Source organism: Neoarius graeffei, chromosome 15, assembly GCF_027579695.1.
Source record: "Neoarius graeffei isolate fNeoGra1 chromosome 15, fNeoGra1.pri, whole genome shotgun sequence".
NCBI classification, from domain to species: domain Eukaryota; kingdom Metazoa; phylum Chordata; class Actinopteri; order Siluriformes; family Ariidae; genus Neoarius; species Neoarius graeffei.
The window spans coordinates 60491062-60563150 of record NC_083583.1 but is presented as its reverse complement, the minus strand read 5'-3'; the positions used below and the strand labels follow the sequence as shown (position 1 = coordinate 60563150).

Genomic DNA, 72089 nt, shown 5'->3' with positions numbered 1-72089 from the left:
GTCTTTGGACTGTGGGGGAAACCGGAGCACCCAGAAGAATGCCACACAGACACAGGGAGAACATGCAAACTCCACACAGAAAGGCCCTCGTCAGCCACTGGGCTCGAACGCAGGACCTTCTTGCTATGAGATGATAGTGCTAACCACTACACCACCGTGCCGCCACCTGTATTCAATTGAATACAATACAAAGACAAGATATGTAATATTCAAACTGAAAAACTTTATTGGTTTTGTAATGAGACACTCATTCTGAACTTAATACCTGCAACACGTTCCAAAGAATTTGGGCATGTTAGGCAGGGCCACACTGGCTACATTGCTGGACTGTTGCAGCTTGTACAATGTTGGTTGAAAGTTTGTGAACCCTTTAGAATTTTCTATATTTCTGCATAAATATGACCTAAAACAACATCAGATTTTCACACAAGTCCTAAAAGTAGATAAAGAGAACCCAGTTAAACAAATGAGACAAAAATATTATACTTGGCCATTTATTTATTGAGGAAAATGATCCAATATTACATATCTGTGAGTGGCAAAAGTATGTGAACCTTTGCTTTCAGTATCTGCTGTGACCTTGTGCAGCAATAACTGCAACTAAACATTTTCAGTAACTGTTGATCAGTCCTGCACACTGGCTTGGAGGAATTTTAGCCCATTCCTCCATACAGAACAGCTTCAGCTTCAACTCTGGGATGTTGGTGGGTTTCCTCACATGAACTGCTCGCTTGAGGTCCTTCCACAACATTTCGATTGGATTAAGGTCAGGACTTTGACTTGGCCATTCCAAAACATTAACTTTATTCTTCTTTAACCGTTCTTTGGTAGAACGACTTGTGTGCTTAGGGTCATTGTCTTGCTGCATGACCCACCTTCTCTTGACATTCAGTTCACGGACAGATGACCTGACATTTTCCTTTAGAATTCACTGGTATAATTCAGAATTCATGGTTCCATCAGTGATGGCAAGCTGTCCTGGCCCAGATGCAACAAAACAGGCCCAAACCATGATACTACCACCACCATGTTTCACAGATGGGATAAGGTTCTTATGCTGGAATGCAGTGTTTTCCTTTCTCCAAACATAACACTTCTCATTTAAACCAAAAAGTTCTATTTTGGTCTCATCTGTCCACAAAACATTTTTCCAATAGCCTTCTGGCTTGTCCACGTGATCTTTAGCAAACTGCAGACGAGCAGCAATGTTCTTTTTGGAGAGCAGTGGCTTTCTCCTTGCAACCCTGCCATGCACACCATTGTTGTTCAGTGTTCTCCTGATGGTGGACTCATGAACATTAACATTAGCCAATGTGAGAGAAGGCCTTCAGTTGCTTAGAAGTTACCCTGGGGTCCTTTGTGGCCTCACCGACTATTACATACCTTGCTCTTGGAGTGATCTTTGTTAGTCGACCACTCCTGGGGAGGGTAACAATAGTTTTGAATTTCCTCCATTTGTACACAATCTGTCTGACTGTGGATTGGTGGAGTCCAAACTCATAGAGATGGTTTTGTAACCTTTTCCAGCCTGATGAGCATCAACAATGCTTTTTCTGAGGTCCTCAGAAATCTCCTTTGTTCGTGCCATGATACACTTCCACAAACGTGTTGTGAAGATCAGACTTTGATAAATCCCAGTTCTTTAAATAAAACAGGATGCCCACTCACACCTGATTGTCATCCCATTGATTGAAAACACCTGACTCTAATTTCACCTTCAAATTAACTGCTAATCCTAGAGGTTCACATACTTTTGCCACTCACAGATATGTAAGATTGGCTCATTTTCCTCAATAAATAAATGACCAAGTATAATATTTTTGTCTCATTTGTTTAACTGGGTTCTCTTTATCAACTTTTAGGACTTGTGTGAAAATCTGATGTTGCTTTAGGTCATATTTATGCAGAAATATAGAAAATACTAAAGGGTTCACAAACTTTCAAGCATCACTGTAGTTTGTCTGTGTGTGTATACAACTTAGTTTTTTGGTTAATATTTTTAGGGGTGTATGCACAGTACTGCGCAGAGCTGTTATGCCACACGCAACATTTCACTTCAATTGTTTTTATATGATTGAGCATGTGACAAATAAAGTTATCTAATCTACTCTGTCTGATCAAAGTGTTGAAGCATTTCAGGTGTTATTTTGTCCCATTCTTCCAGCACAGGGTCATTGTTGTCATGTTTTTCATTTCAAAATTCACCACACATTCCCTATTGGGGACAGAGGGGATAGGCACCCTCTTCTTCCACAAACCTACCTTTGTAACATGTGCAGAATGTAGTTTTGCATCGTCTTGTTGAAATCTCCCTGGAAAATATCTCTTCTTGAAAGCAGCACATGTTGCTCCAAAATCTCTACTTTTCTGCATTAATGCTCCATCACAGAAGTGTAAGTTACCTTTGCCAAGGGCATTGACACAACCCCATGCCATGACAGACCCTGGCTTTTGGACTTGTTGCTGGTAACAGTCTGGATGGTCCTTTTTATCTTTGGTCCAGAGCACATGGCGTCCATTTCTCATCTCATCTCATCATCTCTAGCCGCTTTATCCTTCTACAGGGTCGCAGGCAAGCTGGAGCCTATCCCAGCTGACTACAGGTGAAAGGCGGGGTACACCCTGGACAAGTCGCCAGGTCATCACAGGGCTGACACATAGACACAGACAACCATTCACGCTCACATTCACACCTACGGTCAATTTAGAGTCACCAGTTAACCTAACCTGCATGTCTTTGGACTGTGGGGGAAACCGGAGTACCCGGAGGAAACCCACGCGGACACGGGGAGAACATGCAAACTCCACACAGAAAGGCCCTCGTCGGCCACGGGGCTCGAACCCGGACCTTCTTGCTGTGAGGCAACAGCACTAACCACTACACCACCGTGCCACCCGCGTCCATTTCTTTAAAAAAAAAAACCTGGAATACTGATTCATCTGACCACAATACACGTTTCCACTGTGTGATGGTCCATACTAGATGCCTCCGAGCCTAGAGAAGTTGATAGCACTTCTGAACACAGTTAACATAAGTCTCCCTTTTTGCACAGTAAAGGTTTAACTGGCATTTGTGGATGTAACTCCATACTGTCTTTGCAGTCATCACTGCCGAACCCAAACCAGGTTGAACTTGAGGCAAACCATGTTTGGTTGACTTGGCCAGAATTGCAACAGTTGGGTGGCCGGTTCCTTTCTGCACACACATTCACATCTATGGGCAATTTGGACTACATGGAAAGAACACACAAACTCCACACAGAAAGGTCTGTCAGCCTCTGGGCTCAATCCCAGAACTTTCTTGCTGTGAAGCAACAGTACTAATCACTACACCACCATGCCACCCAACTCTATATTGTAGTGCTTGACAAAGGTTTGCCAAAGTAATCCCAAGCCCACGTGGTTATATCAGCTATAGATGAATGACGGTTCTTGATGCAGTGCTGTCTGAGGGATCGGAGATCACAGGTGTTCAGATTAGGCTTGTGCCCTTGACCTTTATGCACCAGAATTCCTCCTTCCTTGAATAATTTAATGATATTATACACTATAGAGAGTGAAATATTCAAATCACTTCATATTTTTCTTTGAGGAACATATTAAAATATGTCAATAATTTTATTATGCGGGCGGCACGGTGGTGTAGTGGTTAGCGCTGTCGCCTCACAGCAAGAAGGTCCGGGTTCGAGCCCCGTGGCCGACGAGGGCCTTTCTGTGCAGAGTTTGCATGTTCTCCCCGTGTCCGCGTGGGTTTCCTCCGGGTGCTCCGGTTTCCCCCACAGTCCAAAGACATGCAGGTTAGGTTAACTGGTGACTCTAAATTGACCGTAGGTGTGAATGTGAGTGTGAATGGTTGTCTGTGTCTATGTGTCAGCCCTGTGATGACCTGGCGACTTGTCCAGGGTGTACCCCGCCTTTCACCCGTAGTCAGCTGGGATAGGCTCCAGCTTGCCTGTGACCCTGTAGAAGGATAAAGCGGCTAGAGATAATGAGATGAGATTTTATTATGCATTTGTCAACAAACTGGAGATCCTCGGCCCACCTTTGCTCTTCAAAGACTAGGCCTTTCCTGGATACTGATTTTGTACCAAATTATAATTACCATCAGCTGTTGACATCACCTAATTTTTTTTTACCTCATTACTAGCCCTACATTGCCCCCATACCAACACTTGTGGAGTGTGGTGCAGGCCTGAAACAGAGGAATAGATGTATATTAAAAAATGAAACTAAGTTGACCAGAAAAATATCTTGGGTTCATTCTGTCTGTAATGAAATACAAGTCAAAGTAAATTTAAAAATCCATCCATCCATTATCTGTAGCCGCTTATCCTATTCTACAGGGTCGCAGGCAAGTTGGAACCTATTCCAGCTGACTATGGGCGAGAGGCGGGGTACACCCTGGACAAGTCACCAGGTCATCGCAGGGCTGATACAGAGACAACCATTCACACCTACGGTCAATTTAGAGCCACCAATTAACCTAATCTGCATGTCTTTGGACTGTGGGGGAAACCAGAGCACCCAGAGGAAACCCATGCAGACACAGGGAGAACATGCAAACTCCGCACAGAAAGGCCCCTGCCAGCCACTGGGCTCGAACCCAGGACCTTCTTGCTGTAAGGCAACAGTGCTAACCACTACACCACCGTGCCACCAAAATTTAGAAATCACTTCTTTCTATTTTATTTGCATTTCCATACTGTTCCAACTTTTTTCTGATTTGGGGTTGTAGAATGTTTGATTTCATTTCATTATAATTTAAATTTATATTTAGTTTAGACAGAGAATGGATAAGAAGCATGTACTCAATTGTAAAAAACATATAATTTTTTCATGTATGTGATGTATGGCCTAGACATTGAAACGATAATGAAATTCTAAATACGGAAACTCTAGACGACGTGCTCCTTGAGCCATGCTTGAAATGTGCGTCTCATGAAGCCTGTGTGGCTGCTCTAACCTGTTAACATGGGAGCCGAAGTTAAAATTAAGACGTTTCGCAAATGCCACACACATGCGACACAGCCAGTGTGGCCCAGGCCTTACATCACCTTTTCTTTTAACAACACTCAATAAGCATTTGGGAACTGAGGACAATAATTGTTGAAGTTTTGAATATGATTTTTTTAAATTGATATACTTCAGTTGCTCAACAGTCCAAGGTCTCCATTGTATGTTTTGCTTGATAATCCATTCATAATGCCACACATTTTCAATGGGAGGCAGGCAAGCCAGTTTAGCACCCACACTCTTTTACTACAAAGCCACGCTTATGCAGAACGTGGCCTAGAATTGTCTTGATGGCAGCATATGTTGCTCCAAAACCTGTATGTATTTTTCAGTATTAATGGAGCCTTCACAGATGTGCAAGTTACCCATACCATGTGTACGAACACACCCTTATAGACCCTTTTCAGTCACGTGACCTTCGTAAACGCGACCGCCATTTTGGACATGTAGTGGACTTCGGCTCGAATCAGTTTGAATGCGAGGAAGGCGACAAACGAAAAACAAAAGAAAAAGGAGCGAGATGCAGAAAACACCTTCACTATCCAGTGACGTAGGGCATTTACAGGGCGAGCAGAGGGAGAGGTATTTACAAAAATTGAGGTTAGCAGGCTTAGAGAACGACGTTTACCTGCTTCCACCAGGATTGTTCACTGACGTACGGAAGTACACGAAGCCCTCGTCTTTACCTGACTTCGGCCCACATGATCTGTATACCTATGTCATTAAAAACCCATCGCCATACACATGCACGCCAACGTCCGAGGTTCCGGAGCGCGCTCCAGCTTGCTCCAGGAGTGCTCCGGCCGAGGTTCCGGAGCACGCTCCGGCTTGCTCCAGGAGTGCTCCGGCCGAGGTTCCGGAGCGCGCTCCGGCTTGCTCCAGGAGTGCTCCGGCCGAGGTTCCGGAGCACGCTACGGCTTGCTCCAGGAGTGCTCCGGCCGAGGTTCCGGAGCGCGCTCCGGCTTGCTCCAGGAGTGCTCCGGCCGAGGTTCCGGAGCGCGCTCCGGCTTGCTCCGGAGCAAGCCGGAGCGCGCTGCTTAATTTGAGGGGAACCTCGGCCGGAGCACTCCGGGAGCAAGCCGGCGCGCGCTGCTTAATTTGAGGGCAACCTCGGCCGGAGCACTCCGGGAGCAAGCCGGCGCGCGCTGCTTAATTTGAGGGCAACCTCGGCCGGAGCACTCCGGGAGCAAGCCGGCGCGCGCTGCTTAATTTGAGGGCAACCTCGGCCGGAGCACTCCGGGAGCAAGCCGGCGCGCGCTGCTTAATTTGAGGGCAACCTCGGCCGGAGCACTCCGGAGCAAGCCGGAGCGCGCTGCTTAATTTGAGGGGAACCTCGGCCGGAGCACTCCGGGAGCAAGCCGGCGCGCGCTGCTTAATTTGAGGGCAACCTCGGCCGGAGCACTCCGGGAGCAAGCCGGCGCGCGCTGCTTAATTTGAGGGCAACCTCGGCCGGAGCACTCCGGGAGCAAGCTGGCGCGCGCTGCTTAATTTGAGGGCAACCTCGGCCGGAGCACTCCGGGAGCAAGCCGGCGCGCGCTGCTTAATTTGAGGGCAACCTCGGCCGGAGCACTCCGGGAGCAAGCCGGCGCGCGCTGCTTAATTTGAGGGCAACCTCGGCCGGAGCACTCCGGGAGCAAGCCGGCGCGCGCTGCTTAATTTGAGGGCAACCTCGGCCGGAGCACTCCGGGAGCAAGCCGGCGCGCGCTGCTTAATTTGAGGGCAACCTCGGCCGGAGCACTCCGGAGCAAGCCGGAGCGCGCTGCTTAATTTGAGGGGAACCTCGGCCGGAGCACTCCGGGAGCAAGCCGGCGCGCGCTGCTTAATTTGAGGGCAACCTCGGCCGGAGCACTCCGGGAGCAAGCCGGCGCGCGCTGCTTAATTTGAGGGCAACCTCGGCCGGAGCACTCCGGGAGCAAGCCGGCGCGCGCTGCTTAATTTGAGGGCAACCTCGGCCGGAGCACTCCGGGAGCAAGCCGGCGCGCGCTGCTTAATTTGAGGGCAACCTCGGCCGGAGCACTCCGGAGCAAGCCGGAGCGCGCTGCTTAATTTGAGGGGAACCTCGGCCGGAGCACTCCGGGAGCAAGCCGGCGCGCGCTGCTTAATTTGAGGGCAACCTCGGCCGGAGCACTCCGGGAGCAAGCCGGCGCGCGCTGCTTAATTTGAGGGCAACCTCGGCCGGAGCACTCCGGGAGCAAGCCGGCGCGCGCTGCTTAATTTGAGGGCAACCTCGGCCGGAGCACTCCGGGAGCAAGCCGGCGCGCGCTGCTTAATTTGAGGGCAACCTCGGCCGGAGCACTCCGGAGCAAGCCGGAGCGCGCTGCTTAATTTGAGGGGAACCTCGGCCGGAGCACTCCGGGAGCAAGCCGGCGCGCGCTGCTTAATTTGAGGGCAACCTCGGCCGGAGCACTCCGGGAGCAAGCCGGCGCGCGCTGCTTAATTTGAGGGCAACCTCGGCCGGAGCACTCCGGGAGCAAGCCGGCGCGCGCTGCTTAATTTGAGGGCAACCTCGGCCGGAGCACTCCGGGAGCAAGCCGGCGCGCGCTGCTTAATTTGAGGGCAACCTCGGCCGGAGCACTCCGGGAGCAAGCCGGCGCGCGCTGCTTAATTTGAGGGCAACCTCGGCCGGAGCACTCCGGGAGCAAGCCGGCGCGCGCTGCTTAATTTGAGGGCAACCTCGGCCGGAGCACTCCGGGAGCAAGCCGGCGCGCGCTGCTTAATTTGAGGGCAACCTCGGCCGGAGCACTCCGGAGCAAGCCGGAGCGCGCTGCTTAATTTGAGGGGAACCTCGGCCGGAGCACTCCGGGAGCAAGCCGGCGCGCGCTGCTTAATTTGAGGGCAACCTCGGCCGGAGCACTCCGGGAGCAAGCCGGCGCGCGCTGCTTAATTTGAGGGCAACCTCGGCCGGAGCACTCCGGGAGCAAGCCGGCGCGCGCTGCTTAATTTGAGGGCAACCTCGGCCGGAGCACTCCGGGAGCAAGCCGGCGCGCGCTGCTTAATTTGAGGGCAACCTCGGCCGGAGCACTCCGGAGCAAGCCGGAGCGCGCTGCTTAATTTGAGGGGAACCTCGGCCGGAGCACTCCGGGAGCAAGCCGGCGCGCGCTGCTTAATTTGAGGGCAACCTCGGCCGGAGCACTCCGGGAGCAAGCCGGCGCGCGCTGCTTAATTTGAGGGCAACCTCGGCCGGAGCACTCCGGGAGCAAGCCGGCGCGCGCTGCTTAATTTGAGGGCAACCTCGGCCGGAGCACTCCGGGAGCAAGCCGGCGCGCGCTGCTTAATTTGAGGGCAACCTCGGCCGGAGCACTCCGGGAGCAAGCCGGCGCGCGCTGCTTAATTTGAGGGCAACCTCGGCCGGAGCACTCCGGGAGCAAGCCGGCGCGCGCTGCTTAATTTGAGGGCAACCTCGGCCGGAGCACTCCGGGAGCAAGCCGGCGCGCGCTGCTTAATTTGAGGGCAACCTCGGCCGGAGCACTCCGGGAGCAAGCCGGCGCGCGCTGCTTAATTTGAGGGCAACCTCGGCCGGAGCACTCCGGGAGCAAGCCGGCGCGCGCTCCGGAACCTCGGACGTTGGCTCCGGCAGCTATTTATACTGGATCCGGTGTAAATAGCTGCCGGATCATAATTACAGTAAACTAGTAAATACAGTAAAGGAAAAACTTGAGACTGAAAGGTTTTAACAGTCATCCAAATGACTGAACGTAAACATTGCTACAGTAACATACCAGCTACTTGTTGACATTAGCTAGTCAACAATAGCTACTACAGAAGAACAGAGGTTACAATGGGTTATTTTAGCCTATTTGGTTATACACTCGCCGCCACAGAATGTTAACAGCAATGTAATGCCTTTTCTGGCTAATTTTATTCATCTTACCTCCAACAAAGTGGTCACTACACAAGCGTTGGTATGCCGAGGGCTGCCAATCTGTTACTGGCCGCTATCCATCTTCTCCGTCGGGATCTGATAAAATGATAAACCTTGCCTTGTTTGTTGATGGTTACTACATCCAGGTGCACAACAATATAGTGGCATGATGGAAGTCTTGCTGAAAGTAAAAACTTTCTTTGCTGCCGTTCCTCAATGCTGGCTGTGGTAAACTACTGGCTGTGGTAAACTACTACTACTACACGTCCAAAATGGCGGCCGCGTTTGTCGTGACGTCACGTGAAAAGGGTCCATACTGTCACAGATGCTGGCTTTTGAACTTTGTGGTAATCTGGATGGTCTTTTCTGTTTTAGCCCAACAAACACAACATCCATGATTTCCAGAAACAATTTGAAATGTGGACTCGTCAGACCACAGCACACTTTTCCACTTTGCATCAGTCCATCTCAGATGAGCTCAGACCCAGAGAATTCAGTGGCGTTTCTGGATGCTGTTGATGTATGGCTTTCGCTTTGCATGGTAGATGCAGTGACGAACCGTGTTTACCGATACCAGCTTTCTGAAGTGTTCCCGAGCCCATGTAGTAATATCCTTTATACAAGCATATCTGCTTTTAATGCAGTGCTGTCTGAGGGGTCGAAGGTTACAGGCATTCAGTGTAGGTTTGGATTATCTGAATCTTTTGCTGATATTGTGAATTTGAGATGGTGAAATCCCTAAATTCCTTGCAGTTGTATGTTGAGAAACACTGTTCTTAAACTGTTGGACTATTTGCCCATGTTGTTTTTCTCAAAGTGGTGAACCTCACCACATTCTTAATTGTGAACAACTGAGCTTTTCCAATTACCAATTAACTTGTTTACACTATGACTTGCAAACTGCTCTTTTTTTTAAACATTGCACCATCCATGTTAACAAAATTCATCCTACAGATGCACACACACACACACCTACGACTCCCACCATAAAGAGAAAGGTGGATTTAGATACGACAGAAGTGTTGTGCTTAGACTGCGGACCAATATATGAAATCGTTACACTAAACATGTTGACTTTTATTTTCCCTCCAATAACGTCCATCTATACGGATGTTCCAAGCTCAGAAACCTGATAAGCGCTCAGCACTTGTGTGACTTGTATGCCCTTACTCCACCTCCAACAGCAGCAAAAGCTCTGCACTTGTCACTTTTCTTTAGCCAGTATTAGCAGAGAGGTTTTTTTTGTGTGCGCGTGCGACACACATCGACCTTCTCCATGCATCCCACCATAATAGATTTTCACTCACTCATTATTGGTCCCCACGGTCCTGAATCTCACTCGTTCCAGACCTCCTTCCTTTGCACACACATGCATGCAAATCATTAAACCTGACATGTTCAAAAGACCAAATTTCCAATACAGTCAGTCAATTTGTTTTTACCTTTGAATAACAAAGTCAGACAAGGATAGCTATTCTTACTTGGGATGAATTATTGAGCCTGGCAGCAGAGCTTTACAGGCACAGACCTGTTCACATTTCTTTTCCATTAAGCCTAATTTACAGGACATTTTTGAAAGGCCTAGGGAAGACCTGGTGAGCCCATCAGGACACCTTTAAACATATAACAGCAAGCCTAACACAAAACATGCAGCTGGCCTGCTAATGGGGTCATTAGGAATAACTTCTAACACCGTGATGTGAACATATGATGCTGTGTAGCTTACACTCATTATATTACCAAAGTTAATAGCAGTTGTGAAAATTTTACTCGCTGGCTTTTCCATTGATTTACACTACCGTTCAAAAGTTTGGGGTCACTTTGAAATGTCCTTATTTTTGAAAGAAAAGCACTGTTCTTTTCAATGAAGATCACTTTAAACTAATCAGAAATCCACTCTATACATTGCTAATGTGGTAAATGACTATTCTAGCTGCAAATGTCTGGGTTTTGGTGCAATATCTCCATAGGTGTATAGAGGCCCATTTCCAGCAACTCTCACTCCAGTGTTCTAATGGTACAATGTGTTTGCTCATTGCCTCAGAAGGCGAATGGATGATTAGAAAACCCTTGTACAATCATGTTAGCACAGCTGAAAACAGTTTAGCTCTTGAGAGAAGCTATAAAACTGGCCTTCCTTTGAGCAGATTGAGTTTCTGGAGCGGCGGCACGGTGGTTAGCGCTGTCGCCTCACAGCAAGAAGGTCTGGGTTCGAGCCCCATGGCCAGCGAGGGCCTTTCTGTGCGGAGTTTGCATGTTCTCCCCGTGGGTTTCCTCCGGGTGCTCTGGTTTCCCCCACAGTCCAAAGACATGCAGGTTAGGTTAACTGGTGACTCTAAATTGACCGTAGGTGCGAATGTGAGTGTGAATGGTTGTCTGTGTCTATGTGTCAGCCCTGTGATGACCTGGCGACTTGTCCAGGGTGTACCCCGCCTTTCGCCCGTAGTCAGCTGGGATAGGCTCCAGCTTGCCTGCGACCCTGTAGAACAGGAGATGAGTTTCTGGAGCATCACATTTGTGGGGTCGATTAAATGCTCAAAATGGCGTTAAAATGTCTTGACTATATTTTCTATTCATTTTACAACTTATGGTGGTAAAAAGTGTGACTTTTCAAAACACAAAATTGTCTGGGTGACCCCAAACTTTTGAATGGTAGCATATTAAAAGCAAGTTATTAGGCTTGTTATTTATCAAGGATCAGTTTAAAAAGGCGTGGAATCACTAGCACTCTCTTTTCTCAGGAGCGTTCTTTTTCATTATTCCATGTTTTTCTCTCTACAGCTCAGATTCCACAGAGGAGAAAGTTAAAGCTAATACAGGGATTTAATGCAGTTCTTAATAGAACAGAGATTAGACCAAGTGAATACAAATTTCTGCCATTACAGTAAATCAAAGAAGGCATCTAGACACCTTTGCTCTCTTTTTTAATCCTAATTTTGTTCTCCACTCCATTGTAATAATGGAACTTTGATTCATCATTCATCTTCAGCCCTTGAAACTGAAGCTTAAGAGAATGGCACCGACCACTAATTGATTTATGCTGAGATGATTCGTCTCTTTTAGTAATATTGTGCTTTAAATTTCCCTCGGCTCAAACCATTGATTTGTGGTTTGCAAATTTAAATGAGAATCTTAGACAGGGTCAGAAGAGGGTAAGGAAAGGATGGAAGATTGAGAAGTTTCTCACTTTGTCTTTCCGTTTTATACATGTTTAAAAGAAACAACCACGGATTAAGACACCAACATTACTGCCATCAAGTGGTAATCTTTAGAATGACATGTGCACCAAACCATAAATCACAAGTGCATATTTTATTTGCATAATGTTTAAAGCATTAATCAGCACATTAGAGATATAATGAAATGGAACAGCATAAATAAGATGAATATAGTTGCATATAATGCTCAGATGTAATGACATAGTTAATTTTATTCTGTGTAATAAGTCACTGATGGACCCCCCCCCAATAATAAAAGGGAAATGACTAAAAATGTAGCTGGTCCCTTTGATGTGCCAGATTTTGCTGTGAAAAGTCTAGGAAATAACACCCTTAAATTATAAAATCCTCATACATGAGTTGTTTGGGTTTTTTTTTGTGGGGGCTAAAAAAAAAAAAAAAAAAGATACAGCACGTCAATTCATTCAGCTGCATAACTCATTTCAATTCAAATGGATTCGATCCAATTAAACTTTTCTACCCCATGGTCATGATGCATTTATGATACCAAGAAGCATCAGGAACACGCATGTATGATTTTTACAGGACCTTTTTAAAGTCCTCGTTAATCTGGACCCCATGATCAGTTCAAACATTGTGCATATTTAATATATTACAACTTGAAATATGCCAAACTTAAAACACAAACCTACTGTATTATAAAAATAAATGAGCATATGATGGTAAGTGTTTGAGAGCTTGATACATATTTAAGATCCTGTAAAGTAAGACGTCTAAAACGGGGTTTTCATTACCCGTTTTCCACAGAACATTCCATTACATAATATAGGATTACATTACAAGGCAAACAGCTTTGGCTATAAGTAAAAGCAGTGTATCCTGTTCGGCCGATTCAATCCATCAAGCTATTCTAGCATGTAAACTGCACGTTAGATCGCATACTGATTATTGTGAAGCATAGCGTTCTTGTTGCATATATGGAATAAAATTTTTCATACATTTCTATGAAATGAAGCCTTTTGGTTCCTGAATTGTAATAAATGAAGAGGCACTGTGATCCGAAATATGCAGCAATAAGTGAAGCACGTTTACCTCATTCACTGGGCTTTCCTCAAATATAAGAATAATACTGAGTACTGAACTAATACAACCAACACCACTGAGTAGCAATGCGAGAGGATATGAAGGCTACAGAAATGCATAGTTCTCCATTCCATGAAGCACAGGAAAGTTCGCCGAGTCTCCAGTGCCCCTGCCGGTGTCCAAGTCTACTTGCGGGCTACAGTTTCAGCCAGCTTCTTCAGCCTCTTCTTTAGCTCCAGGGGAAATTTCTCATAGCATTTCTTACACACAGGCTTCATGTCAAACTCCACAAACTTGTTCCTGTAAACGAGAAAAGCGATGTCTATTCTGATACTTGCTCGTTTCAAGTCATAGAAAGCACACTACTACAATATGCATCTACAGAGCCTTGTGTACTGTATGTACTCCCTGCCACAACTTTTCCACATTTTGTAGCACTACAATGAGAAATGCATAAAACGGACATGCTTTAACAACAGCATGCAAACATATTAAAAACTGCATAAGTATGTACCCCCATTAGATTTCACCTGTGCGAAAGGTCATGTGATACACCTGTTACAAGGTACTTGCAGAGATGCCTACTAGTACGGATTGGCCGTATTTTGTATGGAAAAGTTACGTGAATACAATGTTAGGGCAAACAGTGTTATTCTGTACGGAATTATTATAAAGTCTTAAATTCCAGTGAGTTGTTTTTAAATGTCCAAGCGACTTTTTCAATCCATGCGCGATTCACGGCTAGGCTATTTATTTTTACGACAACCACACATGCTGTGTGTGACGTGCGCAGATTCCGCACATTTGTTCGCGCTATTTTCGATACGGTGGAATGGCCGTGCATTACACCCAGTCAAAAGGGCAATGGATACGCGCACTGCAAACTGTGTAGAACTGACTTTAACATCACTCATGGTGGTCGCGATGACTGCACGCGGCATGTCAACTCCAAAAAAAAAAAAAGTATGCTGAAATGGCGAGTCAGGCGGAAAGTAAATCTGGGGGTATCCAGCATTTTTTTACGAAATCTGTGGATGAAAAGACACGGAACGTGACCCGTGCTGAAGCGGTGATGGTTGACCTGTGTTTGGAGTTGAACTTACCGATTAGTGCCATGAAATGTGAGTTAAACTTATTCAGTTTCTTTTTACATGTATGATTTTTATTCACTGAAATATCAAACACTGGCTGGACTTCTTTAATTCAAAGTCTTTTCAGTGTTGCAGGTGCAAATGTACATGTAGTATGATCAAAAACAGAATTTTATGATTAGTGCTGTTGGGATTGTGGCAAAAAATTGATCATTCCACTGTTTTAAATACAATTATAAATGTCATTTTATTCAATGTCTCTTCTGAAGCATTATGCTGAAGTATTTATATATTGGGACGTTAAGATAACAATGTCGGACTCTCTTTGGCATGAAATAAGAAATTTTTTTTTAATTTTATTAGAATCCGTTAACAGGTAGAACATTTTGCCAGGCAATATAATATAATACTTTTGAGGAGTTACATTCAATACCAATGATTGGTAGTCAACCGTAATGTCTGCAAACAGGGAACACTATTGTATTTATAAAAATGATATATTGTATGCTCTAGAAATTTGTTGAGTGGAAATTCAGTTGAGATGGCTGCTCGCGTTTTGTTTATTCAATTCACACAAAACAGTTCTTTTTAATAATTTAAATGTTAAACATATTGGTATATACACCTCTTTATAATGGAAATGCGCATAAATTAATGTTACTGAAAGTCATTCCAAAATACTGAAAAATGTTTTCAAGAATACTTAAATTCAAAATTTGGGGTAGGCATCTCTGTACTTGCATCACCCGTTACAAGTGCCACGTGATACACCTATTTGTTAAAAATCATCATGAAGCTCTGAACTGAACAGTGGTGAGAAGAAAGCAGGTTTCTCTTTTTTTTTTGGGGGGGGGGGGGGGGGGGGGGGGGGGGCACGGCAGGATTTCCCCATATAAAATCCTGTTTGGAATTTGTCAAAATGTATATTGGAAACTCAGCAGCTAAGTTTTGGAAAATGGTTCTCTGGTGTGAGGAGACAAAAAATGAACATGTAACAAACCCTGAGAACACCAAGCTCTCAGTGAAGCATAGTGATGGAAGCATTATATTTTGGCAATGCTTTTACTGGGAAACTGGTCAGGGACGAGCATGTGATGGTTCAAGCCAAATACTGGGTAATCCTGAAAAGAAAACTCGGAACTACCTGGAAGAAACCTGATACAGGGATTTACCTTACAGGACAATATCAAAGCTACACTTGATTCAAAACCGAGAACCTGAATGTGTTAAAACGGCAAAATCTCATCTCATTATCTCTAGCCGCTTTATCCTGTTCTACAGGGTCGCAGGCAAGCCGGAGCCTATCCCAGCTGACTACGGGCGAAAGGCGGGGTACACCCTGGACAAGTCGCCAGGTCATCACAGGGCTGACACATAGACACAGACAACCATTCACACTCACATTCACACCTACGGTCAATTTAGAGTCACCAGTTAACCTAACCTGCATGTCTTTGGACTGTGGGGGAAACCGGAGCACCCGGAGGAAACCCACGCGGACACGGGGAGAACATGCAAACTCCACACAGAAAGGCCCTCGCCGGCCACGGGGCTCGAACCCGGACCTTCTTGCTGTAAGGCAACAGCGCTAACCACTACACCACCGTGCCGCCCCAAGTGGCAAAATCAAAGCCCAGATCTCAATCAAATTCAAAGTTTGTGGCAAGACTTAGAAATTGCTGGCTCCATCCAATCAGACAGAGGCTGTCCAATTTTGCCGCTCTGAAAGGTTGGCATTTAGCGGACAACGTCGTTTCAAAGGGAGTATGGTAGTAATACTAACTAATAACCGGGGGGGGAGATGAATATAGACTGTGCACTGCTCCATTGTCTCATTTCTTTCTTTTTTTTTGTGTTATAATTACATGGTTCGGGTTAGGTTATGGCCAAAACTTTTTTTGGTCCCATCTAGGCATGCAACAATTCAGTTTTTTACTTTTTTTTTTTAAATTAAGAAAAATTATCCAAAATATAAAATTACTTTCCCAAAGGTTGGCATAAAATATAATAGCATGTTCACTAAAATATTCCTTTCATTAAAAAAAAAAAGTTAACAAAAAGGCCTTTTCTCAAACCTTATGAACATTTGTACTACCTGTGTGTTTGCCATTTCCTTTATCTTGGCTCGTCAAGTCTATTTGTACAGTCAATCGCACAGCAGCTCTTTCCCCTTTTAGATGCGTTTGTGTGTGCTTTTGCAGCATTAGAGCAGTGTTACTTCCACCTAGGGTGAGGTCATGTGCATTCCCTTTACTGTAGGTCATTGCACCCTCTGCTGTCTCAGCAACACAATTACAGCTCAGAAAAACATTCTGTAGCCTGATTAAAAATAAATAAATAAAAATTGCGGTTCATTTATTTCATTGTTTCAAATAGTCATAAATATGTATTTTGCTTTATCGCTGCATGCTTAGTCCTATGCCACACATTTGATTGACTTGATCAAATGAAACGTAATGTCGTGTGTGTTGAACGCAAAGTGTCTTGTGATCTTGGTCAAAATCAAATTGTGCAGCAATTAAGAAATTAAATAAAACTGTTCAGGAATGACTCTCTGAACTTGTAAAATCAAAAATGTTGCACCGTGTACAACCATAAAGAAAAACATGTAAAAATATGCAGGAAACGGGCCAGGGGAAATGGAAGAGGACACCAACCCCAAAAAAGGAAAGGGTAAAGATGGATAAGTGTGGAGAAAAAGACGAGACAGGAGTTACGAACAGACAGCAGCTGTCTTCTTCTTCCTCTCACGAGCATCGCGTTCGCGTTTAGCAAGGCGCCGTTTCAGCTCCTCAGGCAGCCGGTCGTAGCAGTGCTTACACACCGGCTTCAGGTCAACCTCTACAAATTTGTCCCTATGAGGACAGTGTAGAGGTGTAGAGCAAGAGAGCAATAGGAAGGCAACAAAGGATAGAAATAGGAGAGAAATTCAAGAAGTAGTTTTAGAAAAGGAGAGAGAGATGTGGTGAACAAGTATTGATGGCAAGAGTAGGCAAGCAGATTTTAAAAAAAAAAAAAAAAAAAAAAAAAAGGATATACACATGCTAGAAATAGAGAACGCTCCTGAGGATGCAGCACACAAGTACTGAGAGCACAAGCATCACCATAGTTGGACATGAAACCCTAGAGAATGTGAGGAGAGGAAGAGAGAGGGGTGTGTGGGTGTGTGTATACACAGACTTACTTCAGGGTGAGTTTGGTGTTACAGGTAGAACAAGAGAAGCAGTTGACACACCAGGCTTTGTTCAGAGCAGACACAACTGAAACAAAACATGAAAGTCATGAGCTACTGCCAAAAATGTTGCCGTGTACAACTGACTCAGGCACATCGAGGATTTAAACATGGGGTTGGGATCAACAGAAAATGGAAGCATCCCTTCACTGCCTTTTTCAGCAAAACTAGCTCAATCAGTTTATCAGCTCTAATGGCTGCATGAACACAGCCAGTCAACACAAGGGCTTCCTGACATTGCATTATGCGTATGATTAGATTAAATGAACGAGCTTAGTAATTACCATCTCCTTCGATCACTCGATTGCAGTGGTAGCAGACGTCACCAAAAAGCTGTGCAGAACAAGAGCAATCAGATAATAAGCAAGTTCAACATACATGCCTCATCTGTTTAAATAAAAACACTCTTACATTTACATAAAAGTACCAATGGCAGGCCAGTTTTAAATCTAGTTGTGATCAAGGAGTGTGGTATATCAAGAGTATGAAGTTCTGAATTCAAAACTGGTTTTATTTTCCCCCTAGGTTAAATAGAACAGAAGTTACAGCTGTTTGAAGTTTTAATCCCCCCCTCCGTCAGCCTTATTTGGCCGCTTCCAACAATATGCACCCATCTTGAGAAAGTAAAGCAAAGCACCTTGAGGAGCAATTCTTGTGCCCCAAACATCTATCAACTGCTCAGAGTTTAAAAAAAAAACAACATTTTGCTCCAGTATTTATTTAGAAATTTAATCGCATTATTTGCATAGTGAGATGGCGTAAACTACTCAAATTTCAGCAACTGAGCAATGGCATGACCAGAACCGTTGATTGCAGGTACTTTGCTGGCCATTGTACCGAATCATTCAAATCCAACTAAAGATCATTAAGGATCATAATCTACATAGATTCCTTTTAAAAGTATTAAATCAGTCCTCTCTGACTGTATTCTCTTCTCTACAACTCGCCTAATTGCCATACAAACACTCATTGTATGTAATTGCACAAGGCAAAAGATGGCAGCATAGCTCCACATGTTACTTTTCAGAGGGTGGCGCTCAAAAGCGCTATGGATTACATGTTTCTAATCAAATGCGACTTCTTCAGAACAATATGATTAACATCCCTGAACCTTCTCTTTTTTCCTCCATCCTCCAGAATCCAATATTTTTATTGCTTTCCACAGAAGGATACACGTCTATCGACTGACTAGAACTTCTGCTGTCTCTGGCCGGTTTCTGGTTTGACTGAAAATTGACTGGTTTGGGCGAAAAAGCCCACTAGGGGGTCATGATCGTTCCCGACCTCTGGTATGGATTTCGGCCAGTGTCGACCAATAGAAAGCGAGCTAGAGTCTAACGTCACGGGGTGGCACATCATTGGCTTTCGACCAAAACCCAACATGACCGCGTCCAGCGCTTTCACAGTCAACATTCAGAAAAAAAGATCACCGTGTCAAAAGTAATCAGTATCGTGCAAATCTGAGTGCATATTCTGAAAATCCAGGGTTTTACCCCCCTATAAAATACCCAACTCATGTGAAGCTGAACATATTTATGTTGGTACACAGCGATCGGAAATTTACTGTGTAAATGTATAGGCACTTCCCGCACAACAAGCATTGCAGGCATTACTATTAAAGGCCTACCACACCTGTATCTAATCTAGTATGCAATATATAAAAAATGTATTATATTATATGAGTGATTCCACGCTTATGGGTACTGAAATGGGGACATGAACTTATTCACCTAAAACCATTTCTTTTTTTACCATCAGGTCACAAAACATGTAATCTTTAATGAATGATATGTTAAAAGATAACTTTAATTTTCTGAGATGTAATAAAGACATATTTATATGCCAAAGTCAAGCCTATGAGTTCCAAAATGATGTCTATTACATTACTTCTGTTACGATTGTCCATCTCGCGTCTGTTACAAATTAATTACAATCTAGCTCTATACCATGTTAATCTTACTGAAAGAATGTGTATGTTTATTCTACTACACATGTTTATTAATTATATTTGCTAAAACATCACCTTCCTATGTTTCAAAAAGTAATTCTACATTGTTAAAATTGAGAATCTATATGTCCACAACACTTCTGTTACGTTCTGACTTTGGCATATAAATATGTTTTTATTACATCTCAGAAAATTAAAGTTATCTTTTAACATATTCATTAAAGATTACATGTTTTGTGACCTGATGGTAAAAAAAGAAATGGTTTTAGGTGAATTTTTAAAAATAAGTTCATGTCCCCATTTCAGTACCCATAAGCGTGGAATCACTCGTATATAAATAAAAATTCACATGCATGATTCAGGATCATAAACAACCCCAAAAAGGATATTTGCAAGGTGACCCATCACTACGTGCTCAAAGGGTTTGCTGTTCTTTTAAACTACTCGTGGCAAGTTAGACAGGTCAAGATTCAGCCCGCTACAAATTACATTAAAGCCTATACTCGACAACGTAATGACATTTGTTTCCCTTTGAGGAAGGATCTCCATCTAAGCTCAGCAAAATACTGAATGGAGCCGTCTTGCAGTTCAAACAGCACCATGTTACCTGGTTGTAGTGAGTCTCGCAGTATGCCAGTCCTTTTCTTTCATAATGGCGATGACCCAGGAAGGGCTTCTCACACTTGGCACACACAAAATGCTGCAAACACACACACACAGGCATAAGCGATGAAAGCAACTACAGCATACACAAACAATAACCAGCTGGCTATAGTTCACATTCATCGGTTAGCATTAAAACATTACAACTGTCACCATCTGTACAGAGAAAGCAATGGTGCATATGCAGGACTGGTCATTTGATACTGTTTACAATCTTAATATGAGGCTTATGCAATAACTTGATCACATTCACTGTATGAGGTACCCACACTTATGTAGGTACACACAGTCCCTTTTAGAAACTACATTTCCCATCAGCCAACTTCCACGTTGACCTACGTCACGCGTGGGCGGGATCACCTACGTCACATCCTACAGGAAGGCATAAGAAACCCGGAGATCCACCATACTTTCTCTTTTCCGTCCCGGACTTCGAGCTGTCTGGACACAAAGAGGCTGCTCACCCGAGCAAACCAGAAAAAGACCTCTTTCTTGCAAGATCCACGATTTAGCACGATTTCTTTCTTACCCTTGGCCAAGGTAGACTCCAGAGTCGCACGATCTTTAACTCAATCGAGTTACAACCGGTTTTATTCGTATTAGAAGTGACATCACGACTGCCGCCCAAGCAGTTTTAATTCAAAGTTGAGAAAGTGTCTGGACCCTTTTTTAACTGAAGCGCTGTGCACCTTGTTCTACAAAGATTTCCTTCCCACGAGCTATGAAGTGTCGGACCAAGAATTCTTTGTTTTTCTACAGAAGTCTCTACGGGCTCCTGTGAACTCAGCCTCTCCAAGAAATTCCCTGTGCTTCACGGAGATCTCCACAACGGTGAAAACTCCAAAAGTCTCGGGACATCTCATAAATCTTGCGCAAGACTGGCATTTTTGGGCATAATCAAAAAACCTAGTCTTAGGAATTAGCTTTTATTGAAGTAGTGTGAATTAAAACTCAGGAACGGTTTGTTTACACTGTAGACACGCAGCGTGTCAAATTGAATTAATTGTTCGATGTTCTCTCAATTGTTTAATAGATAGGCTGTGCATGCTTCTCTATTCCTCACTAACACTTTAATTTCCTTATCACACATCTTGACCTCATCAAGATTTCAGTGGATTTAGTAGTGTTATGAGCTAGCATTCCTTTGTCTTAGCTTAGCCACACGAAGCTAATCTAGGCCTACACGAACACGTGGTCACAGGCCTCACCAACACACCTCAGTTAGCATCCCATGCTAGCTTCTTTCTTTTGCTAGGCCATAGGCCTTACCACGTGGTCAACTCCTCCCCCACAAACACACGTGGAGTTAGCTACCAGAGCTAATCCTTTTTGTAGGCCACACACCAGGCCTCCCTCTCTCACACACAAACATATCTTAATTAGCACACAAAGCTAATCTTTTGTTTTCACACACAATCATTTGTATATAATGATTTCAACTGTTATTATCCATTTTTATCTTTGTTATAATAAATTCCATTATTATTGAAACTGTGTGTCTTTATTTGTTGTGCCTAATAATATACTCGAGGTTGCCCGATCTCCAAAGAATTCTAAAGGTGCATATAGGTTGTGTAATATGGTAAGTGATCATAATTGGAATACCATAATTTAGCTGTTTGGTAATTTATTAAGCACCAAAATTAATGGTATTAATTAATGAGACTGATTCAATTTTAATTATTAACCTTCAGATTTAATGAGATTGATCACTCAATTACCCAAGTGCACCTACACTTAGCTAGTAGGCATGTAATGATCGTGCTACAATAAATCATGATAGAAATTTATAATGAAAAAAAGGAATTGCGATTGTCAGGCTCCGTGATCAGTTTCTTCCAACATTGTTTAGACAGCAGAGAGCACAATAACGTACATTATACTACATACAGGACACTTTTTCAGTGGAATAAAAACACGTTCCATTCCCTTCTAGCAGGTTTCATTCATTTGGTTCGATAGCATATCGCTTATCCTACGTGCATTACATCACGCTACCCAATGGAGAATGAGCGTTGAATATGGTTTACAATATTGCACGGTTGTCAAGACATCACACAGAGCTGATGCAAATATCCAGTGAGAGTTTTCTGCTGTGCATGCACAGAAGCATTTGTTTGTTCACCAGGAAACAGAAAGATGCACTGAACACCCAAAAGGCTACCAGAACTTCGTTAGATATTCTTCACGCGTATTTACAAAACATATCAACGGGCATCAAAAAACGGAGTGTGTATGTATGCATTTAGGCCACACCAATTTAATTAGTTGGTTCTCGGATTTTTTCAGGAAAAATATGAAGCAAGGGGGCGAAATAAAAATATGCTCTGATGGTAAAATTAGCTGTGGAAATGGACCAAACGATACAGGCAAACCAGTAAACAGATAGGCTAAATAAACGATTGAATTACAGTCAATTGAACATCTACAATGCACAGAAAAAAAAAGACTTGACCAGGAGTAGGCTACTTCACAAGTCTTTAACGAAAGTGAAAGGGGCGATTTGATTGGTTTTTGATGTCACGTGACCTTTTCTGTTGGCGGGAGTTTGATTTCGATTTTTTTTTTTCTTCAAGCGGCGATTCCGAGAACCAACTAATCGAATTGGTGTGGCCTTAAGTAAATAACATTTTTGATATACCACTCAGCGGCACGGTGGTGTAGTGGTTTACGCTGTCGCCTCACAGCAAGAAGGTCTGGGTTCGAGCCCCGTGGCCGGCGAGGGCCTTTCTGTGCAGAGTTTGCATGTTCTCCCCGTGTCCGCGTGGGTTTCCTCCGGGTGCTCCGGTTTCCCCCACAGTCCAAAGACATGCAGGTTAACTGGTGACTCTAAATTGACCGTAGGTGTGAATGTGAATGGTTGTCTGTGTCTATGTGTCAGCCCTGTGATGACCTGGCGACTTGTCCAGGGTGTACCCCGCCTTTCACCCGTAGTCAGCTGTGATAGGCTCCAGCTCACCTGTGACCCTGTAGAAGGATAAAGCGGCTAAAGATGAGAGGAGATGAGATATACCACTCAATGCCAGCCAATATTATTTAAATGGCAGGAGTACACAACTTCAACATAGGTGGAAGTAAAACGGCTCTAATGGCATGGGAAAGAGGGAGGGGAGGAAAAAAAAAAAAAAATGGGAAAGAGTTGCTGTGCAAGTGACTGTACAAATAGACGTGACAAGAAATCAGAGCTAGTCACAGACTGCTGAAAGCAGAGGGAGAGGTAAATGTACATAAAAGTTTATTAAATAAAAGCCTATCCATCCATTATTCGTAACCACTTATCCTGTGCAGGGTCATGGGCAAGCTGGAGCCTATCCCAGCTGACTACGGGCGAAAGGCGGGGTACACCCTGGACAAGTCGCCAGGTCATCACAGGGCTGACACATAGACACAGACAACCATTCACACTCACATTCACACCTACGCTCAATTTAGAGTCACCAGTTAACCTAACCTGCATGTCTTTGGACTGTGGGGGAAACCGGAGCACCCGGAGGAAACCCACGCGGACACGGGGAGAACATGCAAACTCCACACAGAAAGGCCCTCGCTGGCCACGGGGCTCGAACCCAGAACCACCTTCTGTGAGGCGACAGTGCTAACCACTACACCACCGTGCCGCCCTAAAAGTCTATGTTAACATTTTTTTATTTTTAAGAAAAGAATGTTCGTTAATAGGCCACTGTATTTTACTCCAAATAATTGGGGAAATAATTATTGTTGGCTATTAAGGAAATGAAACTCTCATGGTTACCAGGGGACGAGACGCACCCTGTAACTGCAGCTATGTAATAGGCGAGAGGCTAAGGCACCGGCGGCTCGTTAATGGGGGCGATTTGGGCGACGCACTCCCAAACAGGGAGGGAGATTTTTTTTTTTTTAAAATCTACTCCTACTACCACGGCAACAGTAATGTCATTGTCCAATCAGGCTAAGGTCGCGCCTGGTGTAGCCACGCCTTTTTGGGGCGATTTCTGTCAGGTTCAGATTTGCCCCCAAATCTCCCATTGACACTAATGGTACGTACGTTTTTTTCGAAAATCATGCTCCCAATGCATTTTCTATTGGGTTTTATGTGCTCGCACAAGCAGTGTGCTTACATCATACGCCTGTCGCGCCACGCAAGTGTTGCCAGATTGGGGGGTTTTAAGTGCATTTTGGCGGGCTTTGAACATAATTTTGGGCTGGAAAACGCAACTTGCGCGGGAAATGTGTGAACATTCTATGAAGATGGCGGCGAGTGTTGAGTGCAACAATACGATAGCGTCTCTGAAAGAAGTTCCCTTTAGTCGTCGTACCAATGAGGAGAAAACGGCAATCAAACAGCGAGGACCTCCTAGACCGAATTTAAACATCAAGCAAGTATCTACGAAGGGGGAGAAGACCTACTCAAGAGGTTTTAACAAGAACTGGTACCACCGGAAAACTTGGCTAGCTGGCTGTGATGTAGTCAGTGCTCGTTTTTGCTACCCTTGCGTTCTCTTCCACCCTGGAAGTAGCACAGCAGACGGTACAGTGATATCTGATATTTGAATTTACTAGGCAAAAGTTGTTTGTGTGTGTGTGTTACCAATGGCAGTTGTTTTACCAATGGCAGTTTAACATTGCCATGTTTTTGTTTTACCAATGGCAGTTTAACATTGCCATGCTTGGAATATTTCAGTAGCCTCAAGTTCTCTCTGACTTGGTGTAAATTAAACATATTTTCAGTTTTTATATATTGTACAGTATGTGTTCATTGGAGCCAGCAGCACCTTTTTTCCAACTTGTTAAGCCAAGTTGCACTGACTACAAAACCTTGTGTAACCTTGTGTGTATATAGCTAAATAACTAAAGCCTTTTGTGTTCATTGACATGCTTGTAATACTTTAAATTTCCTTTTAAGGCATGGCTTTCTGGAGGAATTCTTGGGGAAAAAAAACTGCAGAATTTATTTAGAATTATTTGTTGTTAAAATGGTGCAATTCCACATAAAAAAAAAAAAAAAAAAAAAAAAAAAAAACACAATTAAGCTGCACATGTTTGTTTGATGGATGGTTATGCTTTTCTTCATCTTTTTCAAAACTTAAATAAACACTTGTTTTGGATTTATATCCTGCCACTTTAATTGCATTCTTTAGAATGAAGAAATTAGAATATGTTTATAATTAAGAATTTGTGTCTACTTATTATAGAATACTGGAATAATATGAGAAAATAAATGAGTAATGTAATATTAATTGATTGTGATGCCAAATGTTTTGCTTTGAAGGCTTCACAATGAATCTTCCTTAGTTTTAGCCTGGCAAGCCAGACTAAATGTGAATATTTGCCACTCGTAGGCAAAAATATTTTTGGCCGCTAGGCGGGTGGGTCTAGTTTACTAGGCGACCTTAGTTTGCCACCTTTAACTTGTTCAGTGTTGCCACCTAGTGGAGAGGAGAGATATTGTCTATATTGATATCTGAATTTACCAGGCAAAAACAAGTTCGGCCAATTGATTTGCTACCTAGGTCAATTTACTTCAGTCCTGTGGACATTTACGGTCTGTGTAGACATAACGGGGGAAAACTACCCCCCCCCGAAAAAAAAATTCAGGAGCCGCCACTGGGCTAAGGACTACTGAAACAGAGTTCGGTGTTGTCTGATGCACCAAGTGCCTGGTTAGTACTGGGATGGGAGACTGCCTGGGAAGATCAGGTCCTGGCATGGGGGGGGAGGAATATCTAGGTTGATGATAGGAAAATAAATGCTGCATTTCTCTGGTAACAATATTCATTTAATGTTTTTTTTTTAAAACATCATGGGAAGATTGAATCACGAACCAAATCGAATCATGAACTGGCTGAATCATTAAATGCCTACGAGCGAGCACATTTGCATATTATTTTGATTTTCTTAAAAAGATGTGTCATGTTATAGGAAGCAAAAAATTAATTTTTTACACTTGATCTTAAAAAAAAAAAGTCTTTGTGGAGGAGGGGGGAAAAAACTTTCAATTTCTAGATCTCCATTGTTTAATCTCCATAAAAATAATACAAATTATAGTTTTTAATAAATTCACTCCAATGTTTTCTTGGTGCCTTACAATTCTTAAATATTGCAATGTATATCACGTACCATGAAGACTGCAAGTATTGCCAAATGATATTTTTTGCCCCACTGCCTACAGAGTTCAGGATATTAATTTCAGCATGTACTCGACATGTGTCTCACACACTCATACCTACCTCAACATGCCACTGTTTGCCCATGGCATTGACCACACGGCCTTCGATAGGCCTCCTGCAGGCGCCGCAGATCGGCACGCCCATTTTATCATGGCAGGGGAGACAGTACAGCTCTCCTTTCAGCTCCCGAGCATCAGCAGTCAACTCCTTACTGTAAAATAACATCAAAACCATTTATATATACACGACAAATATCATCAATATTCCAGCTAACTGGGGATATGGTGCGTCACGACAGACTTCGATGTGAGCACTGGAGAGAGCAGTTAATTTCCTGAATGCCCCACTAACCCACAGTTGCTGCAGTTGAAGTGATCCGGATGGTAGGGATCGTTCTTAAAGATGAGAGGCTGCTCATCAATGATGGCATGGCACTTCTGACAAATGTACTTCCCAAGCCCGCGAGCCTTCTCCCGATTATGACATGGACGACACAGATGACTGGAAAACACACAGATGTGCCACTTCTTAAGAATCCTTTCAGCTGATGAGCAGCTCTGAAGAAACTTCTACATTTAGTGCAATAATCAAAAAGTATTGCAGCATCCTCCAAAGAAGTGTTGCTAGAATGAACAGGCTTACCGGCCAGCGTTTTTGACAAATCCAACATCAGCCAACACTGCCTGGCAAATATCGCAGCAGAAGCAGTCAGGGTGCCAGCTGTTGTTCATGGCTTTAATCACACGGCCAATGATGAACTCACCTACAGACGAAGGAGGATTAACAATAAGCCATGACAATACTGTGCATTTTGGTTTATTTCTTTATATTAATATGTATACTAAACAGCATACTAACGTGTGTGTAATTATACAGTCAAGGGCAAAAAAGCTTGCATTTCCCAAAGAATTAAGATGATATGAAATGACGTGGGTGCAAACACAGTTTGAAGAAGGCAGTGTGACATTTGGCATGTGAAGGGGATTGAACAAATATGAACTGGGCAAGCAATGTGGAAGCGTTACAACCAATATGTCCTGAACTAACTGATTATGAAGACTATCATCTGCTCATTATATACTGTTACAAACAAAGGCAATACCACTTACATCTTATAGAAAAACTTGGGGATATAAAATTTGATCCCCTCTGAAATGTGCTCATTGTGATACATGTTTATTTCTGTAATACCTCACAAAATTTCAGGCCATTCTGTGGCTGGGAAGTTATTTAATATTTGATGGGATTCCTGAGCAAATAACGTGCATGAAAATCACTCGCTTTGTGCAGTCAAACAGACAGAGGAAGTCCGTGTTTGCGCATGCGCATGTTTACCTTTGACCGTGCACTGACACTTGCATCATTCTGTTGCTAAACGAACATCTGACCACACCAAGGTGCTCGCTGAGCGCTGATATTTATTAGTTTGGTCCTGCGTTTCCTTTCCTTCATAATATTTTATTTTTTTCATGGTCCAAATCCTGTGTTCTGATTGGCTGGCGAGTGGGTCCGTATCCTACGGTACGGACCCCAGTTACGGACCTCTGGCGACTCGCTCATTCACAACAACAAACATAGTAGCATTTTTTGTCAACATTTATCTTTTTTTAATAAGATTATCAAAAATCTTATGAATTTTTGCCAGCATTTCTCAGGAGAACAGCATTAATTTTACAGCATGGATAGCGATAACGACAGTGTTCACAGCGAAAGCGAGTTTTACTACCCTGAGGAAGAAGAAATAAAAGAAAACATTTCAGGAGAAAGCTAAAAACCTGTAATTTGCTAACGCCGAGCAAAAACATGGCTGAATCCTGAATGACTCAATTTTGTATAAATAGGGGACTACATAGGCGGCAAAATGTAGTTTTTTCCTGCCATGGAAGTGCACTTGTATACCGAGGAGGAAGCCATTTGCATTACAGCCATGAATGAGGATTCAAAATGGCATTAATTTTACAGCATGGATAGAGATAACGACTGTTCACAGTGAAAGCGAGTTTTACTACCCTGAAGATGACAAAAGAAAACATTTCAGGAGAAAGCTAAAAACCTCTAACTCGCTGACAGTTTGATTTCATTAGTTAATGAGGCCCATTTTGGACCATGTTATCCTAATACATATTACGTTAGGTAAAAACTTTAAACCAGTACAATCTCTTCTTCAAAGTTTCACCAAATGGCTTTATTTATGCAATATAAAGGTCATAATACCGTATAACTTTGGTCGAGCAAAAACACAGAGCAAAAACATGGCTGAATCCTGAATGACTCCTATTTGTATAAATAGGGGACTACATAGGCGGCGAAATGTAGCGTTTTTCCTGCCATGGAAGTGCACTTGTATACTGAGGAGGAAGCAATTTGCATTACAGCCGTGAATGAGGATTCAAAATGGCGGCTCGGCTTTCCCTTTCGGGTGCTCTCGTTTTCTGTTAGAATTTGGTAAAGAAAAAAAAAATATATTATTTACCAGCTTAAGGTCGGTCCGTATGGTGAAATACCGTGACCTTGGCCTTGAATACTGACCTCGGCCCAGAGGGCCTCGCTCAGCACTTTCAAGACCTCGGTCACGGTATTTCATGATACGGACCTCCCAGCTGGTAAATAACATATTTCTCACTTTCCGTTACTGTAGTCGGTCTTTCACGTTTCATCCACACACTCACGTCCTCCATTTTTCTCTCCTGTTTCAGATTTGTATCCCACAATGCCTTGTGTGAACAGGGAAAGCCCACCACGTGATGCATGAAGTAGTATCTTGTATTGGGTCACGGGGAAGCAGGAAAAAATAACGGAGAATTTAGGGCCACGTGGCTTTAAATTTATTAATTGTTTTATTTTTTTAAAAATTAAACTGGAAGTCTGTGATTCAAATTCAGTAGCTTTCGGTCCACTAAACACACAAAAAAATTGGGTGTCGGGAAAATTTATGACCTACACTTAAAATCTGAAAGGCAGTCTACTTTTAAACATGGTTCATTTTGTTCCACTATTTAAAAAAAAAAAAAGCCACCCAGTATAGAATATACAGAGCAGGGGTGGACCAATTACTACAGTAGTCAGGTACACAAGATACGGAGATTAGGGGTACGTGTGAAACAGGAAAAGGACCGCTCGAAACAGTCTTCCAAGATACCCTCCAAACTGGCCCCAGTTGAAGGTATCGATGTGTCCTCAATGCTGCCTATTGCCCATAAATCTGTGCGGCAGCTCCCTCAAACGATGGTAGGAGGAGGAAGCAGACCACACGTCACAGAAAAGTGATTTTGTATACAAAATAGGTTTTTGCCCCCCCCTCCCAAATTTAGATGTTTGAAACATTACCAAGAAAAACACTGTATATGCACGCTCATAACCCTGTGTCTTAATTTTTAACTAAATAAATTCATTTATGATGTGAGATATCTGTTAGCCAAATAGCTATTTCTCTGGGTTTACTACACATACCCCTTTTCCACCAAATCAGTTCCAGGGCTGGTTTGGGGCTGGTGCTGGTTCACAACTCGTTCAACTTGCGAGCCAGCTGAGAACCAGTTTGCTTTTCCATAGCTCGCGGTGCTAAGGGAAGACACGTCATTACGTCGCTGTATACGTCAGTTACGTCGCTATGTTTGCATAAACCTTGGCGCGAATATCGAAGCAAAAACAACACGGAAGAAGCAGCAACAACAATAATAATAATGGATGACTTCGTGTTTGTACAGCTGCTGCTTCTCGTCGCTTAAAAATGGCGATCTTTCGCGGTCTTGTTATTGTTGTTGGTCTTAACAACTCCGCCCCCCTGCTGACGTAAGTGGCTCTTTCCTCTGGCCCAGCAGAGAGTTGGTGCTAGCCTGGAACCATTTTTTCTGGCCCCAGAGCCAGTTCTTTGTCAGTGGAAACAGAAAATCCGGTTCCAAACTAAGCACTGGCCCCAAACCAGCCCTGGAACTGCTTTGGTGGAAAAGGGGCAAGAGTGTGCGGACATCACACGCTACTGTAAATGCTATCCTAAAAGGTTGTTCGAAACGACCATGCTTGGAAGATGCCTTTGGTCGAAAGCCCCGCCTTACGAGACACCCGTCTATCACGGCAGCAACCTTCTGTTTCCAACAACAGGATGATGTGGTTCGAATCAGCAGCTTCATTATTACTGACATCCTTTAAGAGATTCCCTCTCATTTCCTTTCGTTTTGTTTAAACAAACACTTTGTTGGACTTTCTCGCAGGAACATGCAGCAGAATATTAAACTACATTCCACGACAGTCCAGCTGTGGACTGCAGTGAGCCTGTTGCTCAATTTACATCGTGGTTGTCCAGCGCTCTGTGCTTTAACGCTTAGCGTGATGTTCCGAGCGATGTTGCTCGGTGGCGTCGCGGCGGCTGTGCAGGCGGTTTGGGACACATTAGCACTCTGCGTGGCGGAGCTTCTCTGCTCGCTGTGTGGATCCACGGCGTGGTGTTCGAGCGATGTTGCTGACGGTGTCACGGCGGCGGTGCTGGAGATGTGGGACTTGTTTTCGTGCGCCTTTTGGTGGGACCGTGGCTGCTACACCACGGGAATTACATCCTGACCCCTACTTGGTGGACTTTTTACTTTATTATATTTTTATTTATTTATTTTTTCTTTCCTTGTCTATAATTGTAAAGCGTCCTTGGGTTTTTTGAAAGGCGCTATATAAATTTAACTTATTATATAAAACTTCCACATTGTTAGTTTACAGAGCAATTGTCGTTAGCGTTTACAGGAACATCTGAGTTGACTGATAATGCATAATCTTACCACACTGGTGACAGCAAGGGGCAAACAACATTTGGAAATCGTGCTCGCAGTACTTCCTGCCTTCAAACTACAGGGACAGACAAAGAAATGAAAACTGGAGCAATGTGAAAACTGGATCCTGATTAAAATGACAAAAAGCTTGACAACGCTTCAAGGCATTTTAAATTTATGTTAAATATTACGACAAGAGGCACAGACAGACATACACAGGATTCTCGAGATAAGAAATAATGTAGTGTTCCATTATTACAGGAAGTAAAGCACATCACCGAGAGGTTCATTTTATTAAGAGAGTCATGCCGTACCTCGTAAAACAGTCCCTCCGGAAACTGCTGGAAGCACTGGGCACACACGAAACACTGCTCGTGGTACAGCTCACCGTTACTGTTGACGATCTTCTCGGCTGGGGCAAAGCCGCTTTTACAACGCTCGCATGCGGCATTCGCCAGGGCATTGGCCATATTGCTGCTGGAAGGAAGAAGAATGAAATAATATTTAACTCATTCCTGAATTCGGTTCTCTGTTCTTTATCAAGCCTATTTGAGACCTGCCCACTTGTGTTGATTAAACACATTAGAAATCAGCCTACTGTCAGTTTCTAGACCGAATTAGGCCAAGAAAAAATAATTGTTTGTTTCCGGTTACCCGACCGACCGTTTAAAAAAATGCCCCGACCCTAGACTTTTTTGTTAGATGTTTTAAAAAAAAAAAAAAAAAAAAAAAAAAAAGTATTTTCGCCGACCAACAATAAATTAAAAAAAAAAAAAAAAATGCATTACGATTTGCATAATATTGTCGATCTGACAAGTGACCAATTCTAAAACGCATATATCGGACAAGAAACACTCATTGATTTCTCACGGCCTCAATCTGACGTCATGACCTCTTTCTGGGAAACTCCGGCTTGTGTTGTACACAACGCTAGGCATCATGGCGGCCAACGAAGTGTTCTCGATTACCGTGATCGGTTGCGACCACATGGAAGATTGTAAGACAATAAGTTTTCAACTGTAAAAGAACTCTACGAACATTATCATCCTCCGCTGGACGAGTCATGCAAACAGTATACACACAGCGCCCAGGCTAACGGCGGTATTGATATCACGATGGAAGTCACGTTGGAAAGCCTGCTCAGCAATTTTGGCTTGCGGGCGCTGACATTTGAATGTAAACGGAAGCCGGAGTTTCAAAAAAAATGTTAGCCATCAAAACAAAAATACTAAAAGTACACTGATTGATCATTTCGTATAATAGCAGGTCCAAAAGTCTAAAGCTGTTTTTGATTGTTCTTTGTATTCATATTAAACATACAAGTTCACAACATAGTGTTCCTAATAAAGTTAAGGTTCAACATTTGTAGTTATGTTTATAGTTCCTTTAAGCATCCGAGCACTCTATATTTTATCCATGGGCTCCGAATCCTGTATTCCACAAGCTTCACTGGTTTTCTTAGGCCTGGTTCTGGATGGTTGAGTCACAGAATGACACTTCCCCACTATGTGCCACTGTTTGTCCCACACCTAAAATTTATTTAAAAAAAAAACACAACACTACCTACCCGGTATTTTGTGTGATAAAAAGACCTACCTACCCTATTTTTTTTCAAGATGTAATAGGAAACAATTATTTTTTCTTGGCCTTAAATGCAAATAGTGATGGATGAAAAATAAATACAATTCTCCAATGATGATTTCTGGACTATATCACTATAAATCTGGTGAAAGACCCCTCACCATAATACCGTTTAAATTTCTATTAAAGGACATCCCATAATCCCGAAGATTTGGTGTTGCTTAATAAGTGTCTAATGCAAAATGCAAGCTTAAACATTTTTACATCATGTCCACAAATAGATCCGTATTCAAAAGCTGAACATTTTCCCGTTAGTTAATTCATTAATGCAGAGCTACCCTTATGTTATGCAGACCTACAAATGAACATCCCATAAAAATACATCATAACTATTTATTTCAAAATTACCAGAGACAACAGACAAACAGTTTCAAAGTAAAACCCTTTTAGAAAAGGGTAGAAGAGTCCATCAAACAACTCCTAATAAGGAAGCTCATCTCATCTCATTATCTCTAGCCGCTTTATCCTGTTCTACAGGGTCGCAGGCAAGCTGGAGCCTATCCCAGCTGACTACGGGCGAAAGGCGGGGTACACCCTGGACAAGTCGCCAGGTCATCACAGGGCTGACACAGACACAGACAACCATTCACACTCACATTCACACCTACGCTCAATTTAGAGTCACCAGTTAACCTAACCTGCATGTCTTTGGACTGTGGGGGAAACCGGAGCACCCGGAGGAAACCCACGCGGACACGGGGAGAACATGCAAACTCCACACAGAAAGGCCCTTGCCGGCCCCGGGGCTCGAACCCGGACCTTCTTGCTGTGAGGCGACAGCGCTAACCACTACACCACCGTGCCGCCCCCTAATAAGGAAGCTTTCTTTGAAAAATTAATCCTGGTCGTCGTCTGTCCATCGCTAGTCTTCATGACGATGCGCAGAAATGCACATGGACCGCGAGACCCTTGACAGAGTCATTCTCACGTCTGATTGATAACTCGGACATTCTTCATGTTCCTCTTCAAAACATTTGTACATCAGTTTTTGTCCTACTTGTCTACTCTTTCCGAGGCTCAGTTCACCGTACAAAATGGCTTTGGTTAGTCACGCCATGTGTGTCCAGCTCAACGAAGCTGTGAAAAGGGCTCAACACTCACCGTTTTGGCTTGCCTGAGGATTTCTACATCAGGGACTTTGTCCTGGTGTCTTATTTTGAGGATTTGACACAGGTGTCAGAGTTGTAGCCTGGTCAGTTTCTTGAAGTGTTTACAGTAGTGTGTCATGCATCCAGTGGTGTAAAGCAGAGATGGTAAAACTGCAGCGTTGTATACTTTCAGCTTTTGAACATCATTTAAGACAATCCGCTCGAGTTGAGTCCACTTCTGGTTACTTACATTGCCATTTGGCTTGGGTGCAGACGTGCGTTCAGGAATTTCCAAAGAAAAAACCCCATGCCTTATTGTTGTGCAGTGAACTGTAACAACGGGACCGGTTCAGGAAGAAGTTTTTACCTTTTTCCAAGAGGAGAAGAGGCAAAGAGAGTGGGTTGGCTTTTTCCAGAAGAAGAGAAGAGACGGCGCAAGTGGGTTGGCTTTTTCTGAAAGAGGAGAAGAGGCGGAGCGAGAGGGTTGGCTTTTTCCAAAAGAGGAGACGAGGCAGAGAGTGTGGATTGTGCGCGTGAAGCCAGAGGGGTGTTTTTCTTTTCCCGGAAGAGGAGACGAGGAGAGAGTGGATTGTGCGCGTGAAACAAAATCAAGCAGTCAAAGAAGAAACGGAGCAGCAACGCTCAAGCAAAAAGGAGAAGATTGGAGGTAAACATTTTTACTTTTGCTCACAATTGACAAGTCAAGAATCCTGAGGGATCCTGTACAATCATTGTGGAAATGAGACAAAGGGATATTTCCTCGCTTAGAGTCGGCTATAAATAGTATGATGCCGCGGATGGCAGGTTAATGTGGCCTACCGGCGCACTGTCTGGTAATCGCTCCCTATATCCACTAGGGAGGGCGCTTTAATTATTCTTCAAAAGGGCTCTTATTTAGTATTACGATGAAAGTAGGAATTTATCATAACTACCAGGATAAATCGTTTGGGCGCGAGCCTTGTTGAGGTCCAGGGTCACCGCGATCAGAGTCAGCCGAGTCGCTGTCCGATTCCGAGGCCGCACGGTCAAACCAGTGAGCCACATTCACCGATTGCTTCACAATGGCCAGAGGTTCATACATGTTTTCACCTCTCAATATTCAATTTGGAGAGTTTCTACTTCAAAATCACTATCAGACATTTTACACAACCTCTCACGGCCAAAGTCCGTACATGTGTGCTTGGTTCGCAAGTAAAGCACAGAGCTGCTCCCAGTCTGTTTGGCTTAAATGAGATCATGACGGTCCCCTGGTGGTCAAAATGCGCACAAGTGAGATGTAAACAAACCTTCGGAAATTGGCCAAAACAGTACATTTTAACCGTTTTATTCAATTTAAGGGTGCAAATTAGACACCAGGAAGATTGAATTCGCTTTTTGGGTCGTTCTTCTAGACAATAAAAGTTGATATTCTATGTTTCACCTCCGACCATTACCTATGACCTTTAACCCACGTAAAGCAGTGAACACACATGCGCACACACGTGAGCAATGAGCACACACACATACCCAGAGCAGTGGGCAGCCATGCTAACAGCATCCAGGGACCTCAGCCCAAGACCGTCCCATATTAACCTAGCCACGTCTTTGGACTGTGGGGGAACCCGGAGCACCTGAAGGAAACCCACAAACTCCACACAGAAAGGTCCCTGCTGGCCGCAAACCCAGAACCTTCTTGCTGTGAGGCAACCATGCTAACCACTTGGGGCCAATTTATGCTGACAACCCAGTCCTCGCAGACAGCGTCACAGATGGCGTCTGCATAGTCCCCCCCCGCTTCACAGACGCTCTACGCGCACCTCCCAAAAATTGTGACCACCGCAGAAGCCTCGCAGACAAGAGAGCTCCGATTGGTCCACTCTACATCCGCTGTACACGCACTTCCGCTTCCCTACTTTCCCGGTTTGGTTTGTTTTCACGACCGCCATTTTTAAAAACACAAGCGAAGATGGAGCAGCACGAAGAGCAGTTGATCGAGGCAGTGAGGAAGTACGTACATCTATACGACTCCAGTTCTAGTCATTATAAGTAACCGGAGGATAAACACTCCACTAACCACACCCACCAACTACTCCTAGCGATTTTGCGACTTCGCGCCCCCTTGCGTTGTGGCGGTGAATAACATCGCGCACGCCTATTACTCCCCGCTCAACGATAAATTACAACTGTCTGCGAAAAGCTATCTGCGAAAGCCTTGTCGCAAGAGCATGCAGAGGCCTTTACACCACCATGCCGCCAAAAAATTTTTCCAGTAGCCTTCTGGCTTGTCCACTAGGGTGCATCAGTTGCCCTCACCTTCATAAAATCTGACGCATGTGTGTTTGGGTGTTCCTTTTCACCAATAAAGACATCCTGTAAAATTTTTTGACCATATTCAAAAGTCTAATGGCGGCACCATGAGGTTCATTTTTTTGCCAAAAAAACCCACCCCACTTATTTTATGTTTTCGCGTAAGGTTTGAATCACAATGTTGGACTCCATTTATTGATTTCTTGTGAGCCAGAGATCATGTTAAGAACCTTTGCAAGGGATTGAGAAGCATTAATGTGATTCATAATACATCTGTATTGTTTAAAAGTAGTTGAACAATGATTCAATGAACAGCTAAAACTCAAACTGTGCTTGATAATATATTTAGAATATGGACTAAAAATGTGGATCTAAGATATTTGGTATACTCTATAAGGTGCCATAACGTTTCATGAAAAGTGATCGAAATTTTGTCATAAAAGTCATAAAATAGCAGCTTTTTCCATAACTTTGAGCTCCTGGTGCCACCATTAAACTTTTGAATTTTGTCAAAATATTTCACCCAGTGTGTTTTCTTACCAAAAGGAACATAAAAGCAAAAATGCATCATGATCGGAGGAACTTTTCATTTTTAGGGGGAAACTGATGCACCCTATAGTCCACGTGATCTTTAGCAAACTGCAGACGAGCAGCAATGTTCTTTTTGGAGAGCAGCCCAGAAGTAACTACTCAGACTGCTTAGCAAATTACTTGGTTATTCCCTGAACAGATATTTCTACCAAATGACAGAAGCAGGAGAAGGCCTGCATTATGAGTTTGACCCCCATGGTAATACAGCGAGATGTGGCGGGGGATAAGGACACTTGGAGATGATGTTGGTTCCCTAATATGGTCATCTCCACATGGAGACGGGGACGTCATTATCTCCTCCTCTCTATCTTTGGAATTCCTGCACATGCTGGAGTCTCAAATACAAATAAAGACAACATGATGTGAGATGGCACAAAAACAAACTGTACTTTAAGTAATAGTGCTTTTTATGAGGGGAAAAAAAAATTAAAAGGTTTCAGTCCCTGTGTTGTGCTTGTTGCTACTGAGATGTGACTCAGTCAAGGGAGAAAGGTTATAGGAATCTTCAAGTGGTGTGTGTGTGTGTGTGTGTGTGTGTGTGTGTGTGTGAGACTCAGTGTGTTTACATGCACATCCAAATCGAGCTACTGTCGGTAATCGAGCTAAGGGTCCCAGCAGGAGTGCCAGAGAAATCCAATCCTACATGCACACAAGGAAATCGAGCTATTGTGTGAGGTACATTGTGCACCCGAGCCATAGGTGGCGCTACACGCCCCATTGTGTTGGTACACTTCCGGTTGACGTCATGAAGAGCTATTCAAGAATATAAACAAAGTTATCAGCAGTGTTGCCAGATACTGCTGACGTTTTCCAGCCCAAAACATGTTCATATCTGCCAAAATGCACTTAAAACCGCCCAATCTGGCAACACTGGCAGTTCCGTGTTCACAAGTTCCGTGATCAAGCTGTTAGGCTTGCTCTAACAGACTGTATGGCTACAAACTGTCCTGCGCAGACCACTGTTTTGTAAGACAACTTATTTTGCACAATTGTATATTTTTCTAAAGTCCATTTTTTGCTTACAAATTTTTTTTTTTTTGCTTACAATTTAACTTATGTCTTAATAGACACAAAAAAGTTCAATTGTTTTGTTTTTATTGACATTCTTCAGATATTGGACACACATATACACATACATACATACATATATATACACACACACATACATTATATATGAGTGATTCCACGCTTATGGGTACTGAAATGGGGACATGAACTTATTCACCTAAAACCATTTCTTTTTTTACCATCAGGTCACAAAACATGTAATCTTTAATGAATGCTATGTTAAAAGATAACTTTAATTTTCTGAGATGTAATAAAAACATTTATATGCCAAAGTCAGAACGTAACAGAAGTGTTGTGGACATATAGATTCTCAATTTTAACAATGTAGAATTACTTTTTGAAACATAGGAAGGTGATGTTTCAGCAAATATAATTAATAAGCATGTGTAGTAGAATAAACATACACATTCTTTCAATAAGATTAACATGGTATATAGCTAGATTGTAATTAATTTGTAACAGACGCGAGATGGACAATCGTAACAGAAGTAATGGAACAGACATCATTTTGGAACTCATAGGCTTGACTTTGGCATATAAATATGTTTTTATTACATCTCAGAAAATTAAAGTTATCTTTTAACATATTCATTAAAGATTACATGTTTTGTGACCTGATGGTAAAAAAAGAAATGGTTTTAGGTGAATAAGTTCATGTCCCCATTTCAGTACCCATAAGCGTGGAATCACTCATATATATATATATATATAAAAAAGACCCTCGGCGGGTCTAATTCATGCCGTGACAGCACTTTTTTCCCCACTAGTTCCATATCATGCGAATTCCCTTTACTGTCTATCTGCGCATCTCAGAATGACACAGGACAATGGGTGAACTAGATTTTTTTTTTTCCCCCAGCCACGGTACACCGGAAATCCGGCGCGGCGCCGGAACGCTATCACCCCTGTGTGTGTGATTATATATACATATATATATATATATATATATATATATATATATATATATATATATATATATATATATACACACATACATACACACACACACAGTGGTGCTTGAAAGTTTGTGAACCCTTTAGAATTTTCTATATTTCTGCATAAATATGAGCTAAAACATCATCAGATTTTCACACAAGTCCTAAAAGTAGATAAAGAGAACCCAGTTAAACAAATGAGAAAAATATTATACTTGGTCATTTATTTATTGAGGAAAATGATCCAATATTACATATCTGTGAGTGGCAAAAGTATGTGAATCTCTAGGATTAGCAGTTCATTTGAAGGTGAAATTAGAGTCAGGTGTTTTCAACCAATGGGATGACAATCAGGTGTGAGTGGGCACCCTGTTTTATTTAAAGAACAGGAATCTATCAAAGTCTGATCTTCACAACACATGTTTGTGGAAGTGCATCATGGCACGAACAAAGGAGGTTTCTGAGGACCTCAGAAAAAGCGTTGTTGATGCTCATCAGGCTGGAAAAGGTTACAAAACCATCTCTAAAGAGTTTGGACTCCACCAATCCACAGTCAGACAGATTGTGTACAAATGGAAGAAATTCAAGACCAGTGTTACCCTCCCAGGAGTGGTCGACCAACAAAGATCACTCCAAGAGCAAGGCGTGTAATAGTCAGCGAAGTCACAAAGGACCCCAGGGTAACTTCTAAGCAACTGAAGGCCTCTCTCACATTGGCTAATGTTAATATTTATGAGTCCACCATCAGGAGAACACTGAACAACAAATGGTGTGCATGGCAGGGTTGCAAGGGGAAAGCCACTGCTCTCCAAAAAGAACATTGCTGCTCGTCTGCAGTTTGCTAAAGATCACATGGACAAGCCAGAAGGCTATTGGAAAAATGTTTTGTGGGCGGATGAGACCAAAATAGAACTTTTTGGTTGAAATGAGAAGCGTTATGTTTAGAGAAAGGAAAACACTGCATTCCAGCATAAGAACCTTATCCCATCTGTGAAACATGGTGGTGGTAGTATCATGGTTTGGGCCTGTTTTGCTGCATCTGGGCCAGGATGGCTTGCCATCATTGATGAAACAATGAATTCTGAATTATACCAGCAAATTCTAAAGGAAAATGTCAGGACATCTGTCCATGAACTGAATCTCAAGAGACATTGGGTCATGCAGCAAGACAACGACCCTAAACACACAAGTCGTTCTACCAAAGAATGGTTAAAGAAGAATAAAGTTAATGTTTTGGAATGGCCAAGTCAAAGTCCTGACCTTAATCCAATCGAAATGTTGTGGAAGGACCTCAAGCGAGCAGTTCATGTGAGGAAACCCACCAACATCCCAGAGTTGAAGCTGTTCTGTACAGAGGAATGGGCTAAAATTCTTCCAAGCCGGTGTGCAGGACTGATCAACAGTTACCGCAAACGTTTAGTTGCAGTTATTGCTGCACAAGGGGGTCACACCAGGTACTGAAAGCAAAGGTTCACATACTTTCATACTTTTGCCACTCACAGATATGTAATATTGGATCATTTTCCTCAATAAATAAATGACCAAGTATAATATTTTTGTCTCATTTGTTTAACTGGGTTCTCTTTATCTACTTTTAGGACTTGTGTGAAAATCTGATGTTTTAGGTCATATTTATGCAGAAATATAGAAAATTCTAAAGGGTTCACAAACTTTCAAGCACCACTGTGTGTGTGTGTGTGTGTGTGTATATATATATATATATATATATATATATATATATATATATATATATACACACATATATATATATATACATATATATATATACACACACACACACACACACACACACACACACACACATATATACACATACATATATATATATATACATAATTCAAGTATATACAAATATACAAGATTCATGCGGTTGTCATGATTTGCAGTCATGCCGACCGAGGCTGTTGTGTTTCCCGCTTGTGGTCTCGTCACTCTCGGAAGGGGCAGTGCTGAAGTAAGTAGCTCGACTACGTAGCTCGATAGGATTTACATGCACTAAGTAGCTCGGCTAAAATCGCATAATCTAGGTCGTGTAGCTCGATTACGAGAAATCAAGTTCGGTTCGATTTCAGCCGAGCTAAGGTGTTTCCATGCCATTTAGAACTTCGATTTCAGTCGAGGTACGGCAGAAATTCGATTTTCTCTATGTGCATGTAAACGCACTGAGTGAGAGAGAGAGAGAGAGGAGTCATTTAAGGGTTGTTTTACAATCAGGGTACGCAAGCTAAAAATCACATTTAACACTTATTATCTTCAATATCAAAAGGCTTGACTAAATAAACTTGGTTGTTTATTGTAGCCCTGTGATAGCTCTATTTACCATGCAAAAAAAATTGGTGATAAGGTTATTTTTGGTGAATGTATGGCAATATATGTCATATTTAGCAAAATTACTCGTGTCATTTAGAAAAAGTGCTTTTTTGACCACAGGTAGCTCCAAAAGGGATGCACTTACATCATTCTTTATACCATAAAACACATATTTGGTTCCATATCATTGGAAACATAGTTAAGTTTTAATGTTGAATGCCAGTAAGTTTTCAGACTATTTTGATCAAATTATTATGTAATTGTGTCAAAAAAATGTCCTCTCTGAGACAGCTAATTTTTCAATATAAAATAACATATCTAAAATGATTATTTTCATCCTAAAATGTGGTCAAGATATTGGGACATAAATATTAGAGACAACTAACACAAAGCTTACAGACTTATATTTAAAAGTGCTATGGAAGTAGTGGATTCTGAATTGTCAAAAAAAAAAAAAGTCCTCTCCAAGAATCACTTAATTTGTTTCTCCCAGCCCTGCTTAAAGCTACACTTAATCTTGTTATAATACAAACTATTACACATGCCTATGTTCATGTGTATTTATTTCCAAAAGTGCAGATTTGATAGTTTTTTTTTTTATTTGAATTTTGAACCCGTGACACAAACTTTGTACCCTGATTGTAAAACAACCCTTAAAACAAGTCGTGTTCTATATTTTCTCTCTCTCACACACACACACACACACTATCTAAATAAGTCTCTCGAAGTGACAATTCACTTCAGAAAAGGTTTACTTTAATAAGTAATAGTGTTTTTTTATGAGGGGAAAAAAATTAAAAAGGTTTCAGTCCCTGTGTTGTGCTTGTTGCTACTGAGATGTGACTCAGTCATGGGAGAAAGGTTATGGGTTGTTTTACAATCAGGGTACAAAGTTTGTGTCACAGGGGTCCAGAATTCAAATGGATTCAAACTGGTTCTTGTACCAGTTTTTAAGTGAAGGACAAATTAAAGAACAGACAGGTATGTGTAATAGTTTGTATTATAAGATTAAGGCCCTGTCCACACGGCAACGGATTCAGGTGAATCTGATAAAATTGTTTACCGCTTCGGCCTGGCGTCCACACGGCACCGGCGTTTTGGGTGCCCCAAAACGAAATCTTTTGAGAACGGGTTCCAGAGTGGAAAGATCTGGCAACGGCGCCGTTGCGAAGTTGTCTGGATGAGTAGAACGGATTTGTTTACGATGACGTCACAACCACATGTGCTTCACGCCGGGTAGAAGTGTAACGAACTCGATGCAAGTTGTCAACAAATCCTATAACTTGGTTCATGAAACGCGCTTACAAAATATTTTCACTGTGAATATTTGTATAATGGTGGAGAGAGAGAGAGAGAGAGAGAGAGAGTCAATCCCGTCAGCAAAAATAGGGAAAAAAAAAGGAGCGGTCTCACCTCTTCAGATGTTGGTTTAAGTCCTACAATACATTCCTCAAAAAGGGCGTAGAAGAACAAATTAATCCATCAACGTGTAGCATTCAATTTATTCCGGATCATTAAAGACACCGCCTTCCGCGTAGAATCATACGTCATCCTTGCCGCCATATTGGATAGGTCAAAGCGGAGAATAAAGATTAGCTGCGTTTAACTGTACCAACAGGTTTGCCGTCCAAACGAGATCACATGGGATTACCTTTCACAGGTGAGACTGGAAAAATACTTTTCATTGTATTTGGTCATTATAACGTAATTTTACGAACAGATTTTTCTGACTTTGTGGCTAATATGAAGTCTCGCGCATAATAGTTTATGCGCATGTGTCCTTACTTCTATTGTTCTGGTGTCTCCGATGGGACCGTCTTACAGCGCCCCTAGAGGTGTGGCATGTGTATTGCATCGTTTTCAGCAAGCGTTGCGTTGCCATATGGACCTGATATTTTACTGATCCGTTGCCCATGTGGACGCGATATATTTTTTTTAAATCTTGTTGCCGTTGTCGTGTGGATGTAACCTAAGTGTAGCTTTAAGCAGGGCTGGGAGAAACAAAAGAAGTGATTCTCGGAGAGGACATTTTTTTTTGACAATTCAGAATCCACTACTTCCATAGTGCTTTTAAATATAAGGCTGTAAGCTTTGTGTTAGTTGTCTCTAATATTTATGTCCCAATATCTTGACCACATTTTAGGATGAAAATAATCATTTTAGATATGTTATTTTATATTGAAAAATTAGCTGTCTCGGAGAGGACTTTTTTTTTTTGACACAATTACATACTAATTTGATCAAAATAGTCTGAAAACTTACTGGCATTCAACATTAAAACTTAACTATGTTTCCAATGATATGGAACCAAATATGTGTTTTATGGTATAAAGAATGATGTAAGTGCATCCCTTTTGGAGCTACCTGTGGTCAAAAAAGCACTTTTTCTAAATGACACGAGTAATTTTGCTAAATATGACATATTACCATACATTCACCAAAAATAACCTTATCACCAATTTTTTTTTTTTTGCATGGTAAATAGAGCTATCACAGGGCTACAATAAACAACCAAGTTTATTTAGTCAAGCCTTTTGATATTGAAGATAATAAGTGTTAAATGTGATTTTTAGCTTGCGTACCCTGATTGTAAAACAACCCTTATGAGTGATTCCACGCTTATGGGTACTGAAATGGAGACATGAACTTATTCACCTAAAACCATTTCTTTTTTTACCATCAGGTCACAAAACATGTAATCTTTAATGAATGATATGTTAAAAGATAACTTTAATTTTCTGAGATGTAATAAAAACATATTTATATGCCAAAGTCAAGCCTATGAGTTCCAAAATGATGTCTGTTCCATTACTTCTGTTACGATTGTCCATCTCGCGTCTGTTACAAATTAATTACAATCTAGCTATATACCATGTTAATCTTATTGAAAGAATGTGTATGTTTATTCTACTACACATGTTTATTAATTCTATTTGCTAAAACATCACCTTCCTATGTTTCAAAAAGTAATTCTACATTGTTAAAATTGAGAATCTATATGTCCACAACACTTCTGTTACGTTCTGACTTTGGCATATAAATATGTTTTTATTACATCTCAGAAAATTAAAGTTATTTTTTAACATATCATTCATTAAAGATTACATGTTTTGTGACCTGATGGTAAAAAAAGAAATGGTTTTAGGTGAATTTTTAAAAATAAAAAAGTTAGTGAGACAGGAGTCATTTAAAAGGAGTCAAGTGTTCCATATCTTCTCTCTCTCTCTCTCTCACACACACTATCTAAATAAGTCTCTCGAAGTGACAATTCACTTCAGAAAAGGTTTACTTTAGCCTTCATATATTTTTGGAGGAAAAAAAAGTGAAAAGTACCTTCATGTAAATTTATTAACTTTTACAAAACACTCACTCACTCAGGTGAAAGCAGCAATGACCATATAAGGGCATTTCCCCCTGAACCGATTCATGATCCATTGGTTCAGTCCCAAATCTTCCCATAGTGCACAAGAAAGGGTGTGGAACTCTGTACATTAATCTCATCCTCACACACCCTGCTGAGTGTACTTTTAGTTAAACAGGACGCGGCTTCAGTAAACTGGCTCTCTAAGATGGACGCTATGTTATATGTTATGCTATCTAAGGGAAAAATGTAATAGCTACACAAAGCAGCAGACCATGTGTGTCAACTTAAAATGAAAGAAAATACGTTTAGAAAATTATACAATCATGTCTTACACACTTCTTGTAATTACAGCTGATCACTGATAGCCAGTTAGCATCAGTGGCTAGAAAAGAAGAAGTAGTGTTGGTTTAAAATCTAAAAACTCACTCGACTTCAGAGTCAGTAAACTTACCTGCCCGTCATTTCTGACACACCCAGCATCCCCTACTCAACCGCTAATCCGGAAACAGTATTGAGACTCGACAACTTTAAGCTAACACTATATGAAATATTTCAGTAGGAAAGCGCAACCCCGCTAACAGCTGCACACTCTGCTCCTTCCTCTCGGGGCGCTGGATTTTCAGTGACCCCACCCTTCTGCTGAGGGACCGTCAACAAATTCCTCTCTGAACTTAAACGAGGTCTGTGCCCCCAAACGATTAAGGGAGTGTTTACAAAGATACTTATCTGTCAAAACACGAAAAAAGATCTGTCATACCCCTTTTCCACCAAATCAGTTCCAGGGCTGGTTCGGGGCCAGTGCTGGTGCTGGTTCACAACTCGTTCAACTTGCGAGCCAGCTGAGAACCAGTTTGCTTTTCCATAGCTCGTGGTGCTAAGGGAAGCCATGTCATTACGTCGCTGTATACATCAGTTACGTCGCTACGTTTGCATAAACCTTGGCGCGAATATCGAAGCAAAAACAACATGGAAGAAGCAGCAGCAGCAACAACAACAATAATAATAATGGATGACTTTACGTTTGTACAGCTGCTGCTTCTCGTCGCTTAAAAATGGCGATCTTTCGCGGTTTTAACAACTCCGCCCCCCCGTTGACGTAAGCGGTTCTTTCCTCTGGCCCAGCAGAGAGTTGGTGCTAGCCTGGAACCGGCTTTTCTGGCCCCAGAGCCAGTTCTTTGTCAGTTGAAACAGAAAACCCGGTTCCAAACTAAGCACGGGCCCCGAACCAGCCCTGGAACTGCTTTGGTGGAAAAGGGGCATCAGTGTTACTGTCATTTTGACTTTGATACCAATAGGTTGTATTCAGTCATGTGACCTTTGCTTGAGAGTTTACTTCACTGAGCTCTGTGTAAGGGCGGCACGGTGGTGTAGTGGTTAGCGCTGTCACCTCACAGCAAGAAGGTCCGGGTTCGAGCCCCGTGGCCGGCGAGGCCCTTTCTGTGCAGAGTTTGCATGTTCCGCGTGGGTTTCCTCCGGGTGCTCCGGTTTCCCCCACAGTCCAAAGACATGCAGGTTAGGTTAACTGGTGATTCTAAATTGACTGTAGGTGTGAATGGTTGTCTATGTGTCAGCCCTGTGATGACCTGGCGACTTGTCCAGGGTGAACCCTGCCTTTTGCCCATAGTCAGCTGGGATAGGCTCCAGCTTGCCTGCGACCCTGTAGAACAGGATAAAGTGGCTAGAGATAATGAGATGAGCTCTATGTAAAATCTGGAGAGCACGTCAGAGTGAAGCCAGTTGGCCGCCATCTTACCACTCCATTCGCAGAGCAGAAAGGTCATTTAAGCCCCGTTTACATGTAGCCAGATATCTATGAAGACGCATATTTATTTATGCGGTTGCACCTCTCATTTACACATAAATGGAGGTTTCAGTCACTGAAAACGGATATTTTTGAAAACTCTGGGCAAAGTGGAGATTTCTGAAAACTCCGTTTTCATTCCTGCATGTAAATAGTGGAAAACGGAGTTTTAGGTTTTCCCGACAAATTCTGTGTCACAGAACAATATTTGTGTCATGGCACTCAATATTTTGGTTTGATGGTCTCATGGATGCAACACGGGTGGTCGTCCTTTTTACATATTTACAAACACTTTTGGTTTGTTTGCATTTGCAAATAGGACTACAACTGCTTTATGAAGAGCAGAGGAGAAGGACTGCGAGGAGGGTCACAGTTTTTCAGGCACTTTTTCTCCCACCAAGACAAAAGCTTGCTGCTTACCAACATCACCGCTGTCATGTCATTTTGTATTTTCACGATTCTGATAGGCTAATATGGCTTTATACTTCTCCTTATACTGCCACCTATATGTTTGACATGCTCATAATAGTGCTTAGCCGCGTATCTATGCGGATCCGTGTAAATGCAGATATTTTGGAGAACAGTCTGGTGTAATCGTGGATATTTTTGAAAACGGAGAGGCAGGGTTATCCGTTTATACATACCCGGGTACGTGTAAACTAAGCATTAGACTCCTGGAAGCTACACAAAATTGGACAAGTTATTTATGTAGTTGGTGAGAAAAATTAGAAGAAAAATGCCTGCATGTGCAGCAGTGAACTGTACAAATCATCAGGTCAAAGGTTGTGGACGGACATTTCACCTGTGAGTATTATATATTACACGCTTGTGGTCAGAAGTTTACATACAGTGACGTGAATGTCATCTTGGATAGGCCTATCGCGATATTCGATATATATATGTGTATGTATGTATGTATGTATGTATGTTATTTACCAGCTGGGAGGTCCGTATCGTGAAATACCGTGACCGAGGTCTTGAAAGTACTGAGCAAGGCCCTCTGGGCCGAGGTCAGTATTCAAGGCCAAGGTCACGGTATTTCACCATACAGACCGACCTTAAGCTGGTAAATAATATATTTATTTTTTTCTTTACCAAATTCTAACAGAAAACGAGAACGCCCGAAAGGGAAAACCGAGCCGAGCCGCCATTTTGAATCCCCATTCACGGCTGTAATGCAAATTGCTTCCTCCTCGGCATACAAGTGCACTTCCATGGCAGGGGAAAAAAAACTACATTTTGCCGCCTATGTAGTCCCCTATTTATACAAAATTGAGTCATTCAAGATTCAGCCATGTTTTTGCTCGGCGTTAGCAAATTACAGGTTTTTAGCTTTCTCCCGAAATGTTTTCTTTTATTTCTTCTTCCTCAGGGTAGTAAAACTCGCTTTCGCTGTGAAGACTGTTGTTATCGCTGTTCATGCTGTAAAATTAATGCTATTCTCCTGAGAAACGCTGGCAAAAATTTATAAGCTTTTTGATAATCTTATAAATAAATCTTATAAAAAAAGATAAATGTTGACAAAAAATCCTACCATGTTTGTTGTTGTTGTGAACAAGCGAGTCGCCAGAGGTCCATAACCGGGGTCCCTAACTGGGGTCCATAACTGGGGTCCGTACCATAGGATATGGACCCGCTCGCCAGCCAATCAGAACGCAGGATTTGGACCGTGAAAAAAATAAACTGACTTATCGTACGGTAAATGAAAATGAACCCGGTAATTTTTTTTACCGCGATTTTGGCATTTTATATTATATTATTTGAGATGTAAATATGCCAGAAACACTTCATTAAGAACCCGGAAGAAACTTTTATCAGTTTCATGGTTTGTTTGATTCAAGCAGCCCAAGACATTTTAACAACTAGCAAGGTGCCCTGGTGATAGTAACGCTTTGTGAACAGTGAGCTTAGCTGATCACCACTTCATGTCTTGCATATCTAATGAGGTGGCTGTCACGTCAGATGCACCTATATCACCGTGCTCACTATCAAAGAACTATGGTTAAAATGTTGCTTACATAAGTGAATAAAGGCTTTTTAGGTAGGGGAATGTTAAAAAACAACTTGCATACAGTACACTGTGACTTGTCATTTCTTAAAGCAATATATTTTAGAAGCATTTTTTTTCTTGAGTTAAATTTCTTGAAATTCTCTTTACATCCCAACAGCAATGAATAAATCAAATGCCCTGACATTAAATAAAATCTGCTATCTCTGGCAGCAGCAAGGCTGTAAAAAGCCCATCCAATCATTTAATTTGGTCTGAATGAAATTCTGATCTCTCATCTCATATTCATCTTTATGACCCAAAAGGTTTTAGTGTATAGCCATTCCAATACTTTCAGAGGGGACGGGATATTGAGATCACATGACACTGTAATTCCAAAATTTTAATAAATTATGCAGGGGTGATAGCGTTCCGGTGCGGTGCTGGATTTCCGGCGTACCGTGGCTGGGGAAAAAAAAAAAAAATCTAGTTCGCCCATTGTCCTGTGTCATTCTGGGATGCGCAGATAGACAGTAAAGGGAATTCCGAATTCCCTTTACTGTCTTTCTGCGCATCTCAGAATGACACAGGACAATGGGCGAACTAGATTTTTTTTTTTTTCCCCCAGCCACGGTACGCCGGAAATCCGGCGCGGCGCCGGAACGCTATCACCCCTGATTATGTGATGGCTAGGGTGGCACGGTGGTGTAGTGGTTAGCGCTGTCGCCTCACAGCAAGAAGGTCCAGGTTCGAGCCCCGTGGCCGGCAAGGGCCTTTCTGTGTGGAGTTTGCATGTTCTCACCGTGTCCGCGTGGGTTTCCTCCGGGTGCTCCGGTTTCCCCCACAGTCCAAAGACATGCAGGTTAGGTTAACTGGTGACTCTAAATTGACCGTAGGTGTGAATGTGAGTGTGAATGGTTGTCTGTGTCTATGTGTCAGCCCTGTGATGACCTGGCGACTTGTCCAGGGTGTACCCCGCCTTTCGCCCGTAGTCAGCTGGGATAGGGTCCAGCTTGCCTGCGACCCTGTAGAACAGGATAAAGCGGCTAGAGATAATGAGATGAGATGTGATGGCTACGGGTTGCACTGATGAGAATAAATATAGGGGTGTCATAATAACAGAGCTGAATACTTATGCAATCACAATGTTCACCTTTTTTTATTTGTTAATTCATGACATATAATTCCAATCAGTGTTGTAGTCGAGTCTAAACCTCGAGTCCAAGTCCAGTCTCAAGTCCCCAGTCTTCAAATCTGAGTCAAGTCCAAGTTGTTAAAGAAAATTTTGAGTCAAGTCCACTATTGATCCGAGAACAAGACTCCAACCGCACCATTTGATGGTAGCTGTTTTAGCACCATTAACATTAGTTTGTTCCTGAACATGACGTATGAACAGGTGAATGTGCTTCTCTTTGTCAGGGAGTGTGAAGTATTCTGTCAGAGATGGTTGGGAGATGGATGTAAGTGCAGAAGGTGTGTTTATTAATACAAGTGAAGACATAAAAAATCCAGAATGGCAGGCAAAATCATAAAACAGTGAAACAGGCAATAGGTCGAGCGAGGCACAAACAGGCTATCGTAGACTTGGCAGAATCAAAGGCGAGAAACAGGAAATCAGGGATCAGGAACCCAAACTAGGAAATAAGGCTCGGTAATGCAGGGCTCGACATTAGCACTTGCCCGATGGCCCGGCGGTGTTTTTTTACGTCTTTCGGGCCAGTTCGGGCCACTAAATTTGGCCAAACAGTGGCCCGGGCGGGCCAGTACATTTTCGATACAAATTAACAAATTTTATTACTCATATTTTACCCAGAATTGTGAAGAAATTGTTTGTAAAATGCACCTTTTCGATACGAGGTCTGTCATCTTTGTTTTCGTCACGCTCCGCTCCGCGGCAGGAGTGTGTCGTCTTCGTGCATCTTTGGAGATGTTCGGCGCTGTTCGGAAGCGTCATTTTGGCAGGAAAATAGCATCTTGTAGACGAAGACGGTTGCGGCAAGGAGACCATCAGAACAGTGAAATTCAAATATGTTCATATTTAAATATATGTTTATATATTTATTTCAATTTGATTTGACTGTTTTTGAGTCCATTGCTGGTAATTTGGACTGAGTTACTGTCTTTTGTCAGTATTGTTTTCAGGTACAAAATCAAAATATAAGTTGTGATAATCTTGAGAAGGCTCTTTTTAATTTTAGGGGGCGGTCATTATTTATGGGGGGGGCTATGAATTTATGGTGGGGTCATGAAAAAGTGACACTACTTGATGGGGGGGGTCATGAAAATGTGACCCTACTTTGTATGGAGATGAGGAGATTATTGCCTCCTACAATGATGTGGCTTGGGGATATTCTGCAAAAATTTTCATAGTGTATTATGAACTGTATGAAATGTGGTGGCCCGAATGCAGGTACCGCGTGCATTCGGGCCACCACATTTTCCATTTGGGCCAGTAACTTTTCAATTCCACTGGCCCAATGGGCCACCAGTGGTAAATGCTTAATGTCTAGGCCTGTAATGTGTCAGCAACACAACTCAGTACTTCACAAAGTAAGTGTGTTTTCACAGTTTTTATATCGGCGCGCTGATTGCACCTTAATCCTGTGCAGGTGCGAGTCATTTACAGTGCGCCCAAGTGTCCGCTTGGCGTGTGCGCTGTCCAGAGTGTGCCCGAGAGTCTATCTAATGCACGCACCAAGACACGCAGATGTGACACTCTTGAATTACACCTGCACGTACAAAAAAATGAGTATAAAAATTCATGTAGATATAAATATCTCATGCCAATTATTATGGCATGTTACAAAAAATAAAGAAAAAATCTGAGTCCTTGTCTCCAATTTATGAGCCCGAATGCAGTTAATGCACGCGTCCAAGTCCGAGTCATCAGTGCTCAAGTCCAAGTTGAGTCATGAGTCCTTAAAATTAGGGCATGAGTCGGACTTGAGTACTACAATTAAGTCCATTTCACTTCCAGGTTGTAACATTACAAAATGTTAAAAACTTCAAAGGGAATCAATACTTATGCAAAGTAGAGTAGAGTGGGGTAATACGCCCCCGTGGGGTAATACGCCCCCGGACTGTTTTACCCAAAATAACCACCAGATGGCGCAAAGTTACATTTCTATTGTTGCTATGGACTGGCTTGACAACAGGGATATACAAATATCCACTGTGGATCGCATATCAGCAACGCAGCGGAGAGAAATCAAATTTCATGGTAAGTGATATAATTTTCAGATATCAGTAAAACTGTATTTAGATAGCTGCTATTTCGTCAGATATCACAGCTGTGTATGTGGTATGAGTAGACAAGTCAGTACATTAAAAAAAAATACATTAGGTATAAAAAGTTGAATCACATTTTGAAAGTAAGACCCTTTTTTGTAAAAGTGTAGTCTGTGGGGTAAAACACCCCCTTAATGGCGGGGTAAATGGCCCCCAGGGGGCATCATTTCCTTTTATCATAATTACTGTATTTCATACATTTCTGAATAGCAGATACATAGTTTTTAATAACATCTCGCTTACCTGGTTGAGTAAAGCAAGTAATTTGAACTTAATATTAAAAATAATTGAAATTAAAAAAAATTTGAAATTAAAATGCGAAATATAATAAAATAATGCATCTATTCATTAATTCAGGGATATTTTCTTGTTTCTTTCACATTATAGGCTTAAGTAAACACTTTTGCTATCCAAACAGCTTTTTTTGAGTGAGGGGGCCTATTGCCCCACCTCAGGGGGCCTTTTACCCCACTGGGGGGGTAAAAGGCCCCCTTGGCACAATGTTTGTTTTTGTTAAAAAAAAAAATTTAAGTATTAACTTTAGGCAAACTTTAGGTGGCATTATTGTTCATGTCACTGTTGTCAAAAACTATGATTAAAACTAAACACATGGTTCATTTCAACTTGGAGAAAAACTGAATTTTCCTTAAGGGGGGCTTTTCCCCCCACTCTACTTTTTTCATACATGAGTAAACAGCAATGCATTTTAATCAAGTACGTCCAGCTAAACCTCTTATCAACGCCTGGGCTGTACATTAGACTGAATGGTGAGACGTGTGTTTGAGTTTCAGTTGTGTGTATGAGTGATGATGACAGGGAGGCATGATCTACTGCGCTGCTGTATGCTTACTGAATGCAATCAAGTATATTAGGAGAGGTCATCAGTTAGCAGGACAAATGGAAAGGACTCTTCTTCATGAAGCACAGACACAGCAGCCATAATAGCATTAATGCAGGGACACTTACTGCATCAGTCAGCAAACGTTTTTAGCTTCTTGCTGAATTTACAAGGATTTAAATAGACTTTATAAACTGCAATGCAGGGTCATGTAATTTTGTTAATTAAACAGAAGGGTAAGTTTTTATTAAAACAATTTCAGCCATAGGCTTAAAAGAATGATCATTGGTTGCAAATATCACTTTGCCCAGGATAGAAAATAACGGCCCTTTGGGAGCTGAAAGAGTCATCTCTTATTCATGAGCAAATCAAGTGAGTCAGTTAAAAGAGTCAGAATCGTATCACTACTGAATTAAAAACTCTTAGGTATACATATGCTAATGAATACACAATTGTTGTTCATACTGGGCCCTAGGTCTGGCTTCCAGACTACCCCAGTGAGCTGAATAAAATTCAGATAATACTTTATTAAAAATGCCACCAGAGGGCACGCTCCCCTGAATTCAAGGACTTGCACTATTATCGTGCTGATTTCCTTCCAGTTAGATACTATATAAGACACATGAGGAGACTCCCCCCCCCCCCCCCCCCACAAAGCCTTGCTGTTTGTATGTTGTATTGTTTCTTCATTCTCCCTTATAGGTTTCCCATTCAGATCAGGATATTTAAATAATACTGGCTGTGTGTACGAGTGATTATGACAGGGAGGTGTGATCCACTGCACTGCTGTATGCTTACTGCTTTTTTTTCCCGTGGTATATCAGATATATTCCATTTAGCTAGCATGATGTTGAACAAGTCGAAGATGAGTAGCTGAATGGAATATATCTTATATATCACAAAAAAAGCCATTTATTATTATTATTATTATTATTATTATTATTATTATTATTATAGACATTCTCTTTTCCAGTTTTTTGATGCCCGTTGGTATGTTTTTCTCTTGTAATCAGTGGGGAACCTTCAGGGCCTTATAGGCGTTCAGAGAAGGCCCAAACATATCAGCATTTCAAATGTTATATTTAATTTCTTTCATCATTTCATGATAATTATTCTCTTCTAATTCTAATTTGGCCTCATTTTCTATCAAATTTGCTACAGAAATGAAAGGGTTACTGTCCTGAAAACATTAAAATCAAGTTATCCAATGAGATTTTTTGTTTGTTGTCTCTAGGCTGAGAAGAGTTTAGAGCTGGCTCACTCACTGATTAGGACTTCATTGCTGGACAGAAGGCCATGGCAGTGTATGTTTATGTAAGAAGTGACAGATGAATTAACCAATCAGATTTTGATTTATAGTGGGAGGGACCAGAAATTTATCGCCCTCAGCCTTCTGGAAGGCCAAGGCCCGTGAGTCTGCGCCATCAGTGCAGCAGTGCAGTCACCTTCCAGCCGGTGCAGGGTTCATCAGTAGTGTTAGCGAATGCTAATAAAGCAGTTAAGCTATCGAGATCAAGTAGCACAGGCTAACAATCGAGAAATTAAGATTTCTGTCTCTAGACTTTTCTTCCACGCATGCTCACTACAGTATTTTTCACCCAGACTTAAGTATTCATTTCCCTCTGTAATTTACTGAGTTACTTTTAAAATCAACATCGACAGCTACACACAATGGAACGACCTGGCAGCCTGCTGCTAATCCCTCGCAAAATTCTTTGCCCTGCTGCTTTTTTGGTGTCTGGCTAAGTTTTGACTGAGCTGAAGTCCCAGCTCTAATATTACCAATTCACCATTGCTTATAAATACGTGTGAAGAATATCTAATGAAGTTTTAGTAGCCTTTCAGGTGTTCAACGTGTCTTTAGTTTCAGTTCTCAGTTTATTTATTTTGTGCTTAATTATAGCATAGCTAATCCTAGCACTGGATTAGCCTGGTCTTTCTCAGCAAACAATGAAATGGTTCTGTGCATGCGCAGCAGTAAACTTTCTCATCGAATATTTGCATCAGCTCCGACTTGTTGTCTTGACAACGTGCAATATCTTAAACCATATTCAACACTCATTTTCCATTGGGTAGAGTGACGTAATACACGAATGATAAGTGATATGCTAACAATATTGCATGCTATCAAACCAAATGAATGAAACCCACTAGAAGGGAATAAAACATATTTTTATTCCATTGAAAGTGTTCTGTATATATAATAATTCTCAGTGTTCAATGTTAGTGTTTGACCTGTCATTAGCTTTTGTCGCTACTCTTTGGATCTCTCTTCTGGTATTGCCTGCCCTGACCTGAGACATTACTGTTTTTTTAAGTTTTGGATTGTGGACTGGATTAATACACCTCCTGTACATTGAACCAAACCTTGTCCCTGATTCCTCTGTGTTACAGCAGCATTTGGATATAAGAACGACTGACACTTCGAAAAGGACATATTATGAAAAACTGAGTTTTTCAGTGCTTGTGCATGTACTTTTGGGTATCTGGAGTGTCTTCTTCTTCTTTTGGCTGTTCCCATTAGGGGTTGCCACAGCATAGCAGATAATGTCCCTCCATCTTCTCCTCATCTCATTATCTCTAGCTGCTTTATCCTGTTCTACAGGGTCGCAGGCAAGCTGGAGCCTATCCCAGCTGACTATGGGCGAAAGGTGGGGTACACCCTGGACAAGTTGCCAGGTCATCACAGGGCTGACACATAGACACAGACAACCATTCACACTTGCGGTCAATTTAGAGTCACCAGTTAACCTAACCTCCATGTCTTTGGACTGTGGGGGAAACCGGAGCACCCAGAGGAAACCCACGCGGACACGGGGAGAACATGCAAACTCCGCACAGAAAGGCCCTCATCGGCCATGGGGCTCGAACCCAGACCTTTTTGCTGTGAGGCGACAGCGCTAACCACTACACCACCGTGCCGCCCCTATCTCCTCCTGTCCTCCGTATTTTTTTCTGTAGCACTAACCGTCCTCATGTCCTCCTTCACCACATCCATAAATCTCTTCTTTGCTCTTCCTCTTTTTCTTCTACCTGGCAACTCCATCTAAAGCATTCTTTTCCCAATATACTCTGGATCTCTCCTCTGTACTTGTCCAAACCATCTCAATCTCGCCTCTCTCACTTTGTCTCCAATATTGCTCCAGTGATGTCCCTTTAATATTCTCATTTCAAATCTTGTCCAACTTTGTTGATGCAATGAAAATCTCAACATCTTCAACTCTGCTACCTTCAGTTCAGTTCAGCCTCCCGTCTTTTTGTCAGTGCCACGGTCTCCAAACCAGACAATGTCGTTGGGTATCTGGAGTGCCTACCAACCCATAGATCTGAAATAAGTCAACCCAGCTTGTTTCTTTTGGGCTGCCTGTTTCAGAAAACCTATACTTCAACAAGCTGTATTGTATTAAACAATAGTATTGGCTAATGCAGCATCTACATTATGTACATCTATGCATTTTACAATGACAAGCCTTTTTGCTAAATGTTTAAAAGAAGCACGTATGAATTTCTCATGAATGTCTTCCCATTTGAGTCAGTGGGCCATGCAAAACTCGATTCATGTTTCGTTTAAAAAAAAAAATCCTCAGCCACTGTAGTGCAGCTCCTCACTGCTCTGGGTATCCTTGACTTGCAAGTGACGTCAAAATAAAATAGAAACCCAGATGTCAGCCATGTTGGTGGATATACAAATGCGGAGTCAAGCGACATTCCATACAAAACATACAGCGGTGCTTGAAAGTTTGTGAACCTTTTAGAATTTTCTATATTTCTGCATAAATATGACCTAAAACATCATCAGATTTTCACACAAGTCCTAAAAGTAGATAAAGAGAACCCAGTTAAATAAATGAGACAAAAATATTATACCTGGTCATTTATTTATTGAGAAAATGATCCAATGTTACATATCTGTGAGTGGCAAAAGTATGTGAACCTCTAGGATTAGCAGTTAATTTGAAGGTGAAATTAGAGTCAGGTGTTTTCAATCAATGGGATGACAATCAGGTGTGAGTGGGCAGCCTGTTTTATTTAAAGAACAGGGATCTATCAAAGTCTGATCTTCACAACATGTGTTTGTGGAAGTGTATCATGGCACGAACAAAGGAGATTTCTGAGGACCTCAGAAAAAGCGTTGTTGATGCTCATCAGGCTGGAAAAGGTTACAAAACCATCTCTAAAGAGTTTGGACTCCACCAATCCACAGTCAGACAGACTGTGTACAAATGGAGGAAATTCAAGACCATTGTTACCCTCCCCAGGAGTGGTCGACCAACAAAGATCACTCCAAGAGCAAGACATGTAATAGTCATCGCATTCACAAAGGACCTCAGGGCAACTTCTAAGCAACTGAAGGCTTTTCTCACATTGGCTAATGTTAATGTTCATGAGTCCACCATCAGGAGAACACTGAACAACAATGATGTGCATGGCAGGGTTGCAAGGAGAAAGCCACTGCTCTCCAAAAAGAACATTGCTGCTCATCTGCAGTTTGCTAAAGATCACTTGGACAAAGCCAGAAGGCTATTGGAAAAATGTTTTGTGGACGGATGAGACTAAAATAGAAATTTTGGGTTTAAATGAGAAGCCTTATGTTTGGAGAAAGGAAAACACTGCATTCCAGCATAAGAACCTTATCCCATCTGTGAAACATGGTGGTGGTAGTATCATGGTTTGGGCCGGTTTTGCTGCATCTGGGCCAGGACGGCTTGCCATCATTGATGGAACAATGAATTCTGAATTATACCAGTGAATTCGAAAGGAAAATGTCAGGACATCTGTCCATGAACTGAATCTCAAGAGAAGATGGGTCATGCAGCAAGACAACGACCCTAAGCCCATGTTTACATTAGACCATATCAGCGGATCATCAGATTAACGTTTTTAAAACGATTAGTGTGCACACAGCAACACCAATACACGATTCGCGTGCACACAGCAACACCAATACACAGATACGCTCCGCCCTGAACAGCGAGTGCCCTCTGGAGGGTGCGCACTCCGGCCTTGCACAGCTCACAGAGCACGCGAGTGTAGTGCACAAGCTGTGATTCGGGACTGAGCCGCTGTGTGTGTGATCCCAGCGCATATCACTTACCACTTGCAAGTGGAAGGATGGCAAGCCTAAAGACAATCATAACTACACAATGGGCAGTATTTGCATCAGTATTTGCAGTATTTTCATACTTTTATACTCTTTAATGAAAGGTGATACAAGGCGGAAGTCCGCGCCGTTTTTCAGCAGTCGTGTCACATGACCAACGCCAGCGAATCAGGAAGGTGGATGTCACAGTGACGTTGTCCAATGACGACGCCAGCTAGAGCTCAGCACAGCGTATCCACGTATCCTCAATGTTTACACAGCACCGGAGCTGACACGATCTGGATTGAATACGTGGACCCTGGCAGATTCCCGTTTCCTGGCGTTTCCAGGCGGTTTAATGTAAACGGACAGTGCATCCGCGAAGAAAACGAGACAGATACGGTCTAATGTAAACTTGGCCTAAGCACACAAGTCGTTCTACCAAAGAATGGTTAAAGAAGAATAAAGTGAATGTTTTGGAACGGCCAAGTCAAAGTCCTGACCTTAATCCAATCGAAATGTTGTGGAAGTACCTGAAGTGAGCAGTTCATGTGAGGAAACTCACCAACATCCCAGAGTTGAAGTTGTTCTGTATGGAGGAATGGGCTAAAATTCCTCCAAGCCGGTGTGCAGGACTGATCAACAGTTACCGCAAATGTTTAGTTGCAGTTATTGCTGCACAAGGGGGTCACACCAGATACTGAAAGCAAAGGTTCACATACTTTTGCCACTCACAGATATGTAATATGGGATCATTTTCCTCAATAAATAAATGACCAAGTATAATATTTTTGTCTCATTTGTTTAACTGGGTTCTCTTTATCTACTTTTAGGACTCGTGTGAAAATCTGATGATATTTTAAGTCATATTTATGCAGAAATATAGAAAATTCTAAAGGGTTCACAAACTTTCAAGCACCACTGTAGTCACGCGTGCGCAACTCTCTTTGTTTTTCCACTGCTTTAAGTGTTCTTTTAGCTATGCCATATCTTTGTGCTGTATATGGTTGTGGTCACAACAGTACTCGTGACCGTGGCATGTCCAATCTATATTCTATTAGTCCTGGGTATGATCCGGGAGGACTTGAGTATTGGGGAAAGTGGAGCTACCCCTGTAACAAGTCCCTGATGTGGGTGGAGTACAGAAGCACGGCAGGCGGGAGTTGGTGTTCATACACACACTTTATTGAGCTTATTTTCCTTGCTTTTCAGCTTTATTCACTCACACACAGACACACAAGCCACACACACACACATGTTCTGGTCAGGAGAGCTCCTCTCTCTCTGCTCTCTCCCTCCTTTTCTATCCTCTATCACTGCAACAACACAGACACACAACATTAATTAACCACAGGTGCATTGATTTTGGGCGGCATGGTGGTGTAGTGGTTAGCATTGTTGCCTCACAGCAAGAAGGTCCTGGGTTCAAGCCCAGCGGCCAATGAGGGCCTTTCTGTGTGGAGTTTGCATGCTCTCCCCATATCTGCATGGGTTTCCTCCAGGTGCTCCGGTTTCCCCCACAGCCCAAAGGCATGCAGGTTAGGCTAATTGGTGGCTCTAAATTGACCATAGGTGTGAGGTGTGAGTGTGAATGGTTGTTTGTGTCTACGTGTTGGCCCGACGGGACAGGAAGTCTGCCACTACCATCTGTGCCCCCGGCCTGTGGACCACCTCGAATTTAAATGGCTGGAGGGCTAGATACCAAAGGGTGATTCACGCATTGGATTCTTTCATGCGGTCGAGCCACTGGAGGGGTGTGTGGTCCAAACAGAGGGTGAAAGAGCACCCAAGCAGGTAGTATTGGAGGGTGAAGACCACCCACTTGATGGCCAAGCACTCTTTCTCGATGCTGCTGTACTTAATCTCATGCATTGAGAGCTTGTGGCTGATGTACAGCACGGGGCATTCCTCGCCCTCCACCTTCTGGGACAAAACGGCCCCCAGCCCTCTGCCCGATGCATCCGTCTGCAAAATAAAGAGGAGAGAGAAGTCAGGGGAGTGTAAGAGTGGCCCCCCACACAGTCCAGCCTTTACCCTGGTGAAAGCCTGTTGGCACTGCTCCATCCACTGGACCAGATCTGGTGTTCCCTTTTTAGTGAGATCAATCAGCGGGCTGGTGACATCCGAATAATTAGGTATGAGCCTATGATAGTAGCCAGCCAGCCCCAGAAACTGTCTCACCCCCTTTTTGGTCTTAGGCCTTGGGCAGGCCGCAATCGCTGCTGTCTTGTCAATTTGGGGACGCATCTGCCCATGACCCAAGTGGAAACCCAGATGCTGTACTTCCACCTGCCCAATTGCACACTTTTTTGGGTTGGCTATGAGACCCACCCACCTCAGTGACTCTAGGACAGCCCTAAGGTGTTCTATGTGCCACAGCCAGTCACTACTGTATATGATTATGTTATCCAAGTAGGCTGCTGCATAGGGGCAGAGGATTTTGTCCATGAACCACAGGGAACATAGCAGGAGCCCCAAACAACCCAAAAGGAAGCATGACAAACTGGTGTAATCCAAACAGTGTGGAAAAAGTAATTTTCTCTCGGGATAGAGGAGTCAAGGGGATCTACCAATATCCCTTTGTCAAATCCAGTGTCGAATAAAAAGCAAGCCACACCTAACTGATCAAGCAACTCATCAATGTGAGGCATTGGGCACGTGTTGAATTTAGACACCGTGTTCACTTTTCTATAGTTCACACAGAACCAGACTGACCCGTCGGCCTTGGGTACCAGGACCACCAGGCTCCTCCAGTCACTGTGTGACTCCTCGATTATGCCCATGCCAAGCATGGCCTTGAGTTCATCCCAAACCACCTTTTTTTGTGTTTGGGTAAGTGGTAAGGGTGGCTATGCACCACCACCCACGGGGGCATTTCAATGTGGTGTTCTATGAGGTGGGTGCGGCCGGGAAGGGGCAAGAACACTTCAGAAAATTCCTCCTGCAACTTGGCCACCTCTATGAGTTGGGCCAGTGACAGGTGGTCTCCACAAGGGACCGGAGCAGTTCGGGTTGTGGTTTTGGTTGTTTTTACCTCCTGCCCCAGCTCTGCCTTCTCCAGAACTACTGACACCAACGCCACAAGGACCCCCTCATTCCAACGCTTTAATAGGTTGAGGTGGTATATTTGTAGAGCTCCGTCCCTATCCGTTCGCCTCACCTCATAGTCAACTTCCCCAACTCTCCGTGTGACCTCGAAGGGCCCAAGCCACTTGGTGACTAGTTTGGAACTCAACATGGGCAATAACACGAGTACTTTGTCTCCTGGAGTGAACTCTCTAAGGCCCCGGTCACACCGCCTGAACTTTGCTGGAGCGTTCCTTGAACGGTAGGGAGGGGGGGCCGAATTTCGACAACGCTCGTCACCGCGCACAAAATGGGAAAAAAATCGAAAACACGGGCGTTGGCTTAGCGGTGCACCGCTGAAGCCGGCGTTGCTTTAGCATTGGTTTAGCGGTAGCGAGCGTTGGTTTAGCGGTGACGCGAGCGTTGGTATAGCGGCGTTCTGTGCATGCGGGCTTTGGCTCGGCGGGGGTATAAAGTTGGTTTAGCGGCATACCGCTTGTGACTACGGAGCTGAACGGATTGTTTTGATACAAGTTCTGATAGATTTTTGATAGAAGCTCCACCATCAGCTTGTCATACAGTCCATGTTCAGGCCTTCTCAGTATCCACTGTCTGACCCACACAACTCTGTCTCTCCTTCTTCTCTCTCTTCTTCTTTTTTTTTCTAGTTAAAATTCTTATTACTGTTCTGTTGTCTGTATAGCTTTTCCCCTTTTTTCACTGTTGTTTAGTTGATCTTATTATCATATTTTTATCTATAAAAACATTTGTTATTAATATTATTATTTATATTACTTTTTTATTATCATTCATATTACTTTATTTTTTGTTTTTTGTTTGCGGTCAGTCAGATTATTTCTATTTTCATTATGTTTTTGCTGTCTTTTCCTTAATGTTATTATTATTTGCTATTATATTATCTTTATCATTATTTAATCATCATTTAATATTTGCTATTAATATATACAACATTTTACTTCATAATTGTTATCCATAGGTACTAGTCATACTTTTTGAAATCAAATTTTATAATCAAATTCCAGTCTAGTCTATACAATGCATTTTCATTGTCTACTAGTCTAGTCAATTTAAGTCAATTTATTATTATTATTATTATTATTATTATTATTATTATTATTATTATTATTTTATTATTATTGTGGTTGTTGTTGTTATTATTATTATTATTATTATTATTTTCACCATTTACATAGTACAGTGAGTCAATATTAAGTCAAATCATAACGTTGCCATTGCTGTTTTACGTGTTTTAATGGGACCACAATGGAAATAAGTACTTGCGCTTTCTTGTGTAATCCTGATTTTAATGTATTTTGTACTTCATTTTACATTATGATAGAATAAAATCAAATCAAAAAATCTGTCAACAGCTTGTTGCAATCTGAGGAGGTTCTGATTCTGCTGCTGGACTAGTGCACCAATCATAGCAAGTCTCTCAGCATCCATGGTGATACAGTTTTACTGTAACTTTGAGCAAATTCGATGTAGATGAGGTCTGAACTCAACGGCAGCTCGATTCCAAATGAGCTCCTGGTCCATTTCTCCCCGTATTTATAGCCAAATTCTGGTCCCGCTCCGACACCTCTATACCAATGCCAAACCAAAGTTCATCGCCGCCATGGATAGCTGCTTCAAAGCCCGACACCGTTTCAGCAACCCCGTGTCCACTCGTAAAACGCTTACAACCGCTCCACCGAAGTTTGTGCAACGTTTAATTGCCGCCCGGGCAACGCTGGCGAAGCAGCGGTGGTCCAGCGTTCAAGATTCCTGCGTTGGCCTAGCGGACCCAAGCGTCCACGAACTTGCATCTAGCGGTGCCAAACTTTGACTGGGCGTTGGTGGAGCGGGGGTGAACTTTGCCGGGGTGGAAAATTGCCCCCTCCTCACCGCTCGCAATATTTTGTGCAGCTCAAAACTTTCGGAGCGGTAGGAGGGCCCCTCGAGAAACATCAGCGGTGGCCGAGCATATACGGTGTTGCTTTAACGGGGGCCAACTTTTGTTAAACGGTGGTGAACGGTTACGAGCGGTGATTAATTTTTTTCACCGCTCCAGGAACGCTCCAGCAAAGTTCAGGCGATGTGACCGGGGCCTAAGGTGCGTGCCCCTGTTGTACAACCGGGCTTGACATTCTTGTGCCTGCCACAAATTTTCCTGGGTTAAATGCGTGAGGATGTGGAGCTTTGCATGCAGATCAAGAACATATTGAATTTTGTTCTTACTAAATGAAGGTCCCTCCTCCCAATTTTCCCGCAGAACATCCAAGATGCTGCGTGGCTATCGCCCGTATAATAATTCAAATGGGGAAAATCCCGTGGAGGCTTGCAGGACCTCTTGTGCATCTTCACTTACAAACTTTGGAATTCAATTTTTAAGTGTTTGATTAAACCTCTCAACCAAACCATCCATTTGTGGGTGATAAATGCTGGTGCAGATAGATTTAATTCCCAACAACTCATACAGCTTGCGCAATGTGTGTGACATAAATGAAGTGCCTTGGTCTGTCAGGATTTCTTTTAGAATCCCGACCTGGGAGATAATACAGAAGAGCACTTCTGTAATACTGCGTGCTGAGATATTGTGGAGAGGCACCGCTTCCAGATATCATGTTGCATAGTCCACCAGAACTAAAATAAAGTGATATCCTCATGCTGACCAATCTAATGGCCCAACGAGATCCATACCAATTCTTTCGAAGGAGGTCTAGATTAGAGGGAGAGGGCGCAAAGGCGCTTTTGGAGTGGCTGCGGGATTTACTAATTGGCATTCGCAGCACACCGCACACCACGGACGAACGTCCCCGTGAATCCCTGGCCAATAGAGCTGGGCCATTATTTGGGCTAGTGTTTTATCCTGCCCTAAGTGTCTGGCCATGGGATTAAAGTGAGCTGCATGGAACACGAGTTCCCTATGGCTCTTAGGGATTAACAACTGGTTTATTTGTTCACCAGTTTGAGTGTCCTGCATCACTCATTACAGTCTATCTTTTATAATTGCGAAGTATGGAAAGACAGGTGCTGCATTTGGCTGGAGAGTTTGACCATCAATTACTCTCACTTGGTCAAACGCATGCCACAGAGTTTTGTCTCATGACTGCTCTAAAGGGAAATATTCGAGGGAATCCCTGAGAGTGGGAGGAGGGGTGGGCTGCTCCTCGTATCGCCCTGATGCGGCGATGACGTGGACGGCTTAGTGACAGTTTCTCTAATCAATGCCACACCGGGGTCCCCCCATGACATTTTACTGCAGGACCCACTCCCTACTACGTATTCCATTAAGATTCGAAACCCCGGCCAATCAGTTCCCAAAATCAGCGAGTGGGTGAGACAAGGATTAACCGCCACCTTAATTCTATGCTTTTGGCCCAGAATAGAATATGGACAGACACTAGAGGATAATTGTGAACAGCCCCATGCACACACAACATCTTCACCGCTTGTGCTCTCCCCAATTCCTCGCCGTGCACCAGGCTTTGGTGAATTGAGGTCTGATTACAACTGGAATCCACCAACGCATGATATGTATTCACTTGAACACTTACCGGTATGCAATACATTCTGGCTTAATCAGGGGCGGTCTCTGGTGCATCAGGGATCCGGATCACAGCTCCGGATCTCACCTCCAGCCCTGACTCTGGAGATGCTCAGGCTCCCTGCCACGTCAGCACACTGGCCCAGGCTTTCCCTCTGCACTGGCATTATGGGCATCACTCACCTGAGGGGGAGAAGACACAGACACAGAAGAGGGAGATGGGAAGCCACCACAGGTGCAATGGGCTGGCTGGGGAGGGGCCGGCCACTGCCTCTGCAGTGGGGGAATGGGGCGAGGAAGGGAAAGAGAGAGAGAGGGGGAAGGAGAGAGAGAAAGGAACCAAAGAGAGGCACCTCATCCGCCTGCCATCGGAACCGCCTCCAGATGGTCCTCCGCCAACTCGATGGCTTGTTCTAGTGACACTGGGCAATGACTCTGGACTCATTCCGACATTCCTTCTGGAAGTCGAGAGATGAACTTTTCCAGTGCCACCAGATCGATGATTCCATTGGCGTTGCATTCTTCCACCCTCAGCCACTGCCAGCAGGCGTCCCGGAGTTGCTGCCCGAATGCAAAAGGCTGGCTGACCTCCTCCAATGTCAGCATCCGGAAGTGATGGCAATGTTCTTCCGGGGAGTGGCCGACACACTGCAGGATGGCTTTCTTTAGGTCAGCGTACAGGAGCCGGCTGTCAGCAGGGAGCTGCTGCACTGTGAGCTGCACCTCACCAGTCAGGAGCGGGAGGAGGCGCGCCACATGCTGCTTGAGCGGCCACCCCCACATTTCGGCCGCTTGCTCAAAGACAGTGAGGAAAGCTTCCAGATCGTCCTGCAGGCCCATCTTCGTGAGGGTGACGTGAGGAGGGTCCGCTGTGGTGGTCACAGCCCCTGCTGATGTGAGCAGATACTGGAATGCCTGGTGATCTTCCTGCTGGGCCAGCATCAAGGCTTCAAAGCGTTGCTCTTGCTCCTTCCGGAGGGTGGTCAGCGCTTGATGCTGGTTCTGCTGGGTGGTAGTGAGGGCATGGATGAGCTCCTGGAATGGGGAGGACTCCATGTGGGGGTTCCCTTCTGTACTTCCAGGTTTTGGAACCACTGTAACAAGTCCCTGATGTGGGTGGAGTACAGAAGCACAGAAGCAGGCAGGAGGTGGTGTTCACACACACATTTTATTTGGCTTAGTTTCCTTGCTTTTTAGCTTTATTCACTCACACACACCACGCACACACACACACGTGTGTTCTGGTCAGGAGAACTCCTCTCTCTCTGCTTTCTCCCTCCTTTTCTATCCTCTGTCACTGCAACAATACAGACACACAACATTAATTAACCACAGGTGCATTGACTTTGCCACTCCCCTTCCCTGGCCCCGCTCTCCATTCACAAACTTAGGCTAGGCCATGCCCCCGCTGCCACACCCCTTAATCACCATTGCTCCCAGGTTCGCTCTGACCCGGAGTGGTAGCATCTGCCTGGATTCCAGTTATGGGTTAAATAGTACATCACCAATAAGGTGCTAGCAGCAGGGCGCTTTTCAGTACAATGTAGCACATGAACCCAACAAGGTCAATGGCACACTACCAGATGTCATGTGGAAGAGCCACTCAAATGGCCAATGGATGGCATCACTCGGCAAGTCAGTTGTCACTGCACGGCAACTTCCATACCTGTCAAGTCTGTGGCACTTTTCTGTATCACTTGGCATTAGGTCTGGAGATCCAGAGAGACAACATGATGGGGGCATGACATCGTTTTTCTTACCTTACTGTGCAAGGCGCTTTGCTAGGAGAGGAGAATAGTATGTGAGAGTTCACGAGTCCAGGCATTCCGTGGCAGCTCAACCAGACCATTCGTGCCACCGCTGCAGACGGCTGTGTTGCTCTGGTGTGGGCCTCGCAGCCCATCTGTGTTTCTGTGCATCCTAATGAAGCAGTCATCATCACTAGCAATGGACAGCTGATGATGATTCATTACATTACAAGGCCAAGGCAGTTTGGCCCTATTTAGCTATAACTTGAAAGTTAGAAATAGTTGAAAGCTGATTTTTGTGCCACTAGTAGAAGAATATTAATACTTTGTGCAATGATGGTGAGTACTTCACTGTGTCTGGGCACAAATTACATTTTGTTGTGAAAAGTGATCATAACAGTGAAAAAAAAAACATAAAATGCTATCCACACTTTTTGTTAGTGATAGACAGAGCAAAGCATATATTCACACACTCCTTAACATCTAGGGGTTATTTACTTTTGGCAAACCACCTGGCATGTTTTTGAGAGGTTGGAGGAAACCAGAGAACCTGATGAAAACCCACATGGATGCAGGGAGAACATGTGAAACTCTGCACAGACAGAAACCCAAGCCCAGGACTTGCCCTTGCTAAGAATAAAATAATTGACAGTGTCAACATAGCCGATGTCAGGCCACAACTTCATGTTGTCAATCCGTTCCGTGAGGGTAGACAGATGGGGCACTTTGATCGTATTATCCCCAGAGCACGTCAGAAAATCAGACCTGCATAACCATCTTTGATCTTACCTACCTAGCAGTTAGTGTTAGCTACAAACATCAACACAGTGGAGTGGAAGAAAGATCCCGGCTTCCGCTATGACACAGCAATGAATCATGGGAAAGGTCAGAGTTTGGGAAAGTTGTGGATAAAACTCTTGTTCTGCCACTGCGTACCTCCTTTGAGTGACCACCAATTTTAAAATGTTGCAAAATGGGGTACCTAGTGGTAAAGCATGGAACTGCAACAAGCACTAATAGAGGTCCATTGGAGCCCATGCATGCTCTATGAACATTTTCCATGAAGGAGCAACAGACAGGACAGCTAACGACAGGGTTTCCAGGGTAAAGGTTTGTCTGTGAGCCATTATGAAGTGGATAATGTCTGTACATTAGAAACATGATTGCTGAGAAAAAGAAGATAAATGTGTCTCCCTTATCCATTTCCTGATTTTCAGGTTAGTCTCAGATCTTTTGGGTGGTTTTTGATGTGTAGTTGGACAGGAAACTCTGCTGAGACTTGGTTATTATTAGATATTAGCTGTTCAGTGTGCATCTCACAAACTGCGACTGGAAGCACACCTGCTGTATTTGAACACAGACACAATTCAGCTTCAACAAAGTTACTTCTAAAACTGCTTACAATGAATTACTCAGCTGTATGCTACTGTAGATCAGCTACCTATTACAGGGTTAGTCTGAAAATTCACTAGGAGCCAATAGCATAAACAGGGCCATCCTGTGGGTTTGTGAGACCCTAGGCAAGATTGTAACCATGACCCCCCCCCCCCCCACCCCACCCCATATCCCCAACACACAAGCACACACTGAAACAGTTCATAGTACAACCCATTTAGCAGACACTCTTATCCAGAGCAATATACACCAAAGGGGCACATGAGTAGATAGAGTTGCTCAAGGGCCCAACAATAGCAGCTTGTCAATGCTGGGGCATGAATCCCTGACCTTCAGATCAGTACCCCAGAGCCTTAACCTTTAAGCCACCACTGCCCCTAGTCAACCCTGAAGAAACTGGACAGATTAACACACTCATGTCATGCTTTGTACTGGACAGTAACTTTACATTACTACTGCTTTTAAATGTACTATAAATGCATGTTCATCTGAACAAAGTGCTGAATGCTGCAAAAAAGGCAACTGAAAGATAAAAGTTAATTTTACAGTCCAACCAGAGGTTTAAATAAGATTAGAAAGACCGCTAGTGAGATCTTTCCAGTCTGAATGTCATGAGAATCCTGTGTGCCTTTGTAATATGCACAGTGTTCAGGAATGAACTGCATTGTTCATCTGTACTTTTTTTTGGAAATAACTTTCTGTGACATGAAATGTTCGATCATATTATATTTTATGTAGAGAATTTTTCACTGTCACACAGTTTAATTACTGCAGTTACTGTAGGAAAACATTATAGGCTTTTCTCCGAACAATGCAAAATCCAAAATTTACAGAATTAATCTTTTTCTACTAATCCACAAAAGCTAGCAATCGATAAAATAGGAATGGAGACTTTGTGAAACAACCTACACATTGGCAGTTAAATGCCCCCCCCCAAAAAAAAAACAAAAAAACAAAACAAAAAGAACCCAAAAAACCTTGGCTTAGCTAAACTACTTCGAAATCAAAGCAAGGAAGAGCTGTGTGTGCTCTCCAAAAAGAACATTGCTGCTCGTCTGCAGTTTGCTAAAGATCATGTGAACAAGCCAGAAGGCTATTGGAAAAATGTTTTGTGGACGGATGAGACCAAAATAGAACTTTTTGGTTTAAATGAGAAGCGTTATGTTTGGAGAAAGGAAAGCACTGCATTCCAGCATACGAACCTTATCCCATCTGTGAAACATGGTGGTGGTAGTATCATGGTTTGGGCCTGTTTTGCTGCATCTGGGCCAGGACGGCTTGCCATCATTGATGGAACAATGAATTCTGAATTATACCAGCAAATTCTAAAGGAAAATGTCAGGACATCTGTCCATGAACTGAATCTCAAGAGAAGGTGGGTCATGCAGCAAGACAATGACCCTAAGCACACAAATCGTTCCACCAGAGAATGGTTAAAGAAGAATAAAGTTAATTTTTTGGAATGGCCAAGTCAAAGTCCTGACCTTAATCCAATCAAAATGTTGTGGAAGGACCAGAAGCGAGCAGTTGTGAGGAAACCCACCAACATCCCAGAGTTGAAGCTGTTCTGTATGGAGGAATGGGCTAAAATTCCTCCAAGCCGGTGTGCAGGACTGATCAACAGTTACTGGAAATGCTTAGTTGCAGTTATTGCTGCACAAGGGGCTCACACCAGATACTGAAAGCAAAGGTTCACATACTTTTGTCACTCACAGATATGTAATATTGGATCATTTTCCTCAATAAATAAATGACCAAGTATAATATTTTTGTCTCAATTGTTTAACTGGGTTCTCTTTATCTACTTTTAGGACTTGTGTGAAAATCTGATGATGTTTTAGGTCATATTTATGCAGAAATATAGAAAATTCTAAAGGATTCACAAACTTTCAAGCACCACTGTATATTAAAGGTCAACTGACATTCAGATTTTTCAAGTGTAGGTCATAAAAAGAATTTTCCCTCATACCCAATTATTTTTGTTTAGTGGACCGAAAGCTCCTGAATTCGAATCACAGACTTCCAATTTTATTAGTTTTTTTTAAATAGAACAATTAATGAATTTAAAGCCACGTGGCCCTAAATTCTCCACTATTTTTTCCTGCTTCACCATGATGCAATACAATATACTATGTCATGCATCACGTGATGGGCTTTCCCCATTCACGCAAGGCATTGTGGGATATAAATTTGAAACAGGAGAGAAAAATGGAGGATGTGAGTGTGCAAATGAAACATGAAAGTCTTACTACACTAATGGAGAGTGAGAAGAAAAGACATTATGTTGCAAAGGAAAGGAAACGCAGGACCAAACTAATAAATATCAGTGGTCAGTGAGCACCTTGGTGTGATCAGCTGTTCGTTTAGCGACAGAATGATGTAACTGTCAGTGCATGGTCAAAAGTAAACCTGTAGATGACAGTAATACAACACTGGATGCCAGCTGCTGTAAAACCAAAGAAAAGAAGAAGAAGACAACGCCAAAAGGTAAACCTGCGCATGAGCACAGCAGACTTCCTCTGTCTGCCTGACTGTGCAAAGTGAGCGATTTCATGCTCATTATTTGCTATGGAATCTCCTCAAATTAAATAACTTCCCAGCCACAGAATGGCCTGGGTTTTTTTAATTTAATTAATTTTTTTTATATTTAGATATTACAGAAATAAACATATATCACAATGACCAAGTTTCAGAGGGAACTAAATTTCACAGTGTAGAGCTCTCTGAAGTGTGGGTGGAGCACAGAGGACGGCAGGACAAAGCTTTTGGTACTAATAGGCTTTTTATTGTCAGACTTTTCAGCGTAACAGCCTACTTTTATGCTTTCGAGAAAAACACACACACACACACACACACACACACACACACACACACACACACACACACACACACACTGTGTTCTAGTCCCGGGATGAGCTCTCCCTCTGCTCTCCCTCTGCCTCCTTAAATAGGGCGCGGTTACTGGGAAGACACACAAACACAGGTTAATTACCGTCAGGTGTAGTGATTCTGCCACTCACCTTCCCTGGCTCCGCCCTCCTGTCACAGACCAGCACTTGACCACGCCCCCGCTGCCACATACCCCCACCGCCCGACTCAGGCCGGGCGCCCGTCCGGCCCGCAGCCGACTCCCCCCCCCCTTGATGGGAGAGGAAGTCCGCCACGACCATCTGAGCCCCCGGCCTGTGGACCACCTTGAAATTGAAGGGTTGGAGTGCCAGATACCAACGGGTGATCCACGCGTTGGCATCTTTCATGCGGTGGAGCCACTGGAGGGGCGTGTGGTCCGAACAGAGGGTGAAAGGGCGCCCCAGCAGGTAGTAACGGAGGGCGAGGACCGCCCATTTGATTGCCAGGCATTCCTTCTCAATAGTGCTGTAGCGCCCCTCACGCACCGACAGCTTCCTACTAATGTACAGGATGGGGCGGTCCTCCCCCTCCACCTCCTGGGACAACACCACCCCCAGCCCTCTGTCCGACGCGTCGGTCTGCAACACAAAAGGGAGAGAGAAGTCAGGGGAGTGTAATAGTGGCCCCCCACACAGTGCAGCCTTTACCTCAGAGAAAGCCTGCTGGCACTGCTCCGTCCACTGGACCGGATCTGGCGCCCCCTTTTTAGTGAGGTCAGTCAGCGGGCTGGTGACATCTGAATAATTAGGTATAAACCTACGATAGTAGCCAGCCAGCCCCAGGAACTGTCTCACCCCCTTTTTGGTCTTGGGCCTCGGGCAGGCCGCAATCGCTGCTGTCTTATTAATTTGGGGACGCACCTGCCCGTTGCCCAAGTGGGAGCCCAGATACCGTACTTCCACCCGCCCAATCGCACACTTCTTTGGGTTGGCTGTGAGCCCCGCTCGCCTCAGCGACCTAAGGACGGCCCTCAGATGTTGCAGGTGCCGCTGCCAGTCGTTACTATGAATAATAATGTCGTCGAGATATGCGGCCGCATAGGTGGTGTGGGGCCGGAGGACCCTGTCCATTAGCCGCTGAAACGTAGCGGGCGCCCCAAACAGCCCAAAAGGAAGTGTGACAAATTGGTGTAAGCCGAACGGTGTGGAAAAGGCCGTTTTTTCCCGGGATAATGGAGTCAAGGGGATCTGCCAATATCCCTTCGTCAAATCCAATGTCGAGTAAAAGTGAGCCGTGCCTAGTCGATCGAGCAGCTCGTCAATACGAGGCATTGGGTACGCGTCGAATTTAGACACTGCATTGACTTTTCTATAGTCCACACAGAACCGGACCGACCCGTCGGCCTTGGGTACCAAGACCACCGGGCTGCTCCAGTCACTGTGGGACTCCTCGACGATGCCCATTTCGAGCATGGTCTGAAGTTCTTCCCGAACCACCTTTTTTTTGTGTTCGGGTAGCCTGTAAGGGCGGCTATGCACTACCACCCCCGGGGGCGTCTCTATGTGGTGTTCTATGAGGTTAGTGCGACCGGGCAGGGGCGAGAACACATCCGAAAACTCGGTCTGCAACTGGGCGACCTCCGTGAGTTGGGTCGGGGAGAGGTGGTCTCCATAGGGGACCGGAGAGGTACGTGATGCCAATGTTCCTTTTTGAACCTCCGGCCCCAGCTCCGCCTTCTCCGGAACTACCGACACCAACACCACAGGGACCTCCTCGTTCCAGAGTTTAAGCAGATTGAGGTGGTAGATCTGTAGCGCCCCCTCCCTGTCCGTTCGCCTTACCTCATAGTCGACGTCCCCGACTCGCCGTGTGACCTCAAAGGGTCCTTGCCACTTGGCGATTAATTTGGAGCTCGACGTGGGCAACAGTACGAGTACCTTCTCTCCCGGAGTGAACTCTCTAAGGCGCGTGCCCTTGTTGTGCAGGCGGGCTTGCCATTCCTGGGCCTGCCGCAAATTCTCCTAAGTTAGGTGTGTGAGCGTGTGGAGTTTTGCGCGCAGGTCCATAACGTACTGAATTTCATTTTTACTTTGGGAAGGTCCCTCCTCCCAATTTTCACGCAGCACATCTAAAATGCCGCGTGGCTTACGCCCATATAACAATTCAAACGGGGAGAACCCCATGGAGGCCTGGGGGACCTCTCGCACT

General features: G+C 43.3%; 1 protein-coding gene across 3 annotated transcripts; it reads right to left on the bottom strand.

The window, feature by feature from the left end:
* Positions 1-12168: 12168 nt before the first annotated feature.
* On the bottom strand, positions 12169-44913 carry lims1 (LIM and senescent cell antigen-like domains 1). 3 transcript variants are annotated; one of them, XM_060941742.1, is made up of 10 exons: positions 44730-44909; positions 31289-31448; positions 30984-31050; positions 26860-26980; positions 26569-26718; positions 26278-26428; positions 20016-20108; positions 17745-17793; positions 17413-17488; positions 12169-13437 (listed from the first exon to the last, which is right to left on the bottom strand). In XM_060941742.1, exons 1-10 carry the CDS (start codon positions 44756-44758, stop codon positions 13323-13325), a joined length of 1011 nt encoding a protein of 336 aa, XP_060797725.1. In that variant the 5' UTR covers positions 44759-44909; the 3' UTR covers positions 12169-13322. The 3 variants fall into 3 exon arrangements, with proteins under 3 accessions (XP_060797725.1, XP_060797724.1, XP_060797726.1); XM_060941741.1 differs by having other exon boundaries at positions 31289-31451; positions 44730-44908; XM_060941743.1 differs by lacking the exon at positions 12169-13437 and adding an exon at positions 16863-17083 and having other exon boundaries at positions 31289-31451; positions 44730-44913.
* Positions 44914-72089: the final 27176 nt, after the last annotated feature.

What these genes read in the sequence shown, in the direction of transcription:
- lims1 (XM_060941743.1), bottom strand. Translation starts at nt 44,758, where the DNA reads ATGCTGGGTGTGTCAGAAATGACGGGCAG. An exon ending in GTGTCAGAAATGACGGGCAG is followed by an intron (nt 31,452 to 44,729) that starts GTAAGTTTACTG and finishes TCTTCCTTCCAG; the next exon opens with CAGCAATATGGCCAATGCCC. An exon ending in TCGAGTGATCGAAGGAGATG is followed by an intron (nt 17,489 to 17,744) that starts GTAATTACTAAG and finishes GTTTTGTTTCAG; the next exon opens with TTGTGTCTGCTCTGAACAAA.